Source organism: Miscanthus floridulus, unplaced genomic scaffold (assembly GCF_019320115.1).
Source record: "Miscanthus floridulus cultivar M001 unplaced genomic scaffold, ASM1932011v1 os_2615_1_2, whole genome shotgun sequence".
In the NCBI taxonomy this organism is placed as follows: Eukaryota; Viridiplantae; Streptophyta; class Magnoliopsida; order Poales; family Poaceae; genus Miscanthus; species Miscanthus floridulus.
In genome coordinates, this window is record NW_027098405.1 from 96,464 (window position 1) to 153,714 (window position 57,251).

The 57,251-nt window shown below is 45.4% G+C and overlaps 3 protein-coding genes, 1 non-coding gene and 2 pseudogenes across 4 annotated transcripts; 1 reads left to right on the forward strand and 5 right to left on the reverse strand.

Moving 5' to 3' along the window:
• The first annotated feature begins 21,710 nt into the window (after positions 1-21,710).
• Positions 21,711-23,038, forward strand: LOC136535185 (uncharacterized). The gene has a single exon (XM_066527487.1). The coding sequence runs from the start codon at positions 21,870-21,872 to the stop codon at positions 22,626-22,628; it is 759 nt and encodes a 252-aa protein (XP_066383584.1). The 5' UTR covers positions 21,711-21,869; the 3' UTR covers positions 22,629-23,038.
• Positions 23,039-24,230: 1,192 nt separating this feature from the next.
• On the reverse strand, positions 24,231-26,114 carry LOC136535181 (mitochondrial import inner membrane translocase subunit Tim9-like). The gene is made up of 2 exons (XM_066527483.1): positions 25,937-26,114; positions 24,231-24,573 (listed from the first exon to the last, which is right to left on the reverse strand). The coding sequence occupies exons 1-2, from the start codon at positions 26,029-26,031 to the stop codon at positions 24,387-24,389; spliced, it is 282 nt and encodes a 93-aa protein (XP_066383580.1). The 5' UTR covers positions 26,032-26,114; the 3' UTR covers positions 24,231-24,386.
• Positions 26,115-27,704: 1,590 nt separating this feature from the next.
• LOC136535189 (metallothionein-like protein 4B) lies at positions 27,705-28,593 on the reverse strand (annotated as a pseudogene).
• Positions 28,594-29,726: 1,133 nt separating this feature from the next.
• Positions 29,727-29,799, reverse strand: TRNAK-CUU (transfer RNA lysine (anticodon CUU)). The gene has a single exon. It is a non-coding gene; the product is annotated as a tRNA-Lys (tRNA).
• Positions 29,800-30,350: 551 nt separating this feature from the next.
• LOC136535179 (uncharacterized) lies at positions 30,351-35,977 on the reverse strand (annotated as a pseudogene).
• A 13,858-nt stretch (positions 35,978-49,835) lies between these two features.
• On the reverse strand, positions 49,836-50,733 carry LOC136535193 (uncharacterized). The gene has a single exon (XM_066527493.1). It carries the CDS (start codon positions 50,619-50,621, stop codon positions 50,178-50,180), a length of 444 nt encoding a protein of 147 aa, XP_066383590.1. The 5' UTR covers positions 50,622-50,733; the 3' UTR covers positions 49,836-50,177.
• Positions 50,734-57,251: the final 6,518 nt, after the last annotated feature.

Here is a 57,251-nt window from a genome sequence, read left to right on the forward strand (position 1 = left end):
TGATAGTGTCCAAGGGATGATCTCTTGCAACATTGGTTGGTTGAAGCACTTGCAATTGATTGCTTGCATTTGATAGATCACTTGGTTGAGATGATGAACTAGCCACTTGTTGTTGATCTTGCACTTTATCATCACTAGTAATTGCTTGAACTTGATCATGAGAACCACTAGCTTTCATATTTGTGTTAGAGAGCACTTGATTCTTATCATCTTCAACATCAATCACCTCTCTAGGCCTTATATCACCGATGTCTATGTTCTTCATTGCATTGACCAATTGAGTGCCTCTTACATCATCTAGATTCTCATCTTCCTCTTGGGAACTATTTGTTTCATCAAACTCCACATCATGAACCTCCTCAAGAGTACCACTAGCCAAATTCCAAACTCTATATGCCTTGCTAGTAGTGGAGTAACCAAGCAAGAAACCTTCATCACATTTCTTTTCAAACTTGCTCAATCTAGTGCCTTTCTTCAATATGTAGCATTTACAACCAAAAACCCGAAAGTATGCTATGTTGGGCTTTCTTCCATTCAAAAGCTCATAAGGTGTCTTCTCCATCATGGGGTGACAATAGAGTCGGTTGCTATAATAGCAAGCCATGTTGATTGCTTCGGCCCAAAATGAATGACTCACATTGTACTCACTCAACATTGATCTTGCCATGTCAATTAAAGTTCTATTCTTCCTTTCAACTAAGCCATTTAATTGAGAAGTGTACTTGGCCGAGAATTGATGTCTAATTCCAAATTCATCACACAACTCATCAATTCTAGTGTTTTTGAATTCACTACCATTGTCAATTCTAACTTTCTTGATGGTTGTTTCAAACTCATTGTGAATGCCCTTGACAAATGATTTGAATGTTGCAAACACATCACTCTTGTCAACAAGAAAGAATACCCATGTGTATCTAGTGAAATCATCCACTATCACAAATCCATATTTGTTTCCACCAATGCTTGTGTATGTGGTTGGTCCAAACAAGTCCATGTGCATCAACTCAAATGCCTTAGATGTGCTCATCATGCTCTTCTTAGGATGTGTGTTACCAACTTGTTTTCTGGCTTGACAAGCACTACATAGCTTATCCTTCTCAAATGTGACATCTTTCAAGCCTCTAACTAAGTCATGCTTAATCAACTTGTTCAATTGTTTCATTCCAATATGACCAAGCCTTCTATGCCATAACCAACCCATACTAGACTTAGTGATCAAACATGTTGTCAATTGAGCTTCTCTAGCATTGAAATCATCTAAGTATAGATTCTCATATCTAAACCCTTTGAATATCAAGTTAGAGCCATCTACACTTATAATCTCTACATCATCCACACCAAATATGCACTTGAAACCAAGATCACACAATTGAGCTACCGACAAAAGGTTGAAGTTCAAGCTCTCTACTAGTAGCACATTGGAAATGCTCAAGTCATTGGATATTGCAATCTTACCAAGCCCTTTGACCTTGCCTTTGCCATTGTCACCAAATGTGATACTATTAATCCCATTGCTCTTGTTTTCATTGATTGAATTGAATATTCTTGGATCACCGGTCATGTGTTGTGTGCACCCACTATCAAGCACCCAATGCCTTCCTCTAACTTTGTAATTGACCTATAAAAGAAGATCAATTCTTTTTAGGTACCCAAACTTGCTTGGGTCCTTGAAGGTTAGTTACCAAAGTCTTTGGTACCCAAATAGCCTTCTTCTTTGGGCCCACAATTGGTGTACCAATGAACTTAGCCTTCACACCATTGGCACCCTTAACAAGCATGTAAGAAGAATCAAATTTAATTAAGGATACAATAGGTAGCTTGTTCTTGTTAATCTTGTAATATTGCTCTACATGCCCAACTTATTTGCATCTATTACAAAACCGACCATTGCCCTTCACAAAGTTAACTTTGGGAGTGACAAAGGCTGCCTTGCCTTTCTTGGGGTTATAGCCTAATCCCTCTTTATCGAGAGAAAACCTTTGGCTACCCAAGCACTTTAGCAAGCGGGCATCTCCACCATAGGCATTGCCTAAGGCACGAGTGAGCTCATTCACCTCCTTCTTGAGGGTCTCATTTTCCACCATTAATGATGCATCACAAGTAAGACCATCACTCAAAGGTGAAGTAGAAGTAGTAGTGCTACAAGAAGTGTTAGTGGGAGCAACTATAATGGGCTTATAAAAACATTCATCAATAAGATCACATGTTAGTCCCACATCATATGATACAATCACTTGCTTCTTCTTAGCTTCATCTTTGACTTGCTCAATGAGAGAGGAGTGAGCTTTCTCAAGCTTAGAGTGAGCTTTGCCAAGCTTCTCATGGGCTTCCATTAACCTCTCATGAGTGGCATTGAGCTCATCAAGGGATTGCTCAAGAAATTTGATTTTCTTGTTCAATTCTTTGCACTCCTTTCTCTTCATCTCAAAGCAAGTATGCACTTGCTCACACATGTCCATGAGCTCCTCCTTGGAGTACTCCTCATCATCATCACTCCTACAAGCATCACTTTCACATTCATCATCATCACTCACATCATATTTTACCTTGGTAGGTTTTGCCATGAGGCATGTCGAAGGAGTGTTGAAGATGGAGGGCTTGTTGTTGATGGCGATGCTTGCTAGTGCTTTCTTGATAGATTTCTTGCCATCATCACTAGAGTCATCACTATCCTAAGAGCCATCACTATTGTAGGGACAATTTGCTACAACAGTGATCGGGACTCTTGCAATTGTATCATCTTCTCACATATTCTTTGCTTTTGGTGTGATCTCTTCTCTTTCTTGCACCATAGCCCTTCTTCTTCATGAATTTTCCCATCTTGCGTACAAAGAGGGCCATAGCTTCATCATCAATATCACTAAGATCATCATCATCACTTGATTCTTTCTTGGACTTGCCCTTGTTCTTGGATGATAATGAGCTAGCCTTGAATGCTATACTCTTCTTCTTCTTGTCTTCTTCTTCCTTCTTGTCATCCTTGTCATCCCCCTCCCTTTCCACATGGTATGTCTCTTGGGTCATGACATCACCTAGTACTTGGTTAGGGGTAATCTCCTTCAATCCTCCTCTTATGATAAGCAATCTCAACATCTCAAATCTTGGAGGTAAGCACATCAAGAACCGATGAGAGACATCATCATCCTTGATCTTCTCTCCCAAGGCCTTCAAGTCATTTACAATCACTTGCAACCGATGGAATATTTCCAGAATACTCTCATCTTCCTTCATCTTGAAGCTTGTTAACTTATCCTTGAGAATGTACAACTTAGCACTCTTCACCGCCGGTGTGCCCTCATATGTTTCCTCCAATCTCCTCCACACCTCATTTGCTCTTTCACAATCCATGATTTGCTCAAACACCTTGGAATCAATGGCATTGTATATGGTGTTGAGAGCCATTGTATTGCATTGCTTGTTGGTCTTGTCTTGGTTGGTGGGGTCATCGGGATCAATGATAGCATAGTCATTTCGATCACCTCCCATACTTGATCATTGATTGAACCAAGATACATCCTCATCTTTCTCTTCCAATAATCATAGCATGTGCCATAAAACAATGGTGGTTTGCCCCCCACATGGTTGAACACAACTTGAGCTGTAATTTGACACCGAGGTTGTTAAGCCTTCAATCAAACGGTGACCATGACTCCGATACCACTTGGAAGGTCCTAATATGGCTAGAGGGGGGGTGAATAGCCTATCTAAAAATCTACAAATCAACTAGAGCAATTTGATTAGTATGACAAATAGCGAAATGCAAACTTGCTCTAGCTCTACAAGGGTTGCAAGCCACCTATCCAACAATTCTAGTTGCAATGATTACTAGGCACACAACTTGCAATGTTACTACTCACTAAGAGCTCTCAATCTTGCTACTCTAAAGAGCTTCACTAGATGAACTTAAAATAACAAAGCAAGCTCTCAATTCTAATTACTCTAAAGAGCTTGCCACAACTAGTTTGCAAGAATATAGATAAGTGAGTAGGGTGATTATACCGCCGTGTAGAGGAGTGAACCAATCACAAGATGAATACTAAATCAATCACTGGGAGAATACCAAAGGGCAAGAGACAACTAATTTTTCTACCGAGGTTCACGTGCTTGCCGGCACACTAGTCCCCGTTGTGTCGACCAACACTTGGTGGTTCAGTAGCTAAGAGGTGTTGCACGAACCTCGTCCACACAATTGGACACCGCAAGAACCTACCCACAAGTGAGGTAACTCAATGACATGAGCAATCCATTAGAGTTACCATTCGGCTCTCCACCGGGGAAGGCATAAGACCCCTCATAATCACCGCAATCAGAGCCTGAGACAATCACCAACCTCCGCTCAATGATCCTCGCTGCTCCAAGCCATCTAGGTGGCGGCAACCACCAAGAGTAATAAGTGAATCCCATAGCGAAACATGAATGCCAAGTGCCACTAGATGCAATCACTCAAGCAATGCGCTTGGATTCTCTCCCAATCTCACAATGATAATGAATCAATGATGGAGATGAGTGGGAGTGCTTTGGCTAAGCTCACAAGGTTGCTATGTCAATGCAAATGGCCAAGAGAATGAGCTTGAGCCAGCTATGGGGCTTAAATAGAAGCCCCCATGAAATAGGCCCATTATACCCCTTCACTGGGCACAACACGGGGTGACCGAACGCTCCAGTCAAATCGACCGAACATTGGACCTCAGCATCCGGTCACGCGATGCATGCCACGTGTCATCGGCTTCAAACACCGATCGCCCGATCTCAATGGTCAAGTGATGACCAGACGCGTCAGTTAGAAAGTGACCGGACGCTGGACCCTAGCGTCTGGTCATTTCCAGTAAGGTTCCAAACACAAAATTTCACAACCGGACGCGTCTAGTCATGCTCGGTCGGACTCACCCGGCGTCTGGTCACTCAACGTTTCTTCTATGCGCCTCACGTTAGTGTACGTCAGCACTAACCGGACGCACCCGACCAGCGTTCGGTCACTCTTCGCGCCAGCGTCCGATCACAAGATAGAGACACATGCTCACTGCTGCTACTGACCGAACTCTGAACCCAGCGTCCTGGTCACTACACCACCAGCGTCCGGTGACTCTGTGAACCCCTATCTTTTCTGTCTAGGGTGCTAGTGGCACCGTCGGACTATCCCTACTCTACGGGCGAACACTCTGCTGGTGAAGTTTCTAACCCTTACTCAAATGTGCCAACCACCAAGTGTATCACCTTGTGCACATGTGTTAGCAAATTTTCATAAATAGTTTCAAGAGTGTTAGCACTCCACTAGATCCTAAATGCATATGCAATGAGTTAGAGCATCTAGTGGCACTTTGATAACCGCATTTCAATACGAGTTTCACCCCTCTTAATAGAACGGCTATGTAACCTAAATGTGATCACACTCGCTAAGTGTCTTGATCATGGAAACAAAATGGCTCCTACTATTTATACCTTTGCCTTGAGCCTTTTGTTTTTCTCTTTCTTCTTTTCCAAGTTCAAGCATTTTGATCATCACCATGCCATCACCATCGTCATGATCTTCGCCATTGCTTCATCACTTGGAGTAGTGCTACCTATCTCATAATTACTTTAATAAACTTGGTTAGCACTTAGGGTTTCATCAATTAACCAAAAGCAAACTAGAGCTTTCACCATTCTATGTAAGCACCTATGCTACTTTCAAGCAGGTGGTAAGCAATCAGAACCATTTTACCATCTTTCATATTCTAGTTCTTACTACGGTGCTAGACTATAGCCAAGTCATACCTATCACACTGTGATTCATGAACCAATGTATCCTAGCTAGGTACCCCGAAACACACGCCCCACTTGTACCTTAGGCACAAGCAAGACCAACCCATCACTCTCATGTCAAGGGGTCTAGGTCCCCATCCAAACTTGGACTCCAAGCCACCACTCCTGAGTTCCGGACTTAGTGTGGTGCTTAGACCTCCACCATCCCTGCCTCCAATCAGTCGGTCCGAAAAGGGCCAGAACCCACGACAAGAGAGCAACGAGTCTTCCCGCTCCCATAAGCAAGTATGTGCTCAGAATAATAAGTCTGTGACTTGACTACCATCCACAGCAACGGATGGTCCTCAATCGACACAGGCGGAACAAGTGCAATCCAAGCCTCGCTCGAATGCCTAACCTAGTCCAGATCCAAAGTACCATTCCACCCGGTCTCCAATTATCATTCATATATATTCCATGCGACAGTAATATAATAACAACAATAATATCTTTCATATCTCTCATGAGTGATAGGTAATCACTCGACTTCTACCAAATCCTATAGCATAGCAATCTACATGATCCTAACATACTAGTAGGACTCATAGGATAAGGATATATATATATATATGCAAGTGGTTTTCATCCAACTCCTTAAAACTTAATGCACAAGCATAAAATAAAGTGCAGAATAATAGGGGTTATGCACCGGGGCTTGCCTAGGTAAGATATAACCAAAAGTTAGCATTCCATCATAGTGACACGATCATCAAGGCATCATCTTTTCCACTACCTCGGTTGACTCCAGGATCCATCGTTGTTCCTATTATGATATACGTGGATGCAACGCAGTAATGTAACTAATCAACGGTAACTACAACTCTCAATTACGATTACGCTCCGCAAGCTAACGAGCTAGCTTTAATGACTAACATACTAGTCTATGTATCCACATCGCTAAGTAAGGCTTTGCCTCTTGAAAAATGTTCTAGTTTTAAAATCCCAAGGTGCTTTGGTATTTTATTGATTAAATATATATTTTCGAACTAGGGCTCATTTAGATACCTAGCAAACTAATTATTATGGAGCTACAAAAATTACAGTGAGCACCTAATAATGTTAGGAATTTACTGTGAAAGTTTTAGAGCCAACACTATCACCAATTTATCACAAAAATTCCTTCAAGTTTATATTTAACAATATTAAGCATCTCAGTTTAATTAGATCACTTCTGAAAATATTATAAAACTATGTGAACAAAATATACTAGCAGATAGATCATGATTTTAGGAACTTAACAAAATTGGTTTCACAATTTTTTGTTAACTACACAATTTTATATTGAGTTTACAAATTTACCTTAGAAGCTAAATTAGAAAATGCTTAGAAAAGGAAAAGGGCCTGTGGAGACCATTTTGGCCCGACAGCCCAGCGCGGTGCAGCTGTGCGCGCGTCACGGCGGCCCAAGGCCGGGGGCGCCCGCATGCGCTCGCGTTTTGCAAAAGAGGGCTCGGGCTTTTGGATAATCATGTAGAGCAACGGAACACTATTTCTATAGACTCACGCTGTGCATTAAAGACCCTAGAATGTGTTGTCTTTGTAACAAGGCAGTCCTTAGTGTGCTCACGCGCGGTGGCATGGCACATCGATGGCAACGGCGGTTACACCGGGCCAACTAGTCTCGCTACGATAGAAGTAAGGGGCCGACCACCATCTACAGTTAAACGCGGAAGGATGGGCGGCGGTTAGGAACTCGGAGACACGCTGGCACGAGCCGCAGCGGCGAGTGGCTATCTACGATGGTGGCATGACTATTTCGGCAAGCCTATGCCCTCACGGCAAGGTAGAGATGGCAGAGAAGCATCCGTAGCTCTCCATGGTGTATGCCCTACTGATGGTTGAAGCTTGGAAGAGCTGTGGCAGTCTAGCCACGTGGGACTGAGCAGGACGACAACGCTCTATGATGGACACCGGTGCATCACCACGTCTTCAGTAAGTGCCCTAGCCAAATGGCGCGAGCACCAGATAGAGGAGGTCAAGGCGAGCTCTTGGATACAAACAATTGAACTAATTTGGACCTTACCCCAATTTCACTAGCACGGTGGGGCACCTGGCCAGCGGTGAGAAAAATGCCAAATTGGTGACCAATAGTGCTCGGTTGCGCCAAAGTGAGGGTCAGGCTGCTAGCTAGCTTTCCTGTCTAACTACTGGAATGCTGAATTGAGGTGTGGTGTCCCGAACCGCATGTATTAGATTGCGAAGCGGTGCGGCTCCATTGGCGGCAAGGCAGACGGGGCAGTGGCTTCCAAGCTTGGACAACCTTGACCAAAGCTATGTTAAATGAACAGGAGCATCTATATAGTGAGGCTCAGAGGGAGCATGCCATGAGGTGCTGAGATGGGACCACTCAGTCTTGGTAGGGCGCGGACGACGGCAGTGGAACAACGGTAGCGCGAGGGACCATCTCGCAGGGCCAGTGCAACAAGACAATGTGAGGGAGGGCAGTGACACTGCGACATGGGAATTAGTGCGACGTGACTATGGAGGCAGGCAGCGGCTCGGCGAGTAGGTGATTCGAGCGGTGGAAAGAGTGCCACATCGGCCAGACAGCCACTACCGCGACGTAGGCTTGGCCCCACGCATGGCTTGGTCGGCAGCATGCACGTGGCAGCCATGCAATAGCACTGTAGCTCCGCTTGACCCTATGGAAGGCGACTATGGCCGGCATAGCCCGGCGTGCGGCCGACGGCCGGACAGCCAACGTGGCTGGCCAATGGTGCAACGACCACGGCCAGGTAGCAGTAGCACACGCGGTGACTGTAGACACGAGCCGCGCAACGACAAGTGGTGACGTGCATGAATTTTGAAGCATAGAAAAGTTACTAACGATCATAGTTAAGGTTCAACTAACTCCCCTATCGTAAGGTCCACATTGCCAATGACCTAGCAACGCCATCGCCGGAGAGCAACCAGGGAAGGAGATAGACGGATGCCAATATGAGCTCGTCGTGCTGAATGCTAGTTCATGGACAGAGCGCCAACACGTGGTTTACCGCGCGTTCCAACGAAGTTGGGGAATTTTTACGAGAGCAACGTGACATCCAACACAACTTTGACCTACACCATGCTCATGTACTCACTTTGATGCAATCAACAATACCAAAACAAGCAGCTAGTGTTTAAACATTTTTGTTAGAAATTAAATGTCAAAATAGCATTGTCTTACTACTTTTCCATACTTAGGAAAGTTAAGGATTTCATTTTAGGCTAAGTAACCATTAACTCTTTTGTCGTAATTTTTAATAGATCTAAACCTTGTTAACTTCAACCAACAAATACTTCATGCAATAGTCCATACCTTATACTAACCCATAGGAGCAAAATATTTAAGCACCATTTAACTATTTTGCTCAATATAATTCGCCAAAAATGGTATTTTAACAATAGTTCAGGTGTTTGCCGACTTAACGAAAGGAGCTCATCTTAACGTCAAATTTGATTTTTGAGCTCCCAAAACACTAGTTATCAACATCTATTTTCCAAAAGTTAAAGTTGCATTTCCATCTACTAAACTTGTACTTCAATTTTTATTTACATACTAAATACAAGTTATGTTTGATCCTTGTTCCAAGAAATTGTTTTTCGCCTCACGTGCGTTATACATTTTTAAAACCTGAAAACTTGTTAAACTAATCCTTCTCGGTCCTAAATTTCGATGCTAAGCAAACCCGTAACATCAGGGGTGTTACAATGGACATCATGTTTTTGTGCTAATGCATGTGATAAAGTGTGTAGATCAATTTATGTAACTCAAAATGATCAATAAAAATGCTAAACAAAAATTGATTCGATAGTTTATGCATATCAAGTAGGGTTTGAAACTAATTTTTATTGAACAAAAATACTATAGAATATGTATGTGACACTTAAATAAAGTTTGAAGTGCAAACTTTGTAGATGACAATAAAATCCTTGCTGTAGAAAAATAATGTTACTAGCTAGTATTTCTAATAGTCTAGAAAGGGAACTAGAAAACAAAACCAGCTCAAAAACTTAGAAATTTTCAAGTCTGCCAACAGCTAGACATTGCTATGTTTAATAATTTATTGTGAGAGATTGGGTTAAAGGGTGGTGTAGTATTATAGCTCGATTTGGTAGTCCCATATGCCATCTTGAGCATGGTGAAGCTGGTTTGGCTCCTGGAGCAATCGTTTGGTCACGTTGAGCGCTTTAAAATTCATACGTGCCACATGTCTCGGGCTGGTTGGCCACATGGCTGTGATCACCTGTGCTTGGGCATTCGGCGTCACCGCATTGGTCGTGTATGCACGCGCTGCTACGCACGGCCAACCGTGGCTGCCTCTGGCTTGGCTATGGCTTGGCTACCGCTGGCCCTGCCGCACCATGACGAAGCCACTATCGGTGCTATCACCTCACCATCGTGTCCGCCACTGCTGCCTTGTCGCGCTGTCGACCCACCTCACACCGCAATGCTGCCACTGTTGTTGCATCATTGTCGCATCTGTGCCTGTCTGCTGCATCTCTATGCTGTTGTCGGCCCAGTGCATGTCACCTCTGTGGCGCGCATGTGGTCAGGCTCACCGTCGCCTTGTCATTAATGACACTACGGCCGCACGGGCCACGCCGGTCGGGCATGCACGCGCCTATTGGCTAGCACCGGTGCGTGGGTCTCCTAATCTCGCCACTCGTGTCCCACCAAGGTGAGGACGAGCTAAGCCACCTGCCGCGCCCCATCTCTCTCTTTCTCTCTTTCTTCCTCTACTTTCTGTCACCGTCGGGTTGCGGTCACGACGAGTCAGAGGGTGAGCACCTCTCATCAATTCCTCATGCCCACATCTCTACCTTTACGTCCTCTTGCCGACTGCCCCCACCCTGCCATGATTATGGCCAGGACAAGCTCAAATTTTGGAGCTTTGCTCCCGCCACCGCGCCATGTAGGCCTAGCCCGCCTCATCGTGGCCATCTCCAACCTCGCCATCTCATGTCGAATTGACCGCACCACTAGCCTCTCCTAGAACCCCTCTTCATCGTGCACACGCTAGTCACAGCCCTAGTGCCGCCTCCACACCGCTGACACGGCTGTGTTGCTATGGTTCGTCGTCGAGCTCGTCGCGCGCACGTGGCTAGGCTTGCTTAGGGCGTCTCTGGCTAGGACACCGCATGGGTAGGATTGTGGTGCATCACTGATGCTTACTCATCACCTCTATTATCTATTGTACGCTGTGGCTCATCAGAATGCGGTTGCTGCTGCTGTAGGTCGCCACCACTAGGGAGAGCCCGCTCTGTTTCACCCTCGGTCGTGCAACCACTGCCCATCGTCGCGCATAGGCCCATAGGTGAGCATTGGTCCCCTAGCTAGGTCTGCAAGGGTATCGGGTGGCCGGCGTACCACCTAGTGCCACCGTCCACCGCGCCGATGAGCGCGGGGCATCTCAGGGACCTCTCCGGTGTGAAGGTGAAAAGATGCGAGGGCTCCATTGTAAAGTCGTTGTCTATAGAAATAGTACGTGTAGTATTTGCGCTATTGTCTGATAACGCAAGGGTGTTTTTGCAAGAGTGCCAGCACGCGTGAGCTCCCCGCTGTGGGCCGCCTCCGTGCATGGGCCGCACCCCGCCTGGGCCGCGTTGGGTCGAAATTGGTTTATCTTTTTCGTAGAAAATAGAAATAGCTTTTCATTTTAATTCTGAGCTAAACTTTGGTAATTAATTTAAAATAATGTAGATATCCAAAAAAATGTGAAATAAATTTTTTTAGGTTCCTAAAATTGTGCTCTATCTATTAGTGTATTTAGTTCATATATGTACTGGTTGATACCAGGAGCTATTAAATCATTTGAGAGTGCTCCATATTATTAAGTTAATTATTGTAGGAATTTTTATGGTAGATTGGTAATAGAAAAAACCCTAAAATTTTTATAGTAGCTTCATTGTATTATTATGTGCTCATTGTAATTTTTGTAGCCCTAAAATAGACTATTTAATATGATAGCTAAATACCCATTAAGGCTAAATGAATAATGGCATGATATTGGTTTATAAAAATTAAGCACATGTAGGGTGAGCTTAGAATCTTTTTGGTAGAGATAATGATTAGCTTAGTATATTAGTCATTAGAGCTAGCTTAGTAGCTTATCATGTGTATTCTTATTTTAAGAGTTGTTGTTGCCAAAATACTAAGTGTTGCATCATCGTTGTATTCATGTAGAGAACGAGTTGGTAGAGTTCGTGACCGCCGGAGAGCAGGAGTATGAGGAGGAGGTCCCGGAGCTATCACTGACTGACTTAGCTGACAATCCACCTGCCAAGGCAAGCCCCAATGCATAACTCTTATTTTGAATGATCACTGGATATATATGTGTGATGTGCATTTATGTTACAGGATTTATATTGAAACTACATGCATAGATAAACCTACCTATGAGTCCTACTAGCATAGGTTGAGTAGCTGCTATGCTTGGACTATCGGTAGCGTGAGTAACCTGTCGTTACTCACAATATGTGGTTATTATTATTACTCTCATGATAAAATGGTGAAAGGAAATGGAGACCGGGCAAGGATATGGTATGGGTATTGGTGTGTGTAATAGGTTGTGTCCCGCGACCAACGGGACATAGCTTGGTTACACTGTTTTCCCTATCCATGTCGATTAAGGACCGCCCACTACTGTGGATTCTAGTCAGGTCACAGACTTATTATCCTGAGCACATACTTGCTTATGAGAGCGGGAAGGCTTATTGCTCTCTTGTCGTGGGTTCCAGCTCTTTTTAGACCGACTAATTGGAGGCGGGGATGTTGGAGGTCTAAGCTCCACACTGAGTCCGGGACTCAAGAGTGGGGGCTTAGAGTCCATGTTTGAACGGGGACCTAGACCCCTTGATAGGAGAGTGGTGGGTTAGTCTTGCTTGTGCCTGGGGTACAAGCAGGGCGTGTGTTTTGGGGTACCCAGCTAGGATACATTGGTTCATGAATCACCGTGTGATACGGTATGGCTTGGCTATGATCTAGCACCGTAGTAAGAACTGGAAGATGAAAGAGAGTGAATGGATCTGATTGGTCAACTCTTGCTTGAAAGTAGAATAGGTGCTTACATATTATGGCTAGCTAATGAACTAAGCATGACTGCTAATAAAACACATATATAAGGATTCACTACAAGTAATGCTTTTCGCAAACAAAAAAGGAAATCCAGCAAACCATAAAGCTTATCATATCCTTTGGAGTCAGGAAATTATTTCCACTAGTCGGGTAAGTCTTGCAAGTACATTGTATATTCAGGGTTTATTTACCCCTGTTGTAGGTGCAGCTTGGGGAGTGGCTATTGTGTGGAGGATTCTTCTGGTGGGCACAGACGGATCCTTGTATCTTATCGTTAGATGTTTATTTCAATTCCGCTGTTTAAATTCTGCATTCTGAACTTGGTATTGTAATAATGTATTTCTGAGAACTCTTGTTGTATGAAATGGATTAAGTATTATAAACTCGTTCTCATTATTGGATCCTAGATGAAAGACATGGACTGTTCTAGTTGTCCCTTTGGGTGTGCTCGATGGGACCGTCCGATGTAGCTTACTTTCGAGGTGCTTAGCGTCTAGTGGAAGACGAGCACCTCCGAAAGCGTGCTATTTTGGGCGGTTCTGCCACATGGTGCCCCATCTAGTGGTGGTTTATTAGTACTACAATATGCTGACGACACCATACTCTTTATGGAACATAATCTAGACCATGCCCGAAACTTGAAACTATTACTTTTTGCTTTTGAGCAGGCATCTCAGTCTTAAAATAAATTTCCATAAGAGTGAAATATACTGCTTTGGAGATGCCAAGGATGAGGAAGACAGTACACCAAGCTTTTTGATGCAAATCTAGGAATTTTCCTATGATTTATCTAGGAATTATGATCCATCTCAAAAAGTTAAAGAACACATATTGGCATAAGGTGGAAGAATGTTTTGAGAAGAAATTGAGTAGCTGGATAGGCAAACACTTATCGACCGGGGGAAGACTAACCTTGATTAATTTGGTTGTAAGTAGTCTCCCCATGTTTATGATGTCCTTCTTTGCAATTCCAAAAGGAGTGCTAAAGAAGTTAGATTATTTAAGATCTAGGTTCTTTTGGCAAAGTGACAACCAAAGAAGGAAGTATCGCCTTGCCAAGTGGAGTATACTTTGTCAACCTAAGGAAGAGGGGGGGGGGGTTAGGAATTCATGATTTGGAGCTGAAGAACACTGCACTCCTAAGCAGCTGACAATGGATGGGATTTGGCAACAAATAATCAAAAACAAGTACTTGGGCTCCAAACGCTATCCTGAGTCTATTGGAAAGTGGGAATTCACATTTATGGGCTAGTCTCATGAAGGTCAAACACGATTTCCTCTAATTTGGGTCTTTTGTAATTAAAGATGGCTCCCAAATAGGGTTCTAGGTGCACAAGTGGCTTGGAAATTCACCTTTGAGTGAACAGTATCCTTGTCTATATAACATCAATACACACAAACAACAAACAGTAGCAGAGGTTTTTAGTTCAATGCCAGTAAATTTCTCATGGAGACATGATTTGATTGGTCCTAAATTAACAGCTTGGAATGATCTATTTCCTCGCATTGCTAATCTCAGCTCACTCAAGAACAAGATGTGTTTCATTGGAATTTGGACCAGAAAGGCCAATTCCCGGTGAAGTCATATTATTTGGCTTTGATCCATCAAGACGTCTCAAACTTAAATAAATTGATTTGGAAAACAAAGGCCCTACTGAAGATAAATATTTTTATGTGGTACCTTCGAAGGGGAGTTATATTAACAAAAGACAACTTAGCAAAACATAATTGGCAAGACAGTGAGAAGTGTTACTTTTGTCATAAGAATGAGACACAATTAAGCACCTTTTTCGAATGCCGATTTACATGGGTAATTTGGGGTTGCATACAAGTTGCGTCAAATCTCTCCCAGCCTCATAGTATTCCTCATCTCTTTGGGAGTTGGCTTCAAGGTTTTTAGAAGGATCTCAAACCTATAATTATGTTGGGTGCAGCAGCTACTTGTTGGTCAATTTGGTTATGCAGAAATGATTTAGTTTTTGAGAAAAAAACTTGTTTACTCTCCCTTGCAGGTATTTTTTTTTGTAATCCATTGACTACGCACATGGGTTATCCTCCAAAAGCCCTTTGCATGGGCTTTGGTGTTGAAGGCATCACAACAATTGATGCAAGTGGCTACAGATTTTTTTCCGGGCACATGGCGATCTACTCTTAGAATTGATGGCCATTAGAGTGTCGGGTCTTCTTCCTTTTGGCTTTGTGTTTAGGCAGAAGCTAGAAGGGAATTCACTCTGATTCTATCTTCTCGATGTAATAACGGTGAATTAATAAAATCCTTCCTTTATCAAAAAAAAAAAACTATTTGTCATTGGTAAGGATCCAATTAAGGGTTTAGGGTCCACGATTTATAATCTTATATACATAGAAGCACCATTGGTAAGGATCCACTTAAGGGCACGTTCATTTCATCCCCCATAAGGAAAATGGATCCTATGGGCCATTAAGTTTGATTTTTATTTTTGATGATTAACATAACCATTTAGATTAACGACGTTTGTTAGTCTGTAATGTATATAGTTTAAATGGTTGCAAGGTGGACTTGGACTTAGGCAAAGTGATGATCCGGATGATCAACATCTCAAGCAAGACATTAGAAGTTATGTCAAAGACCTACAAAATATGCTAGAAGTCTAAGACATCTAGAAGTAGAAGTCCGGACACAAAGACACAAATGAAATTCAAGCCGAGACAAAGAGATGAATGAATGGTCATGTCTCATTGTGCCGCCAACCTTCCTTGGATTGTTAGTCCTTGCCGTCGCGGTCCTTGGGTTACTGCACCATCTCACCACTAGTGCCAGGCTGTAGCGTTTGAAGCTGGGTCTTGACATCGGGCTCAGCGCCCCCTAGTTATGTCGGCTTGTCAACCTTGTTCAGCTTCTTGATGGAGGTAGCCAGATCCACACCCTGACCTTCCTCTAATCCACATCTGTGCTGCTCTAGTGCACATCTGTAGATGATCCCTGCATATTTTCTCTTAGGAAAAAGAGAGAGCTTTTTTAGAAAGAAAGAATAAAGTAGCATAGTTGAACAGACCTCGACAAGCACAAATAGAACAGAGAAAAGGAAATGGAGTGATTTAGTTTACAAAAATCTCTATTTGTTACCATAAAATCATACGGAGGCACTTCGTGACCTCCTCATATCCATCACAATGAATATTCACGTTCTGCAAGGACGTCTAGGAACCAACCAACAAAAGAAGAGAAAAATGTTGAGAATACATCAAGACACATGCGGCGTGTGATGGAAATAGAAGCACAACTATATTCATCACACTTTCCGTGTCTCTCACTGTTTTCTCAATATTTTTATTCTTCTTCTATTGGTTGGTTCCTGGACCTGCATGCTGAAAGTAAACATCCACTGCGATGGATACGAGAAGGGGTCAAGAAGATCCTCCATAAGATTTGATGGTAACATATATAGATTTTTCTAAATCAAATCACTTCATTTACCTTTCTCTATCAGTCGTTCTCGCAAGGGTGTGTTCAAGTTTGCTACTTTATTCTTTTTTTTTCTTGTAAAAGCTCTCCTTTTTCATAAGGTAAAATGTGCTAGGCTCATCTGTAGTTGTGTACTAAAGCAACATAGATGTGGAGCAGGGAAAGGTGACGGTGTGGATCAGTCTGTTTGGGACAGCTCCAGTTCTCTGAAATCAGATCTGGAGCACCAAATCCACCGTGGAGCAGCTCCACCGTGGATCTACGATTCCACTGAAGTGTTTGGGAGAGCTCCACACTGGATCTGCTAGCCTAGCCCAACAACCATCTAATTGCAGCCCATGATGGGAACTCTTCTTCCTTCTCTTTGTCCCACTGCCACTTTGGGCCCGCGCATCAGTCTCATCATCTCCTTCATCCTTCTCGTTTCTCTCATGCACGACAGCGTGGACACACCCCCACTGCACCGCCCCTAGTTGTGCAAGCCCCTGCCGCACCAGGCAGGTCGGCACGCTAGCCTTGCCACACCGGCCAGGGAGGCCACACCGGCCCTGTCGTCGCTCGTGTCTATTGGGAGAGGAAGAGGCGCGCGGAAGGGGGTGACGGGAAACAGAAAGAAAATAATCGAACTGGTACGGGGTGGACATTGTGTAATGGATGGCAATGGTAGGTAATTACCACCCAACTTCATGAGGAGGTACGAATCAGTTGTTTTCAGAGCACCCTTTGAGGTGCTCCATGGAATCCATCGATCTGGCCCCCAAATCCAGATTTTTTGTGACTTTAGATCTGATGGTGGGGAAGTGTTTGGGTAAGAAAATAGGATCTAGAGATGATTTTGGTGGATCCGGAGAACTTGGAGCTGTCCCAAATAGGCCCTAACCACCTTCCTAAAGAAGCTGAACAAGGCTGGAAAGCCAGGGTAGCTGTGGGGCGCCAAGCCTAGCATCGTGAGCGAGCTTTAGGCGTTGCAGCTTGGCAATGGTGGTGAAACAGTCCAGCAACCCAAGGACGACCGGCAATGCTGTTGAGTGATGGCGATGCAAAGCTTTTACTGCTTCTCTATTGTGACGGTGATGACACTTAATTAAGAGATGGTTGGATGGATTACCTTGTGGTCGTTGCTACCAGATCGGGGCGTGAGCAGATGGGTGGTGAGCCTCGCGGCTGACAACACGCCCAATAGGCGGCCTTGATGTGCGCTGCCAGGTTATCTTCGTGTAGGCGGCGGCGACGGCCAACGCCTCGGTGTGCATATCCTAGTCAGCGGTGGCGCATGCCGAGCGACGCAAACTGCTGCTGGACACGGACGATAGGGAGCCTCGATGTGCACCGATTTGTCTTCTAGTGGCGGCGACACCCGACGGTGTGACATGGGTGAAGTACCTTGATGGCATCCTCTTCTCCCCTCATGGTGGAGATCAACTTCTGCACGAAGGAGTATGGGATTGTGTGTGGGGTGGGGGGGTCATGTGGATGAACTCCATGCGAAGGATTTGGGGAAGAGTGGCGCTGACATCAGTACCAGTACTCAAACTAGGAATATTTACTTGGAGGTTGTGTTATGTTTCAATATGATGTTTTAAATAGTGTACTATTCCCTTCGCTCCAAATTATAAGTCATTTAGACTTTTTGGGTACATCAATTTTGCTATATATCTACGAATGTCTAGATATATAGTAAAATCAATATACTAAAAAAGTCAAAGCAATTTATAATATAGAATGGAGGAAGTACTTAGTACCTACTCCCTCTTTCCTAAAGTATAAGGTACTCTAGGAAGTTTATGACAAATTATAAGTAATGCAGATGACGCATGTAATCCTCCAAATAGAGAGTTAATACATCTAGAATGCATTATAATTTAGGATAAATTTTAAATGCTTCGTACCTTTTATTCCAGGACTGGGGAGTATACGAGTTTGTGCTCCAATTTACTTGTCAGTTTAGGGATGTAGTCTTCCATTGTTACCTTGTGAATTGGAAGGAGCAACGCCAACAAACAACTCAGGAAAAAAGGAATAAAAAGCAACAGTTAAAGAGGGGCAAAAAAGTGGCAAAAGAGAAAAGGGCTTGCAACTAATCCTAGGATTACCACAGAATTCCCAAAAACACGAGTCAAAAGGGAAAGCAGAAGGGAAAGGACCCTCAGCCTCAACACTCTAACAAACTAAACCTATGATAAAAAAAAGACATCAGCACAGTGGCAGCCTACGGAGCTGTGAAACCGCGGTGGTGAAGCATCCACCCAGAGAAGACAACGGCAGTGGCGGCAAAGCATCCACCGGAGAAAGGACCAAAGCGACCTCGGTGGCAAAGCATCCGCCAAGGAAGTCGGCACGATGACAGTGGCAAAGCATCTGCCAGGGCAGAGATTGCGGTGGCCAAATATCCGCCGGAGACGAACGGTAGCGGTAAAGTATCTGCTACGAAAGCCGGACAAGGGCAGCAAAGCAACCAGCAAAACTGCAGCGGCAAAGAATCCACTCAATGAGAACCTACAATATTGGTTGGAAAGCATCTACTGGAAAAGATTAACCGAACGCCAGTGGCAAAGTATCCGCTGGAGAAACGACAAAGGAAGCGACAAAGCATCCACATGAGAAGCGACCACATTGTAGGACAAACACAAGTGTTGAAGAATAAAAAGTGTGCACAGGCACAACAAATAGCTCCATAGCCAGACGAAGGACGTGGCATGACCACAAGTGACAATGACAACCACATTCAACACCGAGGGAGGGGGAAGGCCACCCCTGAGAGCCGTGGCAAGGGAACTTCAAAGGCAACGCCTCCAAGGAGGAGGATGACACAGGCAGCGCCACCACTGCCCCAACAGGGACCAGGTTTTCACCCAGAAGATCCATGACAGGAGGATAGCAAGGTGCATCGACAAATGCCTCCATGGAGGAAAACGGCGCCCAAATGGAGTCACCATCGTCGGCCTCATAGCAAAGCTTTCACCTAGCACCCAACCCACTTCCAGACCACTACACGTACCAGCACCAAACGTGGATCCACCACCAAAGGGGCAAATCTATCCACCCAGGGCGCAAGCAAACCCTAGCCCAAGTAGAAGCAATAGCCACCCAGGGCCATGCGATGACTTGAGACTGACTGATGCCAGCACTCCTAACCCCATGGGACGACCATAGCAATAGCCAAGCGGGACGAGGCAGGCGGTGTCAAGCCTGGAGCGGGTGCTACTCCACGGCAAGGACACGCATGCGTGGGGGAGAGGCACCGACAAGCTCGCTGTGGCGAGGGCGATGCTGGGAGGAGCGTCGGCTGGGGACGGCTAGGGCAAGGTGAGCCCTAAGTCGACCCTGGGAGCACACCTCTGCGGGGAGGAAGCAGATCTGGCGGCTGGAGTAGTGGATCAAGTGGGGGACAACCGGATCTAGCCTCTGGTGGCTGGCAACGACCTCCAGGCGAGCCCTAAGTCGACCACGGGGGCACACCCCCGCGGGGAGGAAGCAGATCCAGCGCCGGGAGTAGCGGATCGAGTGGGGCACGACCGGATCTAGCCTCTGGTGGCCGGTAACAATCTCCACCAGTGGCGGAGAAGACGACCGCTTTTGAAGCTAGATTGGTGAAGAGAGGAGCTAGGGAACGAGGGATGGGCTACGGACAGCTGCCTACCTGAGCGCCATTGCGGCTACTGCCACTGCTTGCCGGAGAACTGCGACGGCGGCTAGGGAGCAGCCAGAGGTGGGGCTTCGGACGTGTGCATCCGTCGCCCCCCGAGTCACCTCACGAGGAGACGACACTAGGGATGTAATATAGTAGTAGTAATATTTTGTTTACATGGGGTCTTGTATTAGATCTGTCCATTTTGCGAGACCGAGCCAGAAAAGCCTGGTAGTTTCGAATCCATGCCGTGTCATACGCAGACATCTAGCTTTTTTAAAAAATACACGGAGATCTAGCTGGTACACCTTTTTTGGCTAGGGTCGAGACTCTTCTTCTTATTTTAGGGGGTTGGGCTTAGGGTCAGGACAGGCCAGATTTGCTTTGGTCGACAGGTATCCGTGGGCCGTGGCGATGCATCTTGAGTGGACCGATATTCGCAAACATTAGAATTTAGAATCTTGTAGTTTCATACCATTTTCTTCTCAACGACAAAAAAAAAAAGCCAAAGACGTCGACTTTCTATGCCTTCCTATTATAGAGGTTCAACTAAATTCAATTCAATAGGACGCAGCTCTACCTTCCCTAATGCTACCGGCTTTGCTGTGTTAAGTTGTTCCTGCTACTGCGAAAGGAAGCTGTGTAGCCTACTAGAGTACGCACTTTACAGACTAGGCCAGGGTTTAATTTTCTGCTGTCAAGAACGCGCCCACTCTGAACCTAGGAACATATACAGTAATAAACTGCAACTGAACAAGCGGGCCACCATCTGCAATGCAACTGATCATCATCAGAACCATGATGTGATGTGACACCACACGGCTGTCATCTCCATGCATAAGATAAATGCATAATCCTGCAGCGATATGCGTTATGGGCACGGGGCTGCGCTAGCTCGTCTCGTCACATGAAGTCATGAAGGCAGAGAGGCACAACAGGGGAAGGGGAGGGAAGGGCAGCAGCGGCACATGGCACAGGCCCTGCTGCACATGAGGCGGCACTGATTAGCGCGACGCAGCCACGGGCGTGCTGTAGTATTATTATATATTCAGATAGACAGTGCTGCTCTGCTTGATTACCTTGTTCGTTTGATCGTCTGGCATGATATAATATTTTTCTCTCACAATAAACTAACATCAACCGCAAATGATCAATCCTATCCTGCTGCCCACCTGCAGGCTGCAGCTTGATTCTTTCTGGGAAAAAGATTGCATTTCTTTTTATCTTTATGCAGTGTATTGCTCCTCCAAATCTGCATGACCCAGATCTAGTAGTAGTTCAGTTCAGTCACAACCTGTAGAAATCAGGATGTGATCATCCATCAGATTAATTTGAGTTGTAATGATTAATGAAGCCGAGTCGTGAGACTGTGTGAGGCTACAGGCATCAGATTGGTACTGCGAAGCTGTAGTGTAGACAGATACTGGTACAGCGACAGGAAATTTCAGAACCCATCAACCAATCACCAACAGGAACAAGTTCAGATTCTTCGGAGATGGAGGAAGAAAAATGAAAATTTCAGAATCCATCAACCAATCACCAATTGTAGGGCATGCTGCAACAGGAACAAGTTCAGATTCTTCGGAGATGGAGGAAGAAAAATGAAAATGAAAGGTGATGTCTGTCCTGCAGCTGAAATCTTCAGAGACCTTTTTTCCCTGCACACAATTGTGATTCCTCAAAAGTATTCATAGGCGACAACGACAATACAAAAGTAGTAAAAATCAAAATACTGTATGTTCATAGAAAAATATGGACAGGAAGTGACGAACCTTGCGCAGTTGCGCGCGCGCGCTCTCATCTCCCTTAACTGCTCTGACCAACCCCACCTTCTTCCAGGTGCCCTGTTCCCTCTACCCCTGTCTTCTTGACGCCTTCAAGCTCCGACGCCGAGCCACCACTCCCTCTGTCCTCTCCGCAACAGAGCACGAGTAGCACAGCCGCCGCTACTGTCGACAATGGCGGAGCCCAAGTCGTCCAAGAGCAAGTCCAAGTCGAAGTCCAAGAGCAGCCACGACGGGGCCGGCGGGGCGGCGTCCAAGAAGTCCAAGTCCAGCAGCGCCGCCGCGGCCACGCCGGGGACGCTGGACGCGCACTTCGCGCCGTGCGCGGACGTCAAGGGCCTCCGCTTCGGCGCGCAGCTCGTCACGCGGGCGCTCACCGTGCGCCGCGCCGCGCCGCTGGAGCTCCCGCACCTCCTCCGCGCCACGCCCTCCCCCACCCCCTCCCCCACCGGCGCCGGCAACGCCACCACGGACGCGCTGTCGTTAGCGCCGACGACGACGGCCTACATCCCGACCAACTTCTCCATCCTGGCGCACCACGCGTGGCACACGCTCACCCTGGGCCTGGGCACCAAGAACTCCAAGGCCGCCGTGTTCGTCTTCGAGTCCGCTGCCATGAAGGCCGCCGCGGACGCCGCCTGGCCGGGCGTCGTCCCGCTCGGTGACGTCGGCCGCCGCCTCATCCGCGCGGCCCCGGGAAACCCCGAGATGGCGCGCTTCAAGTTCCGCAAGGGCTGCGTCACCTTCTACGTCTATGCCGTCCGCACCGCCGGCGCGCGCGGGTTCGCGCGCGCCGACGAGCTCCGCGCCGTCGTCGAGGCCGTCGCCAGGCTCAAGGACTTCCTCGACCACACCGCCATGCTCTCGCTCCCGGGACAGAGGAGCATCGACGTCGCCGCCGCCGCCGCCGCGCAGGTGGGCGTCGTGCATTGATGGACGCGCTTGATTTCGGCGGCGGCTTGTGATTGAACTGTGAATAGGATCCTTTCTTTTTCTTTTTGTTTCCTTGCGGTGCGTGCATTGGTTTCTGAATGTGGCAGTTTCTTTTTGGATTGAGATCGGTGTTTGTTGTGCAAGTCCTTGGTTCTCTGCTGTGAGATTGTTCATTCGCATTTGAAGGTGCCATGGAAGTTTCACTGCTAATAAGATGCTGATAGGAAACCCAGTCATAGTTAGCATTTTTCTCTTGAGAAGAGTGGAGTGACAAGACAAGCTCATCCTTAGCTTCGCGTTTCAGTTAAAGAGATAATGAGTGTGCCTAGTTTTCATGCTTCGTGGCAAAGCGTTTCATTTGTAGACAATTTGTCAAAATTCAGTTCATGAATTTCATTGTCTGTCTACTGTCTTCAGTGGATCACGATGAAGGACCAACCCATAGGACTGTTCAGTTGATTCTCCCTGATTACGAACAACACTGGCAGCAAACCTCATCAGAGCTGAATTTTGCTGGGGAGCATCATCGGACACACTGAACTGAACTGAACTCCTATCATTGCTTCAAGATGAGCTGTACTTAAATTACAGCCATGGGAATGGGATTCTAGTTTATGACAGCCTCTGATTCTTGATGCCAACACTAGTGATCAATCAAAGAGCCAAAAGAAGTAAAGAGAGCTCAAGATGCTGCTCCCTGTACACAACATGACGACGTATGATGCTGGCCCCAAACAAGTACTGACGGCTGACGCATCGACACCGTGCGGCTTCAGCAGGTTAGGCTACAGTGCTACAGCACCGACGTGCCATGCAGCCCGAACTGCCGTCCTGCACCTTCGCACGCTGCTTCTCCATGGCACCACGGCGCCTCTGTACCCACATCTGTCTGTCCCACGTGAGAAAACAACACGGACAACTTGGGCCCGTTCGCTTCGCTGAAAAAGTCGAAGTCGAAATACTGTTCCGACTGATTTATTGTGAGAGAAAAATACTATTCTAAAAAAAACAAGCCAAAAAAGTACAGATTATAAGAGAAGCGGGGAGAGCGCAGCAGGTGGTGGGCACAACAAGGTGGCCGAGGGCCAACCTGCCCACATTGCCCATGGACAAGCTCCAAACCACGAAATGCCAAGCTGATCATGTCCAAACTCCCCCAACCATCTTCAACCTCCAGCTGCTTGGGTAGGCAGGTTGATCTAAAGCCATCAGCAGTGTGATCCGACAGTCAAAACGTACGCCATCCCGGACCGAAATCTTGTGTAGACACATGTGCTGGATCCAGCTCCCTTTCGGGCTTCTTAAATTCCAATTCCAAGTGCATCAGTTCATTTGTTTCAAATAACAAATTAGTGCATCAGTTCATGGCATGATGAGCTCATGTGCAATGGTCCTGCATTCTTTGCTGTCAAAGAAAGCAGATGTCTCAAGAGACCGCATGAAGAAAGGTGCCTTTACAGATCTTGTAACATAGCAGCAATAGTATGCACTTCATGTGGCTCAAAACCTGCTGGCTTGAGTATGCAACAGACACTTCTTGGCAACCGATCAATGGATACATAATTAACAACAATACGCAGCATGTACCAATGGATACAATGATTCAAGGTAATTTAATTTTATTCAATTCGATATAAGAGCAACCTAACTTGGCTGCATATCTCAGAAAGTGCTAAAATACTTTTAGGACTACTACAAATTGGTGCTGACAAAATCCCCAAGGTTAGATACTTGGCAGGGGCAATGAAACCCTCGCGATTAGTCAGGCGTGGCCACGCCCTGGTTAAGCTCAGCAAATCTCATACCAACCCTCATGGAGTGCTTCAGGAACTTCTCGGCGCAGCGGCGGACACATGACTCCTCTTGTTTGTCCAGGGTCTTGCGGCGGAACGTGTCCACGCAGTCTGTGAAGCACCTCTCCGCCAGGGAATTGTACATTCTTAGACTGCAAAGTGATAGAGCAAAGTTGTGAAAGGAGTGAAGAACCAATGAGTTCTCACTTCTCAGGCATTTGAAGGAGTTTTTAATAATTAGACAAAACGATAAAATTAATATTTTCGAGGAAACCCCATTTGAAAATATGTTAAGCATTACAATATTTGCAAGAGTTTTGAGTTAGACAAAAGGAAAAAGAATCAAATTTATGAGGAAATACCACTTGTAAGTTAAGCATTACAGTATTTGCAGGAGTGTTGAGTTAGACAAAAGGTAAACATCAAATTTGAGGAAACACCACTTACAATTAAGTCAGGCATTAAAGTATTTGCTACAATCAAGGATTCAAGGATCATTCATTTATTCAACTGGGAAATATTATTCTGTTCCATAATTGCATCCTTATTTGTTCACGCTGTTGAATAGCTTCACATTGTGAATTCGAGCCCTACTCTGAAGCAACAGGATAACAATAACACTTGCATTTCTTGCTCCAGCATCATCACCTTGAACTAGAGTTATCCCTTTCCAATGCTATAGACTACAATTAACCAATCGGCAATTCAAATGCAACAGTTGTGAACCACAAAATTAAAGGACTAGAACCACTGCACCAACAAATCCAATAAGGCAGAACTTAACATACAAATAGATCAATACCTAGAACCTACATACCAGACATTACAAACAGCAAAAGAGATGCAGGCAAGCATCGAAACTGTAAATTTTGACCCACAGGATCCTTGGTTACCACAGTTGTCGCTATGATTAGCGAGCAGAAATTTTTTTCAAGCTTAAAAATTCTGGGTATGAATTCACCTGATAGGTTGGCACCATGTGATTCCTGAATCTAACTAAAGCACTTGGCATCCATAGGACTAGCTAAGAACATATCTAATTTCTCAACCACGATCGTTCAATTCCTTTTCCGATCCCATTACACTCGAACACACTAACTATTTATCACTGAGCAGCTTCTCATAGTCATACAGAGCCAAACGTCTGAAAATCATGCTTAAATTTCAATCAACGAAAGAACTCACGAAACTGACTCGCATGATTTGGGACGCGCAAGGCACAAAATCACATAAATTTAGTGGACACCTACAGTCAAAACGCTTCTGTTACAATGCGCCGCATCTGTGCGCTGCGCCAATCACTTCAATTTTCGACGGCTTTCCCCAAACCCCATTTCAGGCTTCCAAATTCAGCTCGTCGGAGCAACAGGCGCTCAGCGCCCACACAATCTCAACTAGGCGCCGCTAAAGAACACTTAAAAACAGAGGCCACGACGATGCAGATTTCACTTTTAGCAGCGACTAGGCGCCAAGCAAACCGGAAAAATATCAGGGATGCGTTCGTATGGCCCGAACCTGTCGCGGATCTGGAGCTGGTCTACCATGGCAGCCATGCGCAACTTGTCCTCCTCGGGGAGGCTGTCCAGGTCGCCCAGCATGCTCTTGTCCATGGCCGCCGCCGCCGCCGCCCGGGGAACAAGAACGCTAGGGTTTTGGAGGAAAGGGGAGAGGAGACGAGATCCAGTTTTCCTCTTTATTTCCTTCTTTTTACTAGTTGCATAATTGTATCGGTGTCACCTGGTGTACTGGACATGCGGATTGGGCCGAGCCGTTATGGGCATCACACGTGAAGCCCAGTAGATAAGTAGCCCAACTTTATGTTATTTCAGGTCTATTCTGGATGATTTTTTGTAGACATTTGTAGGGATAAAAACGGATCGGATACGGCACTGATATTATATTTATTTTTATATTTCTGTTCGGATTTGGATTTGAATACGGATAGTGTCAACTATGTCGGATAGAATATGATTGAATATCGACATCATAAATATGCGATTTGAGTATTCGGATACGGATACGGTATCGGATGTTGGATATCCGGACTCGGATACGGACAGATCTCAACCCCTCTAAACGGATTCGGTTTCGAATACGGTCGGAAAATATCCGTACCGTTTTCATCCCTAGATATTTGTGAGAAATTGCATCTTTACAGCAAAATCTACACGGACTTGCTAGTGCCCCCGGATCGGCTAGCGCATTGACAGTGGGCTTGTGCCGTCTCGGACGTCGCCCGCGCTGCCCCAAACGTCGTGCGCGACGCCAACGCTTCCCACACTTATCGTATATGCAACATTTGATCTATTTTTGAAATATCTAGATACAACAGATACAACATAAAGAAAAGACAAATAAAACACTTGAAATAAGTGTCTAAAACACTTGCGAAAACGCTTAAAAATATTTGAAAACCATTGTAAACATATACAACATTCAGATGAAACACTTGCAAACATACATATGAAACACCTAAAAACACTTGAAACATATGCTTGCAACATGCATGTATATGCAACATCCAGATCTACTTTTGCAACATCCAAATAAAATATTTATAACATACGTCTGGACCATATGAAACACTTGAAACATACGTGTGCAACCATTGCAACATCCCGATCTACTTTCGCAATATCCATCTGAATGCTTACAACATATCTTTGAAACATCTGAAATATACGCTTGCAACATGCGTTTCAGCAAAACTTGGCAATCAGACGGACAGAGCACTGCATAGCAGGATCCGGCTATGCTGCCACAGTGCAGAACGAGGATGGCAGCGGGGTGGACGGCTGTGTGGCCCCTGGTGAACGACTGCGCTGCCCCGGCGAGTGGTGCCCGAGGTGGAGGCGACAACAGTAGTCGGGTGGGTCACGCGACGAGGCAGCAGCGGCTGTGTGGTCGTGGGAGAGCATGCCGTGGCCGCGGCAGTGCAAGCATGGCAACGGTGGAGAGGAAGGCATACAAGAGGCGCGGTGGTCGCGGAGCGCGGTTGCGGCGATGAACTGCGGTGACCCGAGGGGAAGGGGATAGGAACGAACGAATATGATAGTCTTTTGGACGTTAGGGTCCACCGGCAGGTGTGTCCGGCGCGAACGGACAACTGGTTCTGGCATTACCGAAATCCATATGGTTTTCTCTCTGTATAAAAATTATGCGTCTATTCTTGTAAGGTTTATATTACTTAAAATCAAGTGATCTAGTAGTCTTAGCAGAGCGAACTGCTACTTGCTGTCATCAAATTACTGTAAAATGAAAAGCAAAAAAAGATGTTCAAAGATGCACAAGCAAACCACGATATATTCCTCCAACATGCACACTGTTACAGCATAGAACACATAGATAACAGATTGGGTGAACAAGAGCTCGGTAGCCACATGATTCACAGTTCGCACCATCACAACTTCACACGGTATCCATCATACCTGACACTGGGTGTCTGGATAGCTCCTTATTTAATCACACGGTCAAACACACACACACATACAGCCTACAGGGTGGCGAACTGACGATGACGATTGACGAGCATGCACGCAACGCAAATCACCTTTTCTCCATCAGCAGTTGCAAGGGTTGCACTTGCACCCGGAGCCGCAGCTGCAGCCATGGCCGGCCTCGCCGGACTCCTGCAGCCTTCTCGAACCCGGCCTCGAGGTGCCTGTCAAAGAAAGGGGAGAAAAAATTCAGGCATGGAAAATGATCTTTGTGGAACACAAGTTCAGGCTTTGAGTTTGGCATCGGTGTTGAAGTTGAATTGTGGCACAAATCTTAGATAACACATGGTGGGAATGTATACCCCTTCTCAGGTGCAACGCCGAGGACTGTAGCCGGGGCGGCGGCGGTGCTCTTCTCGGCCAAGTCAGGGTACATCTTTCTGCGTCCGGCAAAATTGAATCACCACATGAGCATCATAAACATTTGCTCTTGTGTTTTGTCTCATGAAAACTTGCTGAAACCACTCAAACTAGCACTAGATGATACTGTATCTCTGAACAGCTTATCTCAGTTCAGCTCGGCAGCGTATTTATGATCAGTGGTTGTGAAACGCTACCCGCATCCGCCGCCGCAGCCGCAGCTCGAACCGCAGTTGCAGCTCCCACCGCAAGACATCTTCTGAACTTCTAGGTCTCCTGCAATCTCAAGAACAGAGCAGTTGTTCTCGAGTTGATGAGCACAGAGCAGTTGCCAAGAAGAGCACAGATGTCCCTGCTATTTATAGGGCTTGAGTTGAGAGGGTAACCAAGTAACTGCATGACGTGTCCAGATTTTACAGGTCGGCTGAAATGGTCATGGAGGATTCCAGGACTCCAAACCCTGACAGATTCTTGTGTCCTGTCGTTTTCAGAGTAAGATAAAGGTTATGGTTCTGCAGCAAAATCTGGAATGCCATTAAAATACAATTCTTTGCTGGGTAGTTTTGACTTTATTAGCACAATATACTTTTATATAGCAGCTACTTGCAAATGGAACCGAATTCAACCCTCTGCTGTTTCAAACCTTATCTGCTCTTTGCTTCCCAGAACAGCGATGCCACCTATCTGCTTAAAACGTCTCTTCATCAGCTAACGTAATTCAAACTTCTTGCACAACTTGCATGAAATTTGGTCGAATCCTTAGCTGCTTGGGATCTCGCTTTCAGTGCATGATGCAACTCGTTGCTTAAATAGATGCATCATTGCGCAGCTTCAAATCAATAGGTTTCTTGTAAGAGTTGAATTGAGATATTTTTTTGGACAACATGCATTGAATTTGATCAAATCCTTATCTTTTCGAATCTTGCTTTCAGACCTTGATGTCAACTCATTGCCTAAATTGATGCGTTATTGCACGTCTTCAAGTTGAATACGCTTGCTTGTAAGAGTTGAATTCAAATTTGTAGCACAACTTGCATTGAATGTGATCAAAATCCTTATCTGTTCGAATCTTGCTTTTCAGACCTTGATGCCAACCATTGTTTAAATTGATGCGTTATTGGACGTCTTCAAATTTAATAGGTTGATTGCAAGAGTTGAACTCAAATGCGTACTACATCTCTGGACTAGTGAGAGATTTGAGATATTTACTTCCAGTAAGACGTGCTTGAATTCAAATAAACATGCAGACAAAAGCTCTAGCTGTTTTGAGTTCACAATTGGTTCCACGGCTTGTGTACAGCTAAGGATGGAAACTTCGTGAGAAAGCGAGGAAGATAATAAAGAATCAAATCGAATCCTCTGTGCAGCATTGCTGAAAATCTACCGAAGAAAGAAGAAACATGTAACAAAAATATGAAAAAAAAAACAATCTCCTTGTAAAAACAAATCGCCCACCGTGGGGCTCGAACCCACGACCACAAGGTTAAGAGCCTTGCGCTCTACCGACTGAGCTAGACGGGCTTGGTGCTTTAGTTTGTATTAGAAACTACAAATTATGGTACATCATTTTCCTAAATAAAATCTTTAGCATGGTAGTGCCGCTTCCTAATCTGACTTTGATCAAATAATGCTACTTCACGAGAATGGAGATACTACGCAGTGGAAACAACTGGATCCTGTAACATCCTATACCCCTTTTTTTCTCTCTCCGTATTTCAGACGTTTCACCAGAACTTCATTCGTCTTTCAGACAAATGGCAATTGCAGAACTTTTGCTTAAAAGGAAGCACATTTGTGCACACACCGTTTGAAGCCATAATGATCTGGTGCGATTGTGCGAATAATAGGATCCTGTACCTCCTGCACCCTCCTCTTCAACTTTTCAAACATTCAGCTTGAATTTCACAGAACCTCTGCAGCTAAAAGCATTCCAGATTACACATCAAAGAAAAAAAAAACCCTCTTTGCCTATTAAGCCAAGAAGATTGCAAGTACAGATCTATAACTATATATGACGATCCACTGAAAAGATGAGCGCAGTCACACATATATAACAGATTAACAGAGTAGTGTTTTTCACATTCAGAATTGTGTCTTCCACATTCATGAATAGAGGACAAACACCAGAATTTGTATACGAGTCACGAGCTTAGATATGTACCAGTATTGACTAATAAAAACTCATGACAGTTTGGTTGAACTTAACAGGTATATAATGCTATCTATTTCCTGTCTATTGTTTACCTCCTGTTTCTGACTTTCTATGCATGGCTAACATCTACTACATTTGACAGTTGCTAGAATAGCCAGTCTGGTAAAATTATCTACACAGTAACTGTTGCACAATGCGAGACAAGCGATCCATCTAGCTAGTACCTTTCTTCAGATAGCATGTTACTGTTCAGCCTTATGATCAAATTACTCCAAAGCTCAAGCCACCCAAAAAAAGATCTGGATAGTCATTCATCAATTGATTCTAACACTATCTGAATGACAACATCATCCAGCAGGTCCTCCACCATCAGATCCTCCATGTCCAACGCGGTGCACTCCGCGTCATATACCAGGTTCATCCAGCTGTCCTTCCTCATAAGATCATGTGCAACAATGTCCTCCACCGTCTGGCCTTCCTTCCAATGCAGGCTCAGGTAGCAGCTCACCTTCGCCCACACCTCCTCAAGGACATGATACCCCATGGGAATGGGTCTGGTTCGCAGGTCGAAGCGTGAGTGCCATGGGCCGATGACAAGCGAAGAGTCATAGATGTCCAGCAGGACCTCGTTGATGAGATCAAACAGGAGCATGCGCCTGACAATACTGTGCGGCTCATCGCTTGCCATGCTGAGCTCCTGACATGAGCATTCTGCCTCATCAAAGACCACAGGGCTGACTGGCTGATTGGATGCGTACCAGTCGACATCGCCGCAGCTGAATCCTGATTTCTTGAGGATATCCTTGACATACTGGAAATCAGCCTCGTTCTTGTCACTGACATAAATGTGCAAGGGTTCCACAGAACCTTGTTCAGAAAACTCGTGTATGAAGCGAAAATCCGAATCCAAAGCATCGTTAGTTATGTGCTGCCCTGACTTGACTAGCCACTCTTCATCTTCAAGATCAACATCCTTGGCACCAGACAGTTGTGTCGCCTTAACTAACCACTCTTCATCCTCACGATCAATACCATTCATGACACCAGAGTGCTTCAGTGGTGTGACCAGCCATTCTTCATCATTGAAATTGGCAGCATATGCTCCTGCAGACAGTGGTGGCTTGACTAACCAGTCCTTGTCCTCAAGCTGCAAGTTTTCGAATGGTTGCTCTCAATCTAAAAATTATATTAAGAAAAGAAAAGTGTCACAAGGATTTAAGTACTAGAAAACACATACAAGCAATGGGTTTTAGAGTTTCAGCATAGTGCAGAAAATACAATTAGTAATGGAAAAGGCTGCAATTTGATAGGAAAAGAAGATATGCTTGACAAAAGTAACTAGTCTGCTTCTGAATGGGGGAAAAAATCATGAACTTTTACTAGTAATTTTTGCATTTTATAGTAAATGAAGAGTTCAAATATAATCCACCTGCTATAGAACACTCTGTGAAACTACTGATACGGTCTTGAAAGAATGACCAATCGAAGGAAGGTAAACTATTAATGCGGCGGTGGGAGAAAGACCGGCCAAGAGAAGACAGACTTGGACTTCGAAGGATCCTGCGGAAATCCTCTTCCAAGAAGCCTATGAAAGCAATTTGTGCAAAAAAATGTGACAATATTGTAAGTCATCTAATAGAAAAACTGTATTAATCTTAACTTTCTTTTGTCATCTTACCTCCACAATTCAATTCAATGTGAATATTTTCTGATTGTTCTGTGATATCATCAGGATAGAAATTTCCTTCTGCACAGATAATGAAGGCATCAGTTCCATGTGAAGAAAAGTGATCAGATTCCACATTGCAAGTCTTGGACCCAATCCGAGAAGCTGAAACTTCAGGCAGGGCCTCTTGGTGAGATGAACATAACCGCATCTCTGGAAGAGAAGTTATTCTTTTGAGGCCCATTGGCATCTTCTTATCATTTAAGCTTGCACCGCCTTCCATTGTTATGTTTAATCTTTCTGGAGAAATTCTTGAGTCCCTCGACATTGACTCATAAAGTGTTGAATACTTGTCTACTGATTCTGCAATAGAATATGATCTTCGCATTTGTTTCTCCTCCTGGACAAACTTCTCCATGGAGGAGCCCCTGGTCAATCCAGACATTTTTTGGCCATATGGCAGTTTGTGGAAAACTCCATCCTTGGTAATCCGAGCAAGCTCCTTCCGGTTCTCCCTTACGACATCTTTGATCTTTCTACTGATAGCTTTAAAACGGTTTGAAGCTGTTCCAGCTTTCTCCAGGCTCCTTGATTCTGCAAGAGAAACTGCGGAGCTGTCAACACCAGTAGGCATTCTTGTACTAATGACTTTTGCAGCTTCCAGGTCAGTGGTAGGTCTCGAGGGTGACCTTTGGATTTCTGACCTCCTGCTTTTCTCATTGTCACTCCGATCAAATATAGGGTTACGTTTCCCTGATGACCCTCCTGGTCTTGGAAATGATTCCAATTTGTTCAGTGGTACAGAACCACTGGATGAAGCTTCTTGCCCTTGCTGTTCAGGTGGTACTAGTAATGAAGGATCATGAAGAATCTTCAGAAATAGTTCCCTATGTGCATTAAACAATTCAAGAAAATCCAAGAACTCCTTCGAGTGATGTGTTGCAGCATCACGAGTTTTTTGTGTAGAGGAAGCCTCACTCTCACCAGTGAGATTTCCAGGTGCTGTCCCACAGGGTGCCTCCAGATCTATGCTATCTTTGCCATCCATGCTGCCACAAGCCCTGGTTGGGATGTTGTGGAATCTCATGTGACAGTGGTGGCGGTTCACTGTGAGAAGAATCCATCTCAATGGAGCCCGAGTTGTTCATTGCATGATAATGTGCAGCTAACTCATCAGGAACCTCATAATCAAAGCATTTCGAGTGATGGATTGATCTGGAGCGCAGAAGACGTGATGAGGATGGGGAGCTGGCTGGCGAGCTGCTCTTCTTTTTGTCTTTCCCGGGTGTTTTTTTCTTGAACATGAGTGTCCTCCATATGAACATGTGGGACTTACCAGTTTGAGAGTCACTATTAGTTTCCTTCTGCAACTGAACACCACAAGTAGAGTTAGGAAAAAAAAAATGAGAGGTGCATTAACACTTGACTGGAACTACATCAATAACTTGAAATATACATGTAAAGAGTCCTAGTGATTTAGCATTGACAACTAGAAAATTATCACCAAAGGTTGCAAAGCTCTCATAGATTGCAAACATGGCAATTTTCATCACTATAGTTTGTTGGTGGTGCCATTATACGAATGATATAGTAAGATCCATCACTTCAATATATTAGTAGAAATCTATGAGGCTTCTGTGGTTACCATAAAAGAAATGCAAGTTTATGCACCTACCGGGATATTTTCATCTTTTTCACTGCTAGTTTTGGGCTTTGGGACTTTCACTCCTACAACAAATAGAAAAATGTGGTGAGCACACTACAATTTTAGATGACCAAATAAAGAGACCTGCCCTTGCTATGGTTAGCTTTCAGATAAAAACAGCAAAGATAAATCTAGGGCAATAAGACCAAGATCCAATTCATAACCAGGGAATAAGCATGGCACAGACAATCCTGTGGAAATAATAAAAGGCGTCACCAAAAAATGCAAAACTGAAAGTAGAAATATGTAAAACCTTACTGAGCGTATTGTTACTTCCTTCGCTGTGCTTTCGGTAGGCAATAATCTTCGGCATTTGCAGCCGTTGGTTGAGGGCAAGGAAGTTGAACAGGCCTTCAAGGCAGCCTGTGCTCTTCGTATCAAACCACTTGCTCTCAGCCATTGTTCCAGCAAACCTAGCATCAGTGTAGAAAGGGCAAGATTCAGAACACCCTAAAACTCAACCTAAATATATTGGGATACGCAGACCCATTTCCAATATGTATAAAAGGCTAGTACTGCAGATGCTCCAGATATCCACTTTTCTCAAAAATATAGGTGCATCAATTAAGCGCTAATTTTTATTTAACCCAGCAAGAGAATGTATGTTCTAATTATGTGAATCAAATACAAAAGTTTGACATACAAGTTCCACCTAGGGCACATGTCCCATTTGTGGTTTACATTTGATAACTCAACTGCTAATTTGGGAAGATATGGTAAATTTGCAATGAAGAATTTGTGTTTTAAATAAAATACACAAGTATTTCAGGGTGGGGTTGATTTGCGCTTGCGCCCTCGGCTAACCGGCACAGCTTCGCACTGAGCTTGCTGCCCTTCTTTCCTCCTTGCAGGACATCCGCCTCAATGATTCCAGTGATGTGCGCCTGATGCTGCTGACCGGCAAGCGTTTCAACACCAAAGATGCCTATGCCGCACTCAAGTTGCCCATGGAGTATGAAGACCAGCACAGCAAATTCATATGGAGCTCGGACTGTCCCCATCAAGGTCAAATTGTTCGTGTGGCTTTACTTCAAAGATAGATTAAGCTCTCGGTCCAACCTCTACCGAAAACATGTGCTAAGGGATGACATTTGTGAGAGATGCTCAAATACCACTGAAGACAGACACCATATCTTCTTCGGTTGCTCTTCGATCTTGTCAATTTGGCAACGCCTGGGAGTCCCTACTGCTGCCTCCGTATCTGACGATGACCTATGGAGTCTAAGCACCCCCCCCCCCCCCCCCCCCCCCACCCACACACACACAGGCTTGATAAAGATCTTTGGCCCTCAATCTTGCTAACTATCTTATGGCGTCTTTGGGACGCTCGGAATGGCGCAATCTTCAGGCACGAGCGCTCTTCTGTCACTCAGATTATTGCCCGGGTGATAGACGACCTCACAATTTGGAAGAAACGTTTCAGACTAAAGAAGGCAGGCAGCCCTGATGGCGTTCAGGAATGGATACTGTATCTTCAGAGCTGTAGAAATTCAATCTGTGTAACTGATATCTCTGTGTAGCTGTTGGATGTACAATTTCCTTTAATAAAATTCCAGGTGGGGATCCTCTCCCCCCCGTAGTCTTACTGAAAAAAAAAATACACAAGTAGTTTTTAGGGAAAACCAACCACGAACTGTCACTGATAATTCCCGTACCAAGATCATAAACATTTCAACTAGAAGAAAAATCAGACATTCACAAATCGAACACAACCATGAATTGCGGCTGAAAGACATCAGGACTAATCTTCATCTTGCCAAGCGTTTGTCATGTATGGCCCTTTTTTTTGTTGTGGGGAGGACAATGCAATTTCATCCCTGCCATCGAAATGGGCATGGCACGTTTCTACTCAGGCTCAGCATCATCCACCAAGTCGCAGTTCGGCAAGGATCACATAATCAACAATTCATGTAAACGCAATTGCAATACTCCCCCAAATCCCTAAACACCAATATTAAAATCCTAACCAAACAACCGCGCGGCGAGACAAGGATTGGGAAGAGAATAAGCGAGACATCATACCGGGAAGAAGCGAAAGATCGCTCTTTTCGTGTGCTGCGCATGCGGAGAAGGGAAATGGAGCTCCTCCCCTCCATGGGCTAATGGCTATTTCCTCTCTCTTTATTTCTCTCTCCTCCCCTAGCGAAACAAACCAAACTGTGCGAGGCAGAGAGGAATGCGCTCCTCCTCTCTCCCTCTCAGTCTGAGGCGATGTCGATATCCAATCGTATTCTATTTGACATAGTTGACACTATCCATATTCAAATTCGAATTCAAACAAAAATATAAAAACAAATATAATATCGGTGATATTCATATCCTTAGTCTCAGATGGGCGCTCTAGCTGCTAAAGCCGCCTTCAAAGATAGTCCGGGAACAACTACTTTACGCTTTGCAGCACAGGGAAGAATGGCCTTGATTCTTTTTTTCTCAAAAACCAAACCTTGCGGACAGACCCATACAAGCCGTTTTTTTTATTTTATCCGAAAAACTAAAATATTAAAAGAACATGTCTCAAACTATTTTTTTTTTAAAATAGCCTTTTCAGTCAAGCCAAAAGATGTGGTACAACCGGTAACCTTGATCACGTATTAGTGTGATTAATAATGTGACACATTTTGTGTCCGTTGGTCTCATCTATTTTGATTTTTAGTCTTTTCTTTTCTCTATCAAAACAAAGGACCTATGTATGTCTATTTTTTTTTTCAAAATTTTCAAGTAGGCACTAGAAGATAAACACGGCACATTTTGCTTGTGTCTCGTATCATAACTCTTGTACGGTTGAAATTAAAATTCTTTATATAATGTTATATTTGAGTCTTAGGTTAACTTGTTTAACCTCAAGATGGACTCCAGAAATCTAGCAAAATTATATAAATTTATAGTTCAGAAAGTAGTATTTTGGCATGGAATTTCTCATCATACATATTTAGATGTGTCGGCGTTTTGTTGACCGACTAGTGAATTTATACGAATGCCGCGCTGCTCTAGGAAGACGATGGTAGCATCTAAAAGAAACGAGGAGTTATACTGGTTCAGGCCGGAGCCCTACGTCTAGTCTCAGAGATGGTCAAGTGCGTGTTCCTCGCTTGAATGCTCTCGGGGTAATTATTGGAAGTAACAAATATTATTGCTCTATATATAAAGTCCTCCTTTTAGAATGCATCGTACATTGGCTCCCCATGCCTCCATAGCCTCTCCATTTCTTGCATCAAAGGCTCGAGGAACACGTCTATATCAATGCCTAGTTGTTTAGGGCCAAAAATAAGAATAGTGAGGAGAAGGTATTTTCTCTTCTAACACAACAATATTGGGATGTTGTACATGATCAAGATCACTAGCCAAGTGTTGTGGTCGCTCATCCTCTCATTGAAGGGATTCATTCCATCGGTGCTCAAGCCAAACTATACATTCCTTGGGTCATCGCTGAATTCTTTGTGCTTCTCATCGATCCTTTGCCACTGACTACAATCAGCTAGGTGTGCAATCTTATCATCATCCACCTTGAGCTCATCATCCCACCAAGTCATGAGTGCGGCTTCTTGAGGGTTTAGGAAGATACGTCTCAAGCGGTCGGTCACTGGCAAGTACCACACTACCAAGGCATGAATTCTTCTCTGCTTTGCATCGTTGGCTAATGGAGTGTCCTCTGGGGGCTGAGATTCTTGTACCACCTTTTTCGTACCCTTCTTATTCATCTTTTTCCCCATGGAGGCTTTGCCCTCACTGTAAAGGTCATTGTTCTTGTATCGGCTGGCCCCACATCGGGGATATTTATCCAGTGACTTGAATGTTTTGCCACAAAAAAGGATACAGTGGTTGGGACATGCATGGATTTTTTTTAACCCCCATTGCCAATGGACTTATGACCTTCTTCGCTTGGTATATGTTGGTGGGAACTGAGTTTGGTTGTGGCAGCACCCATGACAGGAGACGCAATAGATTATTGAAACTACAGTCTGACCAGCCATACTTAGCCTTCAGGATGAGTAGCTTAAGCACAAAACGTAGCAATGTCCAGTGTGTTAGACAACCCTTTTCAACACCATACACAACCTCCTTTGATGCTTTTTTCACCCTTTTAAAATTTTCTAGACCTTTCAGGCTCTTTAGTAAAATCTCTGGTCTAAGGGCTCGAATCATGTCCTCCAAATCATCTTCATCCCTGACACGTGCTCCGCCATCATTATTGGCACCACCTTCGTCATTACCATCCCAACCACCAGCATCACCACCTTGTTCATTGCTAAACTCGGGATCCATTCGTGCATCAAGCTCTGCTGAATATTGGGACAAGGATTCTAGGGTTTTGTCGTCGTATTCCTCCTCATCCTCGCCATTAACAATAACCATTTCACCATGATAAATCCACACTATGTAGTCCTCAACAAATCCTCGCATAATCAAATGTGATCTGATGATAGTCACATCTGTCCATGCCATACGGTTCTTGCACTCTTTATAGGGACAAATAATTATATCCTTATTCTCTGTCAACATCGTTGCATGCTTCTCTACGGCTTCAATAAATTTATCCACCTCTTCACATAATCCTACCTTGAACCTTAATGAACCATACATCCAAGAGTTCCTGTACTCCATCTTTTACAACAACAAAACAAACATTAAAGGACTACTTATTCAGATATATATAAAAATGAATCAAATTAATAATTACTTGAGAATAATTGTATATACTTTAGATACATATATGAATATAAATCAAATATAATTACATGAAGCATACAAACACACCATGGTAGAGGAAAATTAATTAATGGCCTATTTATCCATAAATAATTAAAATACATATTTGTTGATTACAATAAACAATTTCAAAGACAACAATTAGCAACAATTATATTTTACCCAATATCTTTCATGCAAACCCTAGTCCAATTTCATCAAACATAAATTTATAAAAACAAAATTAATAAAAAAACCAAACCCTAGATCTAGATCTAGATCTACATGCACATGAAACATCCATAAAACTAACTAATTGTACATTAAAATCAAGAAACATGGACCAAATAAGGGTATGATCTTGTTCCCCTACCTAATTTACCCTAGTACATTCAAAACTTGGGTCTAATTTGCTTCATAAGTAGCTCAAGCACCATAGAAGAGAGAGAAAAGCAAAACTCTAATTACTCACTAACCAACCATTAAAACTTCCAAAAAAAGTGTGGAATAGTATTTTCTTACCTTCTACAACCTCTCTACCAAAGGATTTGAGACCAAAACCTTCCCCCCTTAGTAGAGCAATTTTTGGGAGGTGCCCAAGGCCTCCCAAGCCTTTTTTTCTCGGGTAAGAGTGAGTGACCCAAGGAGGAAGAAGGGGGTTGCAGCCTTTTGTAGGCTGGTGATTGAGCCGCCCCTACAAATCGTAATACCGGGGGTGGCTAGTGAGTGAGCCACCCCTACAAATTGACCCATTTGTAGGGGCGGCTCGTATCACCAGCCGCTCCTACTATGCCATTTGTAGGGGCGGCTGGTCTCGTGGGTCCCGAGCATGCCTACTGTAGGGGCGCCTCCATCCCTAGCCGTCCCTACAAAAAATTTGAGCCATTGCTATAAACCTTTTCTATAGTAGTGGCAGTTATTTTAGATAAATAGAGTAAGAGAAGATTTATCGAGTTGAATAAGGTTTCTGAAATGATGGAGCCACCATCCATTGAGAGCCAAGCTTCCGCAGAGACTAAGTTAATTCGTGCATGCACACACGACATGGTTCATGCACATTTCCTATACTTTGAGCCTAAAATTAATGCTCTTCTTAGATGATGGCTTCGAGTTCGAGATGATGATTGTTGGAGGGAAGATATGTTCTTTGGCCTTTGAAAAAAAGATTAGGGGAGACATACTAGATAGATGAAGGAGATGGGCAGAGTTTGGGTCAGGGAGAGGCACAAGAGTAACGTGACGACACTAGGTCGTAGGGATAGGGCAGGGCGAGGGGGACGCTGTGCCCAGGGGTCGTTAAGGATGAGGCATGGTTAAAGATGATTCAATAGCCGCATAATAAAAATGGACGCGGTAACGCATGGCCGTGCGTGCGTTAGGCCAGCCACATGGTCGCCTTCCTCCTCGCACCCCACCCCTGCCTTCATCCGCCTCACCATTGATGCTGAATCCATCCGAAGCAGCATCGTCTATGACTGTCGACGCTGGATCCGCTCGAAGCACTACTGAAGCTCCACTGATCTGCCCACCGCCCGTGGCGACCTCCTTCTTTCCCTTACCTCTCCCGACGTCCACCAAGGCCATGGGTGCCTCCGCCCTAACCTGACCTAGTGGCCTCCAATGCTACCAGAACCCTAAAGTCATCCCCCACCATCCCCATTGCCTGGTCGGGCTGCCTCCCCCGATCTCCTTCTCTTCTAAGTCTGCCAGAGTTGAGGAAGAAGGAGAGAGGGAGAGAGAGAAGGCCGTCGGAGTTGTGGAAGATGTTGTTAGACGCGGACATCGGGGGTTGGGGAATGGGAGATGGGGGAGGTGGGTGTGTAGTGCGCCTAAAAACAAGCCGCATGGTATGAAGTCTTTACCAAATTCAATTACTCTGATTTGTCGTCTAAAAGAAATGAACAAACAAAAAACAGGCACGTAATGTAGAGTGTTTCCCTTATTAGCGTGCGGCCGCCATTAAGCAATGATCAAACACATGGCTGACTGGCAATCATCCACACACATCATCACCCTACATATGACTCTCGGAGTCTCCATTGATTGCAGCGTCGGCTGGCCGGCCATTCGGTCAGTGCGCACAGTAGTCCTTGTACAAGCATGGCCAGGTGTAGGACCCACCACGACCCTTAGCGGTGCACTGGCTGCAGCTCTCATAGCCCGTGTTGTCCAGGTTGAGGACGTGGTTGCTGATGTCGCCATCGCTTGCGCCCAGCAGCAGGCCACCGAGCTTCGGCACCACCTCGTCCTCCACCAGTCGCTGATAGTGCTGCTACCACTCGTTACTCCGAGCACCGTCAGCGCTGGAGACCCTTGTCTTCGCAGCAGGGCTGCTGATGATCACCATCCTGGTGCCATTGTACTTGCCGCCGCCAGCAGTGGCTGGGACGGCATATGCGATGAGGACGAGGAGGAAGAGGACGGCGAGGGGTAGGCTGCTGCTGGCTGCCATCATGTGCACGACCGATGGATCGACTCAGTTATTTCTATGGTAAGGTTGTGGTCATGCACATGGCACCTCGTCTGGCGGTCTAGCTAGCTAGCACTACCGGAAATAGCCGCTTTGCCTAGTGTCACAGGCACTCGGCAAAGCCCAAAAAACACTCAGCAAAGGGTTTACCGAGTGTAACACTCGGCAAACAGCACACGGCATCTACAGTGCCAGCAAACGGCTCTTTGTCGAGTGTTTTCTATCGGGCACTCGGCAAAGACTTTGCCGAGGGCTGAAACTGACGCTCGGTGAAAAAAGTAACGTGACGTAGCGGAGACAGTCACGGCCCATTTGCTGAGTGTCAAATCTCGGGCACTCGGCAAACATTCCTAATTTGCCGAGTGTTAAATTCTAGGCACTCGACAAACTTTGATTCTTTGCCATGTGTCCTAGTCTAGGCACTCGGCAAACACTTCCTCCTTTGCCATGTGTCCTAGTCTAGGCACTTGACAAACTTTGCTTCTTTGCCGTGTGTCCCAGTCCAGGCACTCGGCAAACTTTGCTTCTTTGTCGGCTGTCCCAGTCTAGGCACTCGACAAACTTTTCTTCTTTGCCATGTGTCCTAGTCTTCCTCATGACATAGAATTTTGGCTTCTTTGCCGAGTGTCATAGCGCAGACACTCGGCAAAGAAGCCATTTTAGTCCCAGAATGCATAGAATTTTGCCATGTGTACACTTTGCCAAGTGTTTTAACCCTGGCACTCGGCAAAAGCCTCTTTGCCGAGTGTTACACTCGGCAAAGCTACCACAAATAATCAGTTTATTAGGTTCGGTTACAGCCACGTACCACATTCAAATAAATATCACATCCATCACAGATAGTTCACAACAGGCATCACAGACAGTTCATATAGATATATCGACAACACATAAATGCAAATAAACTTCAGAATAACAAGTAGGTTCATTCACAACCACAAGTAGTCATAGGTAATCCACAAATGTAAATACAAATAAAATCACAAGTAGTCACTTAGGCCATGAGTTCCACTATGATAGGGCAGGGTCATGAGGCTCATTCGATGCCGCCGATTGATGCTGCACAAAGGAGAAGAGATTGCATGTGTGAGACAAGATTAAACAACACGTATGGTCTCTCTGCTGCCTAACTAGTATAACCCTTACAACTATTAGCAATATCTTCTCAGTCGCATTGTACTCTAGTATGATTGCTTAAGTACTAGTTGGTAACAAACATATAGCATTAGTCACTAAGTTTCTAGTGTCTTGGCATTGTTGTAAGATTGATTCTGCATAAACTAGATTATAAGGTTGTAAAGTGACTCACAGTGCCTGAAACAGTATTTGGAGCAGGTTGAGGAGGAGGGACTGGAAACGGTGGTGGAGGTTGATGTCTCGTCTGAATGGATGGTCAAGAGGGAGGAATTGTCAATGTTTGTCGAATGAAGAATATTTGCCACCCTTCGTCAACCAAATGAACATCAGTGACGCCTTGCATACTGGGCATGAGAACTTCCCATGAACACACCAGTCGCAGAATATCCCATACGTCGGAAAGTCATGCAGGGAGTACTGGTACCAAACATACATTTTGAAGTTTGTCTTTGTAGCTCGGTCGTATGTCCATACCCCTTCCTCCCAAGCATGGACCAAATCATCAATCAGAGGCTCCATGTACACACTCATATTATTCCTTGGGTGTTCAGGAATTATCAACGACAAGAATATGTTCTGTCGTTGAAAGAGGACGCCAGGGGGGAGATTGATAGGGATAACGAACATGGGCCAACAAGTGTATGAGGCAACCTCCATTCCATAAGGATTGAACCCATCTGTTGCCAGCGCAACACGTACATTACGAGCCTCTAGAGCTTTCTCACAATGAATCATATCAAACCTTGTCCATGCTTCACCATCGGATGGATGCACCAGCTTCTCAGGATTGTATCGACGTCCGTATTTGTGCCATGTCATCTGTTTCGTGGATTCCTCAGTCATATAAAGTCGTTAGATCCTCGGTATGAATGGAAGGTACCGTAGGATCTTCACGGGGATGGCGAGCTGCCTCTTCTGACCATCACCAGAGTCTACCTCTAGGAACCTAGATGATTTACACTTCACACAGTACTTTGCTTCTGCATGTTCTTTCCTAAATAAGATGCATCCCTTCGGACAAGCATGTATCTGCTCATATGGCATCTTAAGTGCACAAAGGAGTTTCTGTGCCTCATACATGCTCTTTGGCAGGATGTGACCATCTAGGAGCAGACTACCAACAACTGTCAGCATAACATCAAAGGCTTCTTGACTCAAGCTAAATTGGGACTTTACGACCATTAGACGTGCAATGGCATCCAATTGAGAAACCTTAGCATGCCCATGAAGGGGTTGTTGTGCCACAAACAACATATCGTAATACGCCTTTATGGTTGGCTCTGGCTCCTCCTCCCTATGTCCTTCATCAAAGTGTGCTTCATGATAGTCATTTAACATGTCTCCTACCCCAGCATTAGCATCATAATCCTCGATGTGTTGTCTCACGACCTCGTCTCTCACACGATCGGATTCACCATGGTAGATCCACCGGGTAAGTCCACCGTAAATCCATTCTTGCAAAGATGTTTACCCATGACCACCTTTGTTTGTCGACGCGTGTTTGCACAAATGCTGCAGGGACACCAAGTGTCACACGCTCCTTTAGCCCTTGCAAATGCTAGTTCCAAAAAAGCATTGGTCTTCTCAATGCATTCATCTGTGAACAAACCCTAACTAGAGTGGCCCGTGTACATCCACTCATGGTCATCCATCCTCTAACATATCAGCAAGTAATATAAAAATCAATTGCATCTACAGGTTCCTATACTGTCTAATAGGTGAAGATAGGTCCTAATCCCACCCGAGGATATGTAGATGGGGTTAGTTTCCATGCTCTACTCTAATCCGAAATAGAATTTCGGCAGCACCTCCCCGCTGTTCTCCAAATACACGTCCTGGCAGGGAGATTGTGTATTCGGAGAACAATAGGGAGATGTTGCTGAAACTCTGTCTTGGATCCGAGTAGAGCATGGAAACTAACTCCACCTACACATTCTCAGGCTGTCCAAAAAATGTGGACAATTTGAAACAGATATGGTTATAGATATGCAAAGATCTGCATATTTCCAAAAGTATCTCTTCGAACGGGAGATGCCTAGCTAGGTTATGTGATATACGAACATGATATGGAAAGAGGGGTGTAGGATGCCTCACCTTGCTTGTCCAGCAAAGTGACGAGTCGAGGACGGTGGGGAATAATCCTTGCAATAGCCTCTCCTGCAACGAATGAATATAATAGTGTCAATCGTAAATTTTGGCAGCACCTCCCCTACACGGTGAGGTAACCAAAACCTGCAACAAACCAACGGCACGATGGCCGACAACCACATACACATCAAACCAACGGCACGATGGCCGACAACCACATACACATCTTATACCTTGCAAAACCACGGCAAGTCAAAGGTGTGGGGCGGCGGGAGGGCAAGGCGAACGGCGACTGCAGGGCGGGGCAGGGAGCGGCGGCCGCGTAACCTATTAAAACATAAAACAAGCCATGTCACTTGTCTGCTGAAATTAAATCAATCTTGGAAGTCCATATCCAATACATTAGACAAGTACAAACCCCAACCATTCTAACAATAGTCCAAGGAAGGACTTTATCTGGGAGAGTTAATTTCAGCCGTAGCAAGACAAGGTTGTAGCTAAAAGAAACTAACAGTCAAGCATGGCCCGCTTCTTTTTCAGTTTATATAGCTTCCGTCGATATTATGAGTTAACTAACTATGCTCAATTGCCAGCCTTGTTCTAGTATGACCTTGTGCTCATGTTCTGTTCTTCTCTTGCATGTGTACAGTCTCGTGTCGAAGCACGCAGTGAGCAGTTAGATATGTATATGCAGCTAGATGTTGCTACTGATGTTTATCCTATGCATGCTGGTGAGAAATTTAACATGGTTTTAGCACCTACTCTGAATTTGGATGGCACTCCAGATACTGGATACTATACACAGGTGATTAATTTAGCCGTTTTGTGAAATTTGCATCATGTAACTTGAATTTTAATGATATTGATTGATGCAATGCAGCATCCAGTTAATACTGTGTCTTGGGTTCATATGATATCCTCAATGTGCTTTGGGTCTATATGATACCACCAATGTTCCTTTTTGCAGGATTTCATTTTAGCTGATGAGGTGTGTAGATAAGATCTAATTAACATAAACTATATAATTTTCAGGCTGGTAGAAAAACTGGACCGGGGGAGGGCGCCGGCTGCGGGGGGGCTACCCGGCGAGGGGGCGGCTAGGCGAGGGGGACAACCCGGCGATGGCCGCTGGGAGGCAGGGGCGCCGGGTGGCCGGGCCACCGTGCGGCTGCGGGAGGGGCGTCGCGCCGGGGGCCAGCGCGTCGGGATGGTGGGGGCCGCCGGCGGCGGCACGGGAAGGCAGGGGCCTGGCGCCGCGGGGCAGCCGCCCAGCAGCGGGGGGTGGCGGCCCGATGGCAGAGGGCGGTCCGGCAGCGCGGGGTGAGGGGTGGCGGTCCGGCGGCACGGAGGGCGATCCGACGGTGCGGCACGGTGTGCGTGTGTGCGAGTGAGTGTGTGAGTGTGTGTGAGTAAGTGTGCGGCCGGCTAGGATAAAAACCAAAGGGCTTTGCGAGTGCCCGCGATTTGGCACTCGGCAAAGTAAAGGTACTGCTGAGTGCCAGATTGCGGGCACTCGGCATTGTTTTTTTTTTCAATTTTCAACCGATACAGTACTGGTAAGTGGGGTCGGCTTGGGTATATTACCGAGTGTCCACTATATGACACTCGACAACTATATTATTTGCCGAGTGTCGTGTAGTTAACAGTCGGCAAAATAAATTGATATTTCATGCCCACCTATCCTCCTTCTTCATAACGTGTTTTACTAAATTTGTTATGATGTAATTTGAAAATACCTTATCAAATTCACTCAACAATGCATATTTGATTTTTCTACGAATATTATTCCATTATTTCATGCGGTTATAGCTCAAATTTAATTTATATCAATTAAAATTCTATAATTGCAGTTAATAAATTAAAATTATCAAATGGATCCAAAAAATTACCAAAATTTGACGTGAGCCAATCTATGTTGTCTATTGCCTATACAAAAAGTTTTGAAGTCAAATCCCAATTCGACCATCACTTTGATTCCAAATCTTACCGAATCCTTGTCAACGCTACGATTCTTCTTCGGAGATGCTTCGGTTTGTAAGCGTCGTACGTGACAAATTGTGCGAAACCTTCTCAATTTTTTACCACAGCCTCCACGTATGATATCATGAGATTTTGACAAATCTTGTGATTTTCAGACTTCGTTTGCTTTTTTTAGAATTTAAAAATCATTCGGCCACACATTTGTGGTCGTGTTTCCTGAACAAAATGTTCGAAATTTATTTTCATTTCCCGGGTAAGGCCTCAAAATGAACTCAATAACATGAATATCATTTTTCCACTCATTTTATTCCATTATTTGAATCACTTGCAATTCAAATTTGACTTAAACCAAAAAATCCTCTAAATGCAATAAATTAATTAAATATACCAAACAGATTGAGAAATATATCAAATTTTAACATGTAGTACAACATGTTGTATGTGGAGAGTAGAAAAAGTTTAGAGGGCAGGAGAGGAAAAAAAGTTTTGGCTTTGCTGAGTGCCTATAAAAAACACTCGGCAAACTTATAATTTTGCCGAGTGCTGGGGAAAAACACTCGGCAAAGTAGCACTTTTGATAACGGCCAGCACGCCGTCAGACGCCCGTCGCACGTCCGGTCACGTGATAGTATTTTGCCGAGTGTCAAGTCATTGCTGAGTGTCGTCTTGTTGTTTGCCGAGTGTCTAATATACTACACTCGGCAAATTGGGTTTTTTACCGAGTGCAATATGTATGCCAAGTGTCTTCTTCACTACACTCGGCAAATTAGCTCTTTGCCAAGTGCCCGATGAAATGCAATCGGCAAACAAAAAAACACTTGGCATATTTACTGTTTCTGGTAGTGTGGGTCGTATGAGCCTTAATATAGAGCGTGCACGGTGCACAAATCGAGGTAGATTACTGTTGCAATCACGAACAAAATAAAGGCTGATAGGGAGGAGTGCACCTTTAGCTTCGAGTATGCAGCGCAATCATTTTGGGGCCATGGCCAAAAGTTTAAGGGGAAGGTGTAGGCACGCGCACTTCATATATAGATCGATATTGGACGAAGCAGCAAAGCATACATGATTAGAAAGGTGAAACATTGTGGTGGGCGTCCTGACTCATGGTGGGGAATCCGCTATATATAGCCCGCCATACTTTACATCACATCTCACCTGCAGCTAGCTAACTTCATCAGCCACGTCTATCTGACGACATGGCATATGCATCTTGGGTGCTGCTGCTGAAACGAAACCCGAGTGGAGCTGAGAAGTGGATGAGTATTCCATGCTTATTGTTGCACAAGTTGTTCAACCTAAGGGTCAGCACTTGGAACTGCCAAGTGCCAAGGCCACTTGTGCCAAAAATGAAGAGGATCGAGGCTTAATTTCAAACAATCAGAAAGTGAAATCAGGTCTCTTTTACTACACAGGCTCCTCGGGCCCGTTAGGGCGGACACCACCTCGCGGCCGCCCCAGCTCCCCGCCCCTTAATGGAGACGGGGATCCCGATCTTCCGTCAGGTGATGGTAACTATCGTTGTGGCGGAGAATGACACACCGATCCGGCTTCAGATCGAAAGATCGAACCCTGCAATCTTAGCACCACAGCTCCTCTGGTTATCAACCAAGTCACGGACCAGGTTGACCTCGCCAAGAAGGCTAATCCCTGCCTGCGCAACGAAGAACACAAGCAAGAACAAGAAAGAACGCAACCAAATTGCAGATGAAAGATTAATCTCACGAGTTGGGGTCTTACAAACCGAAGAACGGCGAAACTGTTTCTTGACAGAATAATCTAAGCAAAACCCAAACCCTAATGGAGGGGCGGCGGCTGTTTATGAAGACTCTAGGGTCGTGCAAGACCCCTGGACATGCCCCTAATGGGCCCAAACTCGATACATGGTCCAACGGATCAAAAGACGGATGTCGCAGTACCCTGGCAGAAACCACTTGGATTAGCTTCCTTATCAAATTAGCTTTCCATCCATATGTGGATCATCGAAAACGGAGTCCGGATACGTCCTGGGTGACCAGTTTAAGGCAGACTGGTCCTGGAGGCCGAGGCAGACTCGAATTCGTGTTGGACTGGGCCTCCGGCTTGTGTTGGACGTCCTTGCTGGTCATCATCACCTCCTCCACGTCCTCTTAGTCCCTTTTGACCCTCTCCAATGTTCCTAAGCAAGATAACATCATTAGGTAGTAGTCTATTCTCAAAAGTATGAAAAGAATCGCTTAAGAACGAGCTCACCTGTAAATTGAGTTGACGCATTCGAGCCCGGGTCATTGGACCTTGCATGACGGTTGGAGGATCAGCTGGTACATCCAAAGGAGTGATGTCCTCATCATCCCTGCCTGCCAGCGACCGTGCTCCTCCGCGCCTCCCGTCTGCCTTCTCCACACCCCTGCTCCCTCCCAGGTTGCCGGCGGCGTCCTCCTCCCCCACCCCGGCGGTGCCCCTCACCCACTCTGCCGCGCGCCCTCCTCCATTCCGGCATCCTCCTCCCCTACCACGGCGTACTCCTCTCCTGCACACCGGCGGCTCCTTCCCCGACCCCGGCGTCTTCCTCCCCCACCCCGGCGTCCTCCTCCCCCACCTCGGCAGCGCCCCTCCCCCGACACCGGCGTCCTCCCCCACAGGGAGCTCCCAACGCTCTCAGATCCAGCAGCCATGGCGTTCCGCGCGCCAGGATCTCTCTGCCCCCTATGTTGCAATTGTATATTTCAATTATTTCAGGAGTTTCAAATGTATGTTGCATTTGTTTCATTTGGATGTTGCAAAAGTAGATCGGGGGGTGTTACATATGTTTCAGAGGCATGTTGCAAGAGTATGTTTTGAGTGTTTCAGATGTTTCAGAGGTATGTTTCATCTGTGTTTACGGACGCATGTTGCAATTGTGTTTATGGATGTTGCATGTGTTTTATTCGGATGTTGCGTATGGTTGCAAAGGGTTTCAAGTGTGTTTCAAATGTGTTTTCAAGTGTTTCAGAAGCATGTTTCAACTGCCTTCAGACGTATGTTCAACCATTGGATTTAGATGTTTCAAAAGTAGATCGGGTGTTGCTTCTCTCCTCCTCCCCCTTCTGCTGCATCGTCTCTCCCGGAGCCGGCAGGGCAACCATACAAACGATGGATGGGCAATGGGCACGGGACGAGGGAGCTCTGTACGGACGAACGCTGCCTTCAGAGCGGGATGGGCGCTAGGCGGAGGGGGCTGCGTAGTCGCGGTTGGGAGCAGGGGTGCAGGCGCGTGGTGACGTGGGCGCGGCGGGCGCGCTCTCCTGTTGCGCGGGCACAGCGGACGCCATTCTGTTTCGACTCCATTTTTTACATAAGAGGGCACGACGGGTTTGCGAACGGGAGCCACGTTCGAACGCAGGCCTAGGACCGGACGTCCGAGCACTAGCCTTGCCGTAATAAAAAAACCAGCCCGTGGGACAAACTCCAATGAAGCTAATCCAGATTTTTTTTTATTCACAACCATAGAAGCAGAATCCCCAGCCAGAACCCACCGCTGAAAAAAACAGACTCACCATCTTATTATTACTATTTACCAGATGGGTCAACAGTCCTTGACATACTGGCCCATTTTTCACTTGAGGCCGACCCATACAACTCATCGGCCTTGCTCTAATGGGCCGAGGCATCTACGCGGTGGGCTGACCTGGGACTGTACTCAAACATGAGTAGTACCTTACTACCCTCATCTACTTGTATTGATAGCTTTTTCTCAAAAAAAAAAAAAAAACTTGTATTGATAGCTGTGTATATATGGCAAGTGAAAATATCAGTAGTGTCAGTGTGTCAGACTGTATAATCCAGAACTAGAACGAGAATAGGGAAGAAGAAGACATGCATATAAGTTGTGAGAGGCTGGATCTCAGCCTCTCTTTGATCATGTAGGTAGTGCGATGGGCTAACACTGTTTAACATGCCAACATATATGAACATACACTCGTTTATTCATGTAACTGCACGCATCACACACGCACAGTAACCGCGTCGTCCCGTCGGAATCGGATGGCAGTGTGGCTCACCCATGCACGGCGCGTGCGTGCCCGGCGGCAGTGGGGGTGTGGGGGCAGTAGTCCTTGAACGTGCACGGCCGGGTGTTGGAACCTCCCGGCCCGCGGGCGGCGCACTGGGCGTGCGGCAGGCAAATCCCCCTGCCCGGTTTCAAGGCATCGTTGGAGATGTGGCCGCCGCCGTTTCCCGCCCCCAGCAGGCCGCCGAACTCGGGCGCCACCTCGTCCTCCACCAGGCGCCGCTGCTGCTGCTGCCGCCACTTGTTAAGCACACCGCCAGCAGTGACGACTCTGCTTGACCCGGGGGCGTGGATGATGACCATCCTGCCGCTGTACTTGTCGGCGGCGGCTGGGGGGGCGGCGGCCACTACTGGAACGGCGGATGTGGCCGCGATAATGGCGACGGCGGTGGCGATGAGGAGGGCGGCGAGGTGCAGGTAGGTGCCAGCCATCGCGCACTGGTGTAGTTTGCTTCTTCGTTTGTACCTCCTAAGGCATGCAGTCGCTTGGGCTGCCTCCGGGCTCCGGCTGCTTCACTATCTGCTTCAGTGCTTCTTATACATATTTTGAGCCCGGCCAACACAGAGTACGGAGTATGCATGATTGGAATCACATCACTAACCGATCCAAATATCGACACTCACAAATTGGCTGATGATAGGTTGTAGGTTCAGAGAGGGAGCAATGTAACATACTAGACGACATACATAGTCATATACAGTGGGAAAATATGATTAAAGGCGCCCTTTGGTGCTGCAATTGAACACCATGCCTATGCTTTCGATCGTGCTAACACTAACATAAGGAGCAAACGGGCCAGGCTAGCGCTGCTTACTTTATCCGGAACGTCTACCTGACGACATGCCACTTGTTGAGCAAAGGCTGCTGACAGGCGGCCAATGACTGACAACATCATATAAATTTCCAAGTGGCATACCGCATACGAACTGTTGCATAATAATATTATATTGCATACTCCCTCCGTTCCCTAAACAACTGTGGTTTTTAAAATGGTTTTCGTGCCGTAAGTTTGACTGAATTTGTAGAAAATGCGTCATTTGTATCTCTAAATAAATTTATTATGAAAACATATTCAACGATCTATCTACGGCTATTAATTTTGTACCATTAATATTAATATTTTTATATATCTAGTCAAAGTTGTTTCTCGGGAAGCGAAAGCGATAGTTATTATTTAGGGACGGAGGGAGTACGTAGCTAAGGAATGGTATACTAGATAGATCGAGACAGAAGTTGATGCATATTATATATGCATGCTCGTTCTCAAGTCGATATAGTGCCCTACCTGAATCTGCAATTGCCTTGAGGGCCCGAATTTCCTTGAGTGCCAAAATAAAGCTGCCAAAAAAATATAGTTTCCTTGGATGTGGATATTGACCTTCCAAGGAAATATGTATTTCTTGAGTTTTGAAGTAAACCATCAAGGAATATTGATGTTTTTTTTGGCGGTTTCTAAGAACCTCCAAGGAAATTACACATTCCCTTGAGTGTACTGGTAAACAGTCAAGGAAAATTCCATTTCCTTGAGTGTTATTTAACCACCAAGAAAAATCGGATTTTTTCATTTGTGTTATTTTAATCCACCAAGAAAAATTACTATTTTGTTGGGGGTTATGCAATTTCCTTGGTGGTAGTGAGTGATGCATATGCAGGGGAAGAGTAAACAAAGTTGATGATGATGCACGCACGTACTACGGCACGGTTCACACACGTACTGCATGCCTTCCCGGCGCACCGGTTGGTTTATTTGCGCGCGGGGCTGCAATTCTGCAACAACGAACAAACACACACTGGCATGCGCATGCATCGCCTCTCGGCTCAGTTGGCAACAATGGCCGCCGCGACGGTGTATGGCACGCACGTATCGTACGGCGTGCTCATGTCAGTGCGCGCATTTATCCACGTACGTGCACCCCCTGGTGTAGGACCCTCCTGGCTTGGTGCACTGGCCGGACGGCAGGCAAACCTGCCCGTCTTTGTTCAAGGCACCGTCGGAGATGCAGGCCGCCGAACTCGGGCGCCACCTCGTCCTCCACCAGGCGCCGTTGCTGCTGCTGCCACTTGTTGAGCGCACCGCCAGCAGAGACGTCGAGGACCCTTGCCCCGGGTGCGCGGATGATGACCATCCTGCCGCTGTACTTATCGGCGGCGGAGGCGGCGGCGGCCACAGGAAAGGCGGATGTGGCCGCGAGAATGGCGACGATGGCGGTGGCGAGGAGGGCGGAGGCGAGGGGCAGGTAGCTGCCAGCCATTGTGCACTGGTTTGTTTTGCTTCTTCTTCGTTCCTATAAGCTAAGCTAGGCACACTTTGGGTTGGCCGGGTGCTGCTTCACTGCTTCTTATGCACTGTATATATTGCATATGTATGATCATATGAGCACAACACACACATATATAGGTAGTATGATTTGCAATCAAGAACGGAGCGAATACAAGATAGAGAGGTCCACGCCACCGTTCCCTCTGTTTGTTAGTGCGCATGCACGAAGCCTAACCAACGAATGCTGCTCAACTGGAACACCCAACACCTAGACCTAGGGGCACCTTTATTCCTTTATGTATGTGCGTGATGAAAGTGAACCGGGGGACAACAAGCAGCATGGCATCACTGGAGCTTTAACTATTATTAGTCTGATTATTTTGGGCCTAATCCAAAAGCTAATAAAGCTAAAGATACCAATAATGGACTAAAGTTTGGTGAACTGAAGGTTCACCTAAACTTGTCTGCTTATTTCACATTTGGCATCAAATCTCTGAAGATGCAGCTTCGGATTCTTAAACTTTCCGTCCTTTATTTGTTACCTAGATAGATCTTTCAGTTTTGAAATTCAGTTGAACTTACAAGCTCCTGGACTGATCAAGTGATTTATGATCGGTGTAGGTCTCTTAATCAGTATTTGTATATATATGTCGATCTGACAGAGTTGCTATATACACGCATCAAATTGATCATCAGCAATATATAATTAAATGTCAGTAGCCAGAGATTATCTGGGCCCTGGGGTGCTCTAGTTTGGACTTTGGACCTCCGATCCGATTGAATGGATTTGCATTCGACAGTTTACAAACCAGCGACACAATTCTAGAACTGTCGGTGTACTCTACCGTAAGAACATTATTGTATAGAAGCGCGTGTTTCATAAGCTCATTCATTCACAAATCACACAACTGTATATACTTTACTAGCTCGTACGTACGTAAGAATATATATGCATGGTCTGGTACTGCTGAAACAGGGCGAATATATAAAGCGATTATGCTACTGCGTAACTGATTCATGAGTGGTGCTGCACTCGAAGCACCGAGCTAGGTCACCTTTGCGGAGGCTTTCGATCCTGAAGTTCTCTCCTTTGCCAAAGCCTTTCTTTCTTTAGGAACGAAGGAATCCAAAACGTAGGAATAGGAAAAAAACACAGGAATAAAGTATGATGAAAAGTGAAAAACTACGGGATTTCAAAACACAGGAACAGAAAATTTAAGTTGTTTGGAACACAAGAATTTATAACATAGGAATTGTAATATGTTAGACAAATATGGGTACTAATTATTATATCTAGGACCTGTTTGGAATAAAGGAATAAAAAACATATGAATAGAAATAAGCTCGCATTGCATTTTGTCCTGGCTAATCACTCGTTCTCCAGCTATGTTAGCGGCAGCGTGCCTCGGACTTCCGCGAAGCGGAAAAAACCAGCGCATGAAGTGGATGTTTCCATTCCTGTGAAATTGTGAAGATGCTACAGGATTCCATAGGAAAGGAAGGGTGCTTTCCTGTGTTCCAAACAGCAATATTCGTTTCATATCCTTTGTTTTGGTTTCCTTCAAATTTCCTATGGAAATCCCATGATCCAAACGGCCCCTTGTCGCCACGCTAGCACTACTACCTGCACTTGCACTGTCACTGTCACTGCTGAGTGCTGATATGTCATATGGCCTGGAATTAAATCAACCTGTATTCCTGACTTCCTGTAACTAGAGTATACACATCATAATGGTATCAAAAATTTCGACTCTCATGGACACCCTCATGGATCAGTGCAAAGCATCCCAATCCTACAGCATACACAAATGGCAACCTTAAAGACCATCTTAGACGTTCTGGTATTAGAGTATATATGTGCAGACACATAGGCATGGTGGTGCAAGTGAGTAGCCAGCAGGAGTCGAGAGTTAGGGGATGTTTGGATCCCAGGACTAAACTTTAGTCCCTGTCACATTAAATTTTTAGATATCAATTAGGAAGACTAAAACATGAGCTAATTATAAAACTAATTACATAAGTTGTGGCTAATTCGCTTGCCAGCGCCGTGTACAGGATGGTATGGAGATGTGGTGGAACTTATTCGTGGATTTGTTGGCGCACGAAAGAAATGGATATCGAAAATCTCTTCCTGCCGGTATAAAAAATGATCTTAGCCGCATCACGAAAAGATCTACACAATAGAGTTTGTGAGCCTGCGACGCCATGCTCTCTGTGACTGTGTAAATTTTATGAACTTAGCTTTTTGGATTAAATGTCACTTTAACGCCGGTCATATACTTTTACAATATTGTTATCTTATCGTGCAATCCGTGTGTTTTTAGTACAAAAGTTTAGCTGTCTCGTAGCAACGTACGGGCACGAACCTATTTACATATATACTCGAATCTGTGTGTACATGATTATATGAAGATGCAGTGAAACTTATTCATGGATTTATTGGCGCATGAAAGAAATGGATATCGTAGAATTCTTTCTGCCGATATAAAATATTATCTTAGCCGTATCACTAAAAAGTCTATACAGTAGAGTTTGTGAGCCTGCGACATCGCGCTCTCCGTGACTTAGTTAATTTTACGAACTTTGCTTTTTGAATTAAATGTCACTTTGACGTCGGTATTTAATTTAACAGTATTGTTATCTTATCGTGCGATCCGTGTGTTTTTAATATAAAAGATTTAGTTGTCCCGTAGTAACGAACGGACACGCTACCTAGTATAATTAAATGTCAGTAGCCAGAGATTATCTGGGCCCTGGGGTGCTCTAGTTTGGACTTTGGACCTCCGATCCGATTGAATGGATTTGCATTCGACAGTTTACAAACCAGCGACACACACCGACACAATTCTAGAACTGTCGGTGTTCTCTACCTCAGAAAAGGATAAGCCTGACCATAATAACAGGGAAAAAGTCTACTTTGCCTCCTTTACCTATCGCAAAAATCAGTTTTTCCTCTTGAACTGAAAACCGGACATAACTCCTCCCCGATCTTTTCAAACCAGACATATGACCTCTCTGGCTGTTTCTCTGGGTGGTTTTTCTTTCTTTTTTATTTTATATTTATTTTGGCTAAATATTTAAAAAATCATAATAAATTATAGAAAAATCATAAAATATAAAATCCAATTTTATTGGACTCCACATGAGTAGATCTACACAGTAAACATATGATATGGTATGCTTTAGTACAAAATTTTTCGTCTAGCTTTAGATCTATGCTTTTCTGTGATTCATTCATAGCTGTAGTTTCTTTGGTCCTATTGTGATGATTTTTTTTTGGTGGACTAATCATTGTATGCTTGAGATGTAGTAAAACACTACCGGAAACCTTAAATTTACCGAGTATTTTTATGTTTGCCGAGTGCATTCCCTCGGACACTCGGCAAACAAATTCTTCGCCGAGTGCTGTGCTAAAAACATTCGTCAAAACAAAAACAATCGGCAAATAGGGGGTTTGCCGAGTTTAAAAAAACACTCGGCAAAGAGGGAGGTTTGCCGAGTGTCAAAAATAAATACTCGAGAAAGAGGGGGTTTACCGAGTGTCTAAAAGAAACACTCGGCAAAGATGAAAACAAAAAAAACACGCTGCATAAAAAATCCCCTCCCGTTCCCACCCTTCCCTCCCTCTCGCCACAGCTCGCTCCCTCTCCTCCCTTCGCCCCAGCTTGCTCCCTCCCCGGATCCCACCGGCGGCAAGCCCCTCCCCTCCTCCCGCCGGCGGCTGGCCCCTCCCCTCCCTCTCTTCCTAGGCGCCGGCCCCTCCCTCTCCTTCCCTGGCGCCGCCCTCTCTTCCCCGATGGTTGGCCCCTCCCTCTTCTTCCCTGTCGCCCCCTCTCTCTCCCCGGATCCGGCCGCCACACCGCCCCCTCTCTCTCCCCAGATCCGGCCGCCACACCCCCATCCCCTCCGGATCCGGCGCTGCCGCCTCCTTCCCTCCCTCCCAGATTTCCCCGGATCCGGCCGCCGCGCCGCCCCTCCCCTCCGGATCTGGCCCCGCCGCCTCCCACCACGCCCACCCACGACGCCCCACCGCGCTCCTCCCCGCGCCCCACTGAAAGATCCTTGTGTGGTTTTGGTAATTGATTGACAACCTAGGTGGACTAATTGTATTTATGTGAGATACACAGGTGATTAATCCACAGGTACATATGTGTGAGCAACATATGCCGTGAAGGTGAAAATAGTTTGGAGATGTTGCAAAGCTCACACATGTGATGATGAAGGAGCTTATTGCACATGAGACATGACATTGAGTCATGTGATCAAGGTGGAGAAGATGGATCGGTTGCAAGCATGAAGGGTAAGTCGGAGGCTTTGGAGCGATGGACCGCGTGGCGGTGAAGCTTGAGCAAGACTTGGCACCGATGGACGAAGGCAACGGTGAAAAGCAAGTGAAGTCAAGATCGATGAACCAATATGATCATGTGATGATATGAAGTGGATCATATCATTGTTGATCATGTTGGTGCATGTGTTGCATCAACATTGGAGAAGATGAAATGGAATGCGCAAGGCAAAGGTATAACCTAGGGCATTTCATTTCACCGGTCATAGGTGTGTAGAGAAGTCGATGACCGGGTTTAGGATAGATGGCCGTAATATCAAGAGGGGCAAACTTGTTTGCATATCGGTCATCTAGTGCCACTCAAGTGATCTAACCTTACATCGTCGCTAGGATTGAGTGGCGTGGCAAGTTGAGTGGCTAATCCTTTGGAAAATGATTGTGAAAATGCTAACACATATACACATGGTGGTGTTGGCACATTTACAAAGGAGATGAAGTTGGAGTTGATGTGGATCA

Coding starts and splice junctions, on each gene's coding strand:
- LOC136535193 (XM_066527493.1), bottom strand. CDS start 50,621: ATGGCTGGCACCTACCTGCACCTCGCCGCCCTCCTCATCGCCACCGCC.
- LOC136535181 (XM_066527483.1), bottom strand. CDS start 26,031: ATGGACAAGAGCATGCTGGGCGACCTGGACAGCCTCCCCGAGGAGGAC. Junction 24,574..25,936: donor CAGCTCCAGATCCGCGACAG/GTTCGGGCCATA, acceptor ATCACTTTGCAG/TCTAAGAATGTACAATTCCC.
- LOC136535185 (XM_066527487.1), top strand. CDS start 21,870: ATGGCGGAGCCCAAGTCGTCCAAGAGCAAGTCCAAGTCGAAGTCCAAG.